The sequence below is a fragment of the Rutilus rutilus genome (genome assembly GCF_951802725.1).
Source record: "Rutilus rutilus genome assembly, chromosome: 15".
In the NCBI taxonomy this organism is placed as follows: domain Eukaryota; kingdom Metazoa; phylum Chordata; class Actinopteri; order Cypriniformes; family Leuciscidae; genus Rutilus; species Rutilus rutilus.
In genome coordinates, this window is record NC_140220.1 from 7,589,810 (window position 1) to 7,661,898 (window position 72,089).

Genomic DNA, 72,089 nt, shown 5'->3' on the forward strand with positions numbered 1-72,089 from the left:
TTCTGCCGATCCAGAGACTGAGCTTCACGTCACTTCTGCCGATCCAGAGACTGAGCTTCACGTCACTTCTGCCGATCCAGAGACTGAGCTTCACGTCACTTCTGCCGATCCAGAGACTGAGCTTCACGTCACGTCTGCCGATCCAGAGACTGAGCTTCACGTCACGTCCGCCCGTCAAGAGTCTCGTCCAGCCGAGACTGAATCTGTTCCTGAGCCTGAATCTGATCCTGATCCTGATCCTGAATCTGTTCCTCTCCCTCTTTCTGCGCCTGTGTCTTCGGACAAGATGGCCGACTCCACGCCTGTGTCTTCAGACAAGATGGCCGACTCCACGCCTGTGTCTTCGGACAAGATGGCCGACTCCACGCCTGTGTCTTCGGACAAGATGGCCGAAACCACGCCTGTGTCTTCGGACAAGATGGCCACCGCCGAGCCAGTGTCTCGGGACAAGATGTTCCCCGCCGAGCCAGTGTCTCGGGACAAGATGGTCTCCGCCGAGCCAGTGTCTTCGGACAAGATGGCCGCCGCCGAGCCAGTGTCTCAGGACAAGATGGTCTCCGCCGAGCCAGTGTCTTCGGACAAGATGGCCGCCGCCGAGCCGGTGTCTGTTCCTGTCCCTGAGCCGGTGTCTGTTCCTGTCCCTGAGCCGGTGTCTGTTCCTGTCTCTGTGTCTGTTCCTGTTCCTCAGCCGGTGTCTGTTCCTGTGCCATGGCCGCCTGAAGGGTCGTCTCCTCCCTGGCCGCCTGCACAGCCTGCACAGCCGGATCCGCCCTGGTCGCCTGCACAGCCGGATCCGCCCTGGTCGCCTGCACAGCCGGATCCGCCCTGGTCGCCTGCACAGCCGGATCCGCCCTGGTCGCCTGCACAGCCGGATCCGGCCTGGCCTTCCGCCCTGCCGCAGTCTTCAGGTCCTCTTGCGCTGCACGGGCCTGGCCCTCCATCCCGCCTCCGCTCCACCTCCCTCCTGGACAGTTTTAGGAGCGTCTGGAATCCGCTCCTTAAAGGGGGGGCTATGTAACGGTCACCAGCTGGAGTGACCTTGAGAGCCACCAGAGGGCACTCCACATAAGACTCTCCTATTCACTCACTACTACATTTCCCATAACTCACTGCCTGGACTCATCATCTCTGATTGCATTCACCTGTGTCTCATCCACACTCATCTCATCCACCTGCAACTCATTCACATACACCCATATAAACCTCTGTCACTTTTCAGTTCACGGCGACGTATTGCATTGCCCTGGCGTACAATTTCTGAGCGTTTTCCCCGTGTTTGCTGAACTATCTCTGACCTTGGATTGTTTATATCGACTACTGATTCTTCTGCTACCTACCTCGACTCGGACTGTTATATCGACTACTGATTGTTCTGCTGCCTGTCTCGACCTGGATTGTTCTTTGGACTGTGATTCCTGCCGCCTGCCTCGACCCTTGCCTGTTATCGACTTCTGCTTGTGATTACCTCCGTTGTTCTGTCTGCTCCTGATTTACCCTGCCTGTTAAATATTCTAATAAAGCTGCAAATGGATCTTACTGCGTCCTCCACTGCGTAACACTAGAACTTATTCATTAGATTCTAGTACCTATTAAATTGGTACTAGTACGTATTTATTATATACTTATTCATTAGTTACAAGTACTTATTAAATATATACTAGTACTTATTCATTAGTACTCATTTCAATAGTGACTAGTAACTTTTTTTTTTGCCATTGACTTCTAGGGGGACTTGTCATTCAGATATCAAGAATTCAGTTCTGACTAGTACAGGTGCTGGTCATAAAATTAGAATATCATCAAAAAGTTGATTTATTTCAAGAATTTAACTTAACAGGTGAAACTAATATATTATATAGACTCATTACATGCAAAGTGAGATATTTCAAGCCTTTACTTGTTACAATTTTGATGATTATGGCTTACAGCTTATGAAACCCACGAAATCAAAATCCCAGAAAATTAGAATATTACATGAAATCACACAGTAATTACACAGTGATACCATGGTCATTGAACCAGGTTTTGGATCTTTTGGCAGTGTGGGCAGGTGCAAATCCTGCTGGAAAATGAAGGAAGCATGAAGTGCTCTGAAAATGTCCTGGTAGACGGCTGCGTTGACTCTGGATTTAATAAAGCACAGTGGACCAAAGTCCTCTTTTCTGATGAGAGCAAATTTTGCATCTCATTTGGAAACCAAGGTCCCAGAGTCTGGAGGAAGAATGGAGAGGCACACAATCCAAGATGCTTGAAGTCCAGTGTGAAGTTTCCACAGTCTGTGTTGGTTTGGGGAGCCATGTCATCGGCTGGTGTTGGTCCACTGTGCTGTCCACTCAAGAAGACATTAGTTCGCGAATTGGACGTGTCATGTGCGTTGTGTGATTATCCCAGCAGTTAGGACATGGACACATCCAAGATTTGTGTCAACACAGAAAACATTTCATCACTGGATAGTTTTTTTCGTTTAATTAAAGTGTTGTTTTATGTCAGCTGAATGTCTGGAACACTTTTCAGAGAAGATAAGACAATTTATAATACGATTTATTTTGATTAATATGTGCGAGGGAGAGAGAGCAAGACAGCGCTTAGTTTGGAGACGGTGAAGTCTTGTTTACACTTTCGCCTCTCTCTCTCTCTCTCTCTCTCTCTCTCTCTCTCTCTCTCTCTCTCTCTCTCTCTCTCTCTGTTAAACATGCGCCGTCACAAGCGCAGCAGTTCATCTACATTACTCACTGATCAAATAAGACTTTGGCGGGACAAAAATTCACTTTGGCGGGCGCTAAAACAAGTTCAATGCAGGAAAATTCATGCGTGAATTTAACTGAGTAGGCTAGTAGCCTACATGACCATGCACTCGCACAAATGCGACCACATAAAAATTTTAACTCGCACATTCTCAAAAAATGGTCACAGTCTGGAACCCTGATGATGATCGTTCGTTTGTTATACATCACAAACTCACCTTTTCCGACAACGTTGAGTCGTCTCACCCACAACCGCGACAATCTAGGGCCGCTCATGCAGGCTCAGCGCAGCGTGCGTCGCGTGCGGCGCTGCAGCCACGTAAACAGAGTTTGCCCTTACCCTACTGACTTTCACTTTCGGTGCCCGAATGGAAGTGAATGAGGCTTTGCGATTTTTTTATCTAGGCCTAGTGAAATTCTGCATCCATTGTACCTTTTTTTTTTTTTTTTCTCGGAAGGGCAACGTGAGTCAAGAAGGGCATATGGGCAGTTGCCCGGGCAACCTGAGCAACCCCCCTGTGCACGTCCCTGGATACTAGTATACCTATTTATTATATACTAGTATTTATTCCAAATGTTACTAGTAATTGAACTCTACAGTGGCCGTTCTGACTAGTCACAACATAAGACGAGTAAAAAAGCAGCTGTGACCAGTAAAATAGGAATAGTTAACAATTACAAAAGATACTAGTATCTAAAAAAGAAGTACTAATACCTAATGAATAACTACTAGTATCTAATCAATACGTACAAGTCACAATTTGAATACATAGTCAGAACTGAATAGTTGATATCTGAATGGCAGATCCCCATAGAAGTCAATGCCAAAAAAGGTAAATGTATTACTAGTAACAAAAGAATAGTTGCTAGTCACTATCGAAATAAGCACTTGTATCTAATGAATAGTATCTAATAATAAGGACTAGTAACTAATGAATAAGTACTAGTATCTAATAAATAAGTACTAGTACCAATTTAATAGGCACTAGAATTTAATTCATAAGTATAGTGTCTATTTAATAGGTACTAGTATCTAACAAATGAGTACCAGTCTCTAAAAAAACAAGAACTAGTATCTAATGAATAACTAGTATCTTTTAAAAAGGTACTAGTATCTAAAGAATAGGCACTATAGTTCCCAAAGAATAAGCACTAGTACTTAATGGAATAGATACTAGTATCTAAAAAATAAGGACTAGTAGCATGAAAATAGATACTAGTAGGTTTTAAGGATTAAATGTTAAGACGGCTTGCCATAGGTGTGTGAGTGTTTCACGGGTGAGAAGAGCAACTGTTATTTCCAAGGTCTTTAAAGCTTCTTTTGAAAATAAGGAGTTACCAAATAGTTGTTTAAGAGCTATACTTTCTTTACTCAAAAAAGGCGACCTTGGTCTTTTAACAGGGACAGTTTAACTGGAGTGTTTAACACTCTCAAAGCTTTTGGAATTGTTTTTTATTTATCTTTTATCAGGGATAAATCTTTTATACACTGGGGCATCAGTCATGCTAAAGATGGGAGGGGTATTAGACAGGGATGTCCTTCATCAGGACAACTCTATTCTTCAGAAATTGAACCCCTACTTTGTCAATTAAGAACAAAATAACAATATTTTCCAGTTATTTTTTGTTATATATGTTTTTGTATGTAGATTGGTTTTTCTAGGTTGTTAATTAGTTCAGTCTTCCTCTGTCCCCTGCCTGTATGTCTCCATGATTACCGATAGATTTAGTTCTGTTCAGGTGTGTTTAGTTTATAAGCCCCTCTTGTATGCTGTTTATTTAAGCCCTTGTGTTTTTTTCAGTTCATTGTCAGTTCTACATTGTGTTTAGTTGGTTGTTCTGTTTTGTGCAGATTTGAGTTTATTTCTATATAAAGACTGCTGCACTTAGATCCTGTTTCATCTCTGTTGCAACCAATGCTGACAGTTTAAAGGGATAGTTCACCCAAAAATGAAAATTCTGTCATCATTTACTCACCCTCAAGTTGTTTCAAAACTGTAAGAATTTCTTTTTTCTGCTGAACACAAAAGAAGATATTTTGAAAAATGTCTGTAACCAAACAGTTGATGGACCCCATTGACTTCCATAGTAGGAAAAAATATATACTATGGAAGTCAATGGGGTCCATCAACTGTTTGGTTACAGACATTTTTCAAAATATCTTCTTTTGTGTTCAGCAGAAAAAAGAAATTCTTACAGTTTTGAAACAACTTGAGGGTGATAAAATGATGACAGAATTTTCATTTTTGGGTGAACTATCCCTTTAAGGGTTAAAATAAAGCCTAAACATTTAAGAAAAGGTGTCATCTGCAAAGGTCAACTGGAATAAAAGTGAAGGGTTTATTATAGGGATTTGGCAATAGAAGCCTCCTCCAGTACTCCTGGGTGGAGTTAAATGGGGAAAGGAATGGCTGAAATTTCTTGGGGTATATCTATGGAAGGAAAGATATCAGGAAAAGAACTGGGAGGGTATGGTGGGAAGAGTGTGAAAAATTGTCTAGACGGAAGTGGGTGTTACCTAAACTATCATACAGGTTGCTGTTACTAGTTGCCCCGATCTGGCATCAAATGATTGTAATAAACCCATCAAATTATGTTGTTTGTGAGATTCAAAAGAGATTAATTGACTTTTTTGGGGCTGGATACCACTAGACAAAGACAGCTGTGCTTTCTTTTACCAGTTAATGAAGGTGAACATGGACTAATGGATGTACAAATTCGAATTATGACCTTCAGACTCCAAGCAGTGCACAAACTGTTGAATTCTGGGGAATCCATGTGGACTGATACGGCTTTTGCATCACTGCAAAAAGTGGACATTTTTAAATAGGATAAACAAAAGTTTTTAATAAGGCTGACAGATTTGGATTAGAGTGGTATTTTGCTCTGTCTATATAGCTCTGTCTATATATGCTTGCCAAATGAAGCTTCACGAGATGATCATTGGTTGATCTAATGATTTAGATTCCCCTGCCTTCATTAGTGAAATTCAAGTTTCACCTGCGCAATCCATCAATTTAGGACACATTTACAAAAAAAGTCTAATAGAAATGTATAGAAAATACACTTGAAACAGTATGACAACTAGTTCAGCCATTTAGTATTTAATGACTTATAATGAACTAATGCCGAGACGTTTTGAGGGGTAAGACTATTCAACAGAGAACCAATATAATACATTTTGAGTAACATGACATTAGCAATTGATAATGAAGGAAACAGCAGACATAATCAAATGCCTGAATGTACCAAACCATTTGCAACTTGTTCAAAAGAATGAGAAATTGCTTTTATGATGTGCAGCACAAATGACTAGCAGTGTGGAGGTTGAACTGGTAGTTTTGAGAATTTCAGTTGCGATCTGAGAAACGTACCAAAGCGACTGAGAAAAACTAATAGAAATTCCATCCAGCTTGAATCAAAGTTGAAAAGAAAACATGCCCTAACCTGCTGTAATTGAACATCACCTTTGGCTTTACCTTCACAATGATGTTTTGATGTTTTTTACCCAAAGCACCTTGAAAGCAACAAGTAACCTACACAATCACTTTTATTCAATTCAATTTTTTTTATAGTTTGAACTTATTTATCAAATTTCTGTAAACAACCATTTCATTGATTTGCCAAAAGTCAAAAGAGGCAATGTATGTTTTTGTTCCTAATGCTTCCTAAGGATTTATAACAATTACAAGGATGTTAAGAGATGTCAGAACAGAAGTGTAAGCACAGTATCCTTGGAATTCCTTCTCACATTCATCCTTTCAGTCCAGTGTCGGAATAAGTGTCTGACATTGTCAACCTAAACCAGTTTCGACTCAGACACGATTTATCCGTACATGTACGTACATTACCTTTGTTGGCCTAGAATAGCTATTATCCCTCAAAAACCTTGAACCAGATGAAGGAATAGTGATTTTTATTTATCCGTACATGTACATTGCCTTTGTTGGCCTAGAATAGCTATTATCCCTCAAAAACCTTGAACCAGATGAAGGTATAGTGATTTTTACAAAGCGCCACAGCATGTTCTTGGTTTCACAAAATGGAGTCTATGGGTTTTAGAGAGCATGAAAGCGAGTTCCATCACCTCAAATTCTCTTTCCAAAAGTGTTCCTGATGTCTTTGAAACCTCATCTCGAAGTCCATTATGAAGCAGCAACTTTGAAAGACAATTAATAGAGAAAAGGGACCCTAAATGCTCGCTCTCATATGATTTGAAACAGTTTGGTCAGGAATCTGTTATCTTCCTTGAACTTCCGGTTACTTTGAAGATTTTCCTTATTCAATAAAACACACAAAAAGACCTCACATGAGGAGAAATGGAACTATAAGGCTAGGTTTTTAGGACTTTGCCTTGATGCTTTATGTTATTTTTTAATTAATGCTTAAAATACGTTTTTGAAAATGAACACAATGCAAGTCAATTCAAAAAGCTGAAGCTTTGCATTGCAAAAGGCCTTGGTATATTTGTTTAATATTCATTAAGTGACAAGATGTTCCATAAAATCAATTCACATTAGAGAAAGCGTACCCTATGTGCATTAAAAATAGTCTATGCAAGCTTAAAATGTGAATAAGAGGCATGAAGGATTTTATTTCATCCTAAAACATGGAAGTCAAATACAAGGTCACTTCAATTTCTCAACCTATACCTTGGCTCTTTTTGTCTAAAATGATGGTACACTTAAAAAAAAAATTGCCATCTCCAAATGACTGGAACGACACTACATAAACATAAAAAAGCTTGCGTTGAAAAGCGGTTCTGTTGAATAAGGAAATGTAACCTTGCCTTTCTTCAGTAAAATGTGCCTCATTCTTCTAAATATCTCTTTTACAAAAAAGGAGGAGTGTTTTTTGGCCCATCGTCAAGCACTTAACATCACTCCACGCTCCTATAACCTGAATTGCAATACGGCATCGGTTTAAAAGTGTAGTCAATAGCCTATCCTTCATGTAAAAAGGGGCTACCAAGGTCTCACACCATTGTTTCTTTGTTATCTAGCGATGAAATCTCTCAGGTATTCCAGCAATCCTCTTATTAATTAAAGGAAAAATGCATATCAAATACTCCAGTGGCAAATAAACACATTCAGTTTCCTTCACTTTTTACTTTTCTGCCTCTGTGTTTTGCATTTTTTGCTGCCACATAAGACTCTTTCTTTCATTGTCACTTTAAAACGCATTCTAGCCTATACAATTTAAAAACTATACAGTAAGACTTTTCTTACCATCAATCCGATCACAAGAGGACAACTCAAAATAGGCCTACAGTTGTAAAACCTTTTGAGCGTGTCTTCTTTCGACCACTTCCAGAGGTAGTCAAAAACGCATTCGACCGCATTGCTTTCGTAGCGTAAACGCTTATGTGGTCGAATGCGTTCGAACAGCCACGGAAGATCGCTTACTGACCGGGAAGCGCGCTGGCCGGGATTTAAACTTTGTTGGCTGAAGACCTAAATTTGGTTTGAAGATGAAAAACGTACCAAGCACAATGTTCTCTCACCATTCCTGATTTCTAACACACACTCACAGCCTTCGGTGTGGTCTTGCGGCTGTCAGAGCAGGAACGAAAGCTGACGCTCTCCATATGTTTTTCTATCGTCTCCTTTCGTGTTCATATGTAAATTGTGCAGGCTTATAATTATTTCGTCCATTAGATCTGAAAAAGGCCATAGATTTCCCCATCCACAGACCTCGAAGAAATCAGGAGAGAAGCGGTTGGACGGATTAATGCTGCCGTCACGTGTTATTGGAAATTTCCTACTTCCCAATTCTGAAGTTGTGATTACGAGCTCGTCTCATTCTAGTGCTTTGTTGTCGAAAAGAACAGGAATCATGGAGGACACAAGGTTTATTTGACATTTATTTGACATCCCTATTCATTGACAAGCATTTAAACATTCACCGCACTATCTATCTAATCAGCTTGCTGACAACTCTGGAATTTCGGTCAAATACAGGCTAATTTCACTGAGTAACTGTTGTATTACTCAGTGAAATTAGCCTGCGTTTGACCGAAATTCCAGAATTGTCAGAAAGCTGATTAGATAGATAGTGCAGGTGAATGCTTAAATGGTTGTCAATGAATACAGTATGCTTCAAATGAATATTCATATATCTAAATATGCACTACTTTAACAACAAGACAAGGTGATGTAGCTTTTGTGAAGAAAAAAAAAAAAAGCAATCGTTCTCCCCTCCTCCATATTTAAAGTTTATGGCCCGCCCAACTCGGGAACTTGGGTATTAAAATTCTCCCCGAGCTTCCCAGTGGTAAATACGACTTGAGAGGGCTTTCATGTCCAATTTTTAACTAGGAAACTCCGATTATAGCAGGTTAGGGAAGCATAAAACACCAGGGGTGCTTCTCAACACTCAAAATGATACTTCCTCGTTTCCTCGCTCCTCCAGCCTGTGACCTGGAAACCGATCAAAGTTAGCCATCTTGAAGGACATATCAATTCTTTAATTGCACCGCGAAAAGGCGAGGAACGAGGAGTGAAGAAGCTTCCTGAGGAGTCATGAGCGAGGATACACAGGGGGTGGAGCTAAGACGCGAGGAAAGGAAACTAGGATGCACAAATAAGAAAATGAGAACCACCCCAGGTGTAAACGGGAATGTGCCTCCCTTGTCTACTTGTGATCGACCAAAATTCATCCTAACACCAGGGGTAAACAAGGCAGCTGATTGTGTTAAAAGAATCATATGCGAGGAATGTGATGCCAACGAGTAGAAACCCCATGCAAAGTTAAGCTTCATCTTTGAAGTAGTATGTGAGCTATGAGGTGAAACACTAACCTGTGGTTTAAGAGACTCTCGGTGCGCTGTGGTATTTCTGATATGATTTCTTGTCATTGATAAATAAATCTCATCTACAGCGTTTGTTCATGATGTCATCCCTCAAGCACGGGGGTCCTGAATGATTTCTCTGCAGAAATGAAAGAAATGTAAGAAGTCAGACAGTGATTGAGCTGTTGAACTCTGCAGGAGCGTATTGAAATAAACCAGTTTGGTGTTATTGTATGTTACTTGCGGAGTGTGTTAGCAGCAGGGAAACAGAAACCCTCTGTTATCATTAAAGGGAGCAAGATTATTTAATTTGAACTTTTAAAATGAAATATTGATAAAGAAAAAAGCTTTCTATAACTTAAAATATGTTGGCAGTATTATTTTAATTAGGCAGATGATGTTGACCCTAGATGCCTTTTTTTCAAGCTAGATCACTACTGAACCTGTTTCATGAGTGCATTAATATTACATTATAATTAATTGATTAATTTGTTGTTGTTTTATTTAGATTTTTATAGGTTCAGGTCATTGTGCAGAAATAATCCCAAATGAATCACTGGTTTTCTTGAGTGTTTGATTCGTCTAATATCAACCACATTTTTGTTCTTATAAAATGAACATTTCATTTTGCTAATTTTAAACCAAACTCAATCAAGAAAGAAAGACTTTAATGCATTTTAAGTACTTTTTAAAACAAACATTTTTAATAATTCACAGTAATATCTGTAGTATCTGCTCTGTTAACAATTATATGGGTAGTCTTCAAACAGGTGTAACCCAAGTGTGAATGAGACATAATGTTCTACAGCCTCTGTATAACATTACAGGTCTTCATTCAAACCATCTGTCTGAGATGATTCAGTTATGAGCTGCACTTGTGCTTATGGCAGCCAAAATGATGAGCCATTACTACAATTTTTATTGCAGATAATTTTGTAATCTGTATGTATCTCTATCAGTTACAATTGCATTAATCCGTGTAGGCTAAATAACAACAACAACATTAATAATAAATCATATTTGGCACAGTTATGTAAATTTTTATTACGACAGAACAGACAGTCAAACCTCACTACTAGTGCACTGTTTACAATTACTTTCGAGCATATGATACTCTTAAGTTAACTGCCTTGAGCCATTAGATGATTTCAGAAGATTGTTTAGTTGTCAAATAAACATAACCAACAGCACCATCTAGCGTTTTACAATAGTTTTCACTGGATGAAATATATGCAAATTATAGTGTTCAGTGTTTCAGTAAACATCCATTATATAACATTTCTGGTCAGTTTAGATATCAAACTGTGGTTTAGGTGTTTTACAGGTTTTTTATTAAATTCTACAAATTTGCAAGATAGAGGATTCTCATTTCCATCATGACCAATACATCTTTTTTTAGAAAAACTCATTCTCAAAAAAAAAAAAAAAATGCTGTGATGACTGACTCTTTGTTATTAAAACATTACTAACACAAAAAATAGAAATTAATTTACAAGATTATATTTTTGATTAAAGGATGACCCTATATATATATATGCCTACATAGTTACATACACATTTAAACTGCTACTGAATAGAAAATACTACTGTTGTGTACTGCAAACGGTGTGATAGAGACTAAAGATTAATGTTTTTTTGTTGTTTTTTTCTGATTGAAAAAATGTTTTAGGCCTGAAAATAAAAAAGGAAAACAAACACCTGTACTGGCTTGTAGATTGTGTGATACCTCTCCAGCAGAGAGCGCAATAGCTTAAGCTATAGCCTATCACATAAAAGGTTTTATATATATATATATATATATATATATATATAACAATCTCTTTTGTGCCATTTGCTGTGCTATAAGCCTATCAGATGCACATGCAAAAATGAGCCTTTTTACTACATTATCATTAACATGATCTTTGCGCGGTGACTGTCTGCAGGGTTTTTCATAATGACAGTAATAAAACTTTATGGCCCAGTAAGTTAAAACCAGGCCTGTGCTCTCCTGGCACAGATGAAGTGTCATATGCTGTGAGAATGGCCATATGTTACTGGAAATCCACCGGTCACTGCCTGACATTACTGCAACATACAACATAGTTTTGTTCAGATTAATGTTTAGAAACTTTCCTAGAACAGAGTCTCATTTGTTTATTTGTCCTCTAACAATGTCTAGAAATATACTCTCATCACAAGAGAACTGCCACTGTGGGTATTTTTTTCTTTAACCATATCATTAATTCTTTGGTGCAAATGTCATTGTAAAGATTTTTAATAAAATGGGTGGCCATTTTATATTGCTATGGCTAATGTCATAGCTATAATTGTATGTATCCTTAATACACACAATTAAATAATATTTTCACACTTGTTTGACAAAATGTGCATTATTTGTCCAAATTAAAGCACGATTTGGGAGGTGATGTACGATCAAAAATAATATATTTACCTTGCTTTTTCTTTGTTTTCTCCACAAGATACATGATATCGCCACAAGATATCTCATCTCTTCTACACTAACTTTTGAAAAACTTTATTAGCGGTTTGTGGCGGAAATGACGACATAGAGTGAAAAATTGAGGGGAAAAATATAGATAATTTCCACACAATAAATATTGAATGTAATATTTCTCTCTTTGTTTAGATCAGTATTGTAAATGTAATATTTTATCATTGTCATATTCCACGATTAGAACGCTGGGTCTAGCAGGGTAAGGGTAAAACAATATCTACATTTAAAAAGCATTTAAAAAGTAGCAAAGCTATTAAATTATAGATCTGCATTTTTTTTATAAGTTTTATAAAAAATAATAAATACAATTTATTATTATGCTTTTATTAATATATTAAATATTAATCTTATTATATTTTTATCATATATAATTGTTTTATTATAAAATACTATTTAATATTATTAGAAAACTCGGGAAAATTACTTTGCATTGCTAGCATTTCTCAAGATGAATCGCTTGTTGTAGGCTACCTAGCCTACCTTACATTTGAAGTCGCTTCAGATAATAAATAAATAAATGAATGAAAAATAAACATGAAAAATAAAGGCAATTTTAACGTGACAGGTTATAACAAAAAGAAAAACTTTGAAATCTAATAGTTTAATAAAAGTCTAGTCTTGAGATATAAAATTGGCCGAAGTTGAAAAAAATGCTCTTTCTATTCAGTATCACTTTGTATCCATTCCATACTCAGTATCTATACTAGGCTAGTAGGCTCCCATACTAACAGCCGGACACAAGACAGACCCGTCAGACTGGTCTAGTAACCGCTTGGTGCCGCCTGTGGGAGAAACGCGGAAGAAGAGTTCATTCAAGGCGTTTGGTGATCCGCACGGACACACACGTACACGAGTTTCCCCCGGTAAACATGCTATCGTGAAGCTTCTCCAATGCGCTCTCGCGTTTTCCTCTCATTCACAGCGGTTTCGAGTGGAGATGTCTGGACACACAGCACTGCATGGACTGATACTCTTATATTCAATTCACGCGCTCGTGCTCGCAGAGAAACCGGGTAAGTGAACAAAAACACGGCAGATGATCGGAAACAAAAGAGTCTGTTTGCTGAGGCGTCAGAGGTTCCTGCTGAAGGATTTTGAGTTGTTTGCGTGCAACATGCATTTATGGTTGTAGTATATAATCGTAAGTAAACGTACAGTTGCTCCTGGGGAGTTATAATGTTTCAAACTTTGTCACATGAGCTTCAGATCCTGTTAACTCTTGAGCGCAGTGCGTTTCGTTCTGAGTTCTAGACATTAAATTCCAATGGATTCAAATACATATACAACACATGCTTACAATTTATGTGTTTATGATTAGTTTCGTGTTGCATGTGTTTCTCGTGGAAACTGTAGTAGGCTACCTTTTAAAGTTAAAGTTGATATCCTTAAACTTTAGATATGGACGGTGGATAAGATTTTTGATGTCAAGTTTGGCTCATTAGAAAATGTGCTGACTGTATAGCACATGCAGCGCTGACACAACATGTCCATAAGGACAACTTTCCCTCGAATCACTCTCACAGCGGGACTGTGTGTGTGTTAGTCAAAGTGTCTCTGGATGGTCAAAGCAGCATCTGATCTGCATTGTGTAAAAACATGTATCTTTTGTCAAGGATTTTAGTAGGCTACTACAGAGGTCTTTTTACTGCTGGGATATTCCTTTAGGACTTTTTAATTCAGCATACAGTGCACATATTACAGAGACGATAACACTGGAGTGGACAAACATTTGGTTATTAAAAGAACAGTTCAGACAAAAAATTAATTCTCAGAACTTTTATTACTTTTTCTGTGTAACACAAATACAATACAATTGCTTAAAGTAGGGATTGAGGTTGTCAGGAATGTGAAAACATAAAAAAAATTGTTTTTTTGACTAAACCACTAAATTCAAATGGATTCGTTTTACAATCTCTTTATGAACTTTTTGAAGCATCAAAGTGGTAGTTGGTGGACTGTAAATCAATGGAGGGTCAGAAAGCTCTAAGATTTCTTCAAAAAGATCTTCATTTGTGTTCCGAAAGTGAACGAAAGTCTTACGGGTTTGGAAAGACATGAAGGTGAGTAAATGATGACATTAATTGTTGTGTGAACTATCCCTTTAATTATTTAGTTCCCAAAACTGTAAGTAATTCACTCACTTTTGTTACCTTTTGAATTTTCTTTGAAGTTTGAAAACTTTAGTCTCCACAAGGACTAATTGCATGGATAAGAGCATTAAGTACAATTCTCATTTTGTTTTCTATAGAAGATGGGAGTGACTAAATAATGACCAAATCTTTATTTTTGAGGGAACTATTAATTTAAGTGTCAGTCAAGGGTGAAATACTTCAGTTCAGTACTGCATAGTATCACTCCCCTTAATGTGGTCCTTCTTTTTGTATTATAATTGTTTATCCGAGAGTTATTACTTTGTGGCAGTATTCTTGCTAAGCACATTGTTTTTGATTGTACACTCTTAAAAATAATGGTTCTTTTATTGGCATTAATGGTTCCATGAAGAACATTTAACATCCATGGAATCTTTCATTGCAAAAAGGTTCATTAGAGTGGAAAAAAGTTTAATCAGATTATTAAAATGTTCTTTACACTAGTAGTTATTTTAAGAACTGTTCACTAAAATGTAATTTGTGGAACCTAAAAATAGTTCTCCTATGGCATCACTGTTGTAATGTAACTGTTGTAAACCCCCTTTTAGAACACTTTAAGTGTAAGAGTGTAAATTGAATAGTGTGAACCCATAGCTGGTGCATGTTAGGAGACAGTCGGATTGTCTGTACATGCAGAACTCTCTCTGTTGTGAATGTTTGTGCTCCACCCTGGGGCAGACGATTGCCAGGTGTTCCTCTGCATGCTGAAAGGACTGGTTTCAGATGCTCCACCATGTTTTTCCCCATTGGAATGAACGCAAAAGTGAGCTACAACCGCTTTTGGTCATTTTGAATAAATATTATTTTTGACATCTACTTCACTGAAATTCTTAATAAATAACCCAAAATATACTTTTAATGTGTAGTCGTCGTAGCTTAGTTTGTTTGCATGGCGATGATTAACGTGCTGTCATCCCTCTACACCTGCCCTGAGGTTTCCGTCCATCAAAAAACGTTTTTTTTTTTTTTTTGCACGACCCAGCCCTACATCTGGATGGAGTTCAGACGCCACCACAAAGGCCACTGTGTGTCCGCGAGTATTTAGCACTGACGTAGTACCAACTGAGGTCAAAGAAAGCATTTTTGGGTTAGTGTGGGCGAATGTTCCCTTAGAAAAACACTGGTGCTATTTATAGCGTTAGTCCTGTTTCATTCCTTGTGTCATTTAAGAATGCCTTCAATGTCACAAACTCTGGGGTCTCTGAGTTTGTTATATGCATACATCAGCGCCAAGTTCCTGAGTGGCTGCTGGAGACTCAGCTGTCTGGAGGGAAAGGAGGAGTTGGTGGTGCCATCACAGGTGTGAGTGCCTTTACCATGGGAGACAGTGACATAACGGAGCCATAACATATCAGCGAACAGTAGTCTTGACAATACATGCACAAATGCGCATATACATGCGCTAACCCCCCAGCGTGGGAGCTCTTCACCCTGGGATCATCCACGAGACTTGTGTCCGGCAGCTGACATTTTCTAACACCACCTTTGTCACTGATCTATGGACGCATGTCTTCGCCATGGAATAAAAAATAAAAAAAGTTTTATCTCACAATTCTGACTTTTTCTTGCAATTCTTAGTTTATATCTCACAATTCAGACTTTAAAAAAATATATAAACTCAGAAATGCGAGATGTAAACTGTGAATTCTGAGAACATTCTGAAACCTTTAGTCTCCATGAGGACTAATTGCATGGAAAAGAGCATTAAGTACAATTCTTATTTTGTTTTCCATGGAAGAAATAAAGTCAGGGTTTGTATTTGGAACTAAATGTGAGCAACTAAATAATGACCAAATCTTTATTTTTGAGTTAACTATTTCTTTAAGTGTTCAAGGATGAAATAAAAGGTATTCTGACATTTTATCTCACATTTTATTCTGACTTTTTCTTGCAATTCTTAGTTTATATCTCACAATTCAGACTTTTTTTATATAAACTCAGTCTGAAGGTAAAAGGTCTGAATTGCGAGATGTAAACTGAGAATTACGAAATTCATTCGTGAGATATAAACTAGCAATGTGAGAGTCAGAATTGTGAGATATAAACTCACAGTTGTGAGGGGGGAAAAAATCTGAATTGTGAAATGAAAGTCGAAATTACCTTTGGCTTTTTTGATTAAGTGGCTGAAACAATCTTCCATTACTCGTATTTAGAAATCGTATTTCCTCTCTAAATGTGCTGTATTTATTGTCTCTTTCTTCTAATTACAAAACTTATTGTAGTAGAGGTTTCTTCTGGTGCTTTGACTTGTCTACTATGTGCATGTTGAAACAATGAGTTAATTAAACTTGGTTTATGTTAGGTTGACATGCATTGGCTTGTTGGGTTCATGCAATCTTTTGTTGTTTATGTGCACTTGGAGTCTGTCTTGCCATTACATAACAGGCTGGATTGCTGTTTGATCTTCAAGAGAGAACGGGTCTGAGGCTTGTGTCAATATAATATTGTCTTTTAAAATTTGGGAATAAGCTTTAAAAACTTGTAAGGTGATTTCTTTTTTTTTTGGTGCCCTTATTGGTACCAAACTGAATTGCAAAAATAGTGAACATAAGAGACTTAAAAGTATTAAACATTAAAATGTTAGTCTTGTTCTTCCTTGGTCTGAATTCACCATGCTTCATTACAACAAATTCTCATATTACTTTTTTCAGATGATGGCTGTGGTCATTATGTCCTGGGCCAAGAGAGTGGTGTCCTGTCCTCCAAGAACTACCCAGGAACTTACCCCAACAACTCCTGGTGTGAATGGAAGATCCGCGTACCCATCGGCCACACGATCATCCTCAAGTTTGGAGACCTGAACATGGAGAAGAAGGACTGCGAGTCAGACTATTTAAAGGTTCTAAAAGGATCATATGGGGCGGATAATGGTAAGCTGTTTGTAATGCGATGAACATGCTGCTTACATTATGCCATTATCTTGTGATTTCCCTGCATCAGGGTTTCCTTGATTGATAAATGGAAAGTATGATGGATTAAGTAGTTTCTGTTGTCTAAGTTTTGTTTGTATATTGCTTTTATTATACAATAAGTATCTACAAGCTGTATTTGAATTTAAAGGTGAAGTTTGGCACCAAACATAATGATTATTTTCAGACAGGTTTCCCAAACCTCTATTGGTTGGATAAACCGATCTAGTCCTACCCCAATCTGACCCATTGGTTGAGACAATATTGCTGTGTTGAGCAGAAACAGAATCCTGTAGGAAACATTTAGAAATCTAATTTAAGTCTAGTTGTAACATTTTGTGCAATCATATTGTGTGATAGTTGAGCACATGCTCTTGAGTCAGTTTAAACTCCTCTAGATCACATTACTGTGAGTAAACATGAGTAAAGCACTTTAAATCAGAGCATTACCATGAGTCGGCACCAGTCATACATTGATAAATTTACAGTAAAGCGAGAGGAAACCACAGAGGCCAGTGTGTCAGAGGATGTTTTAGAGATTGTGTTGAAATGTTGGCAATTCTGCCTGTTTCTGTAAGGATATTGTCACTTGTTATCTCCCATTTCTAATATCTTTCTTTTCGAATGAGCTTGCTGTTTTTGCAATTTATTGCCATAAGTGTAATTGCAGATGAACTCTGATTCATTTCTTTTTGAACAGGAAATGTGCACAGATTCTGTACTCATGCACTATTCCTATTCAAAAAGAAATGTATAGCTTTGCAAGTTTTTCTAGTACAAATGCATTTCAATTAATAAGGTAAAAAGACAATTCATGTCAGTCATTTATGAAATATTTTCCTGAATTAGATTAGGTAAATATCTAAACGGTTGCTAAAATTTGATCATTGGTTATACCCGAGGGTTAAATTGTGCAAAAATCTTCCAGAATGGGATTTTGGTACCTTTGGTCAAAATAAACTAAAAATGATTGGCAGTTGAATTAATTCCATTTCCTGTATTTGCCCGTCTTTTTTTGCTTATTTGTTTTTGTTTGATCCATTCCAACATTCTGAATTCCTTTAAAGTTTAAAAATGCTTTAAAAAGGCAGACCCTGGTAGAAGTGAGAAATTCGTCTGTAGGTGGGTCATTTAATTTACACGGTGGTACAGATGTAACCTGGGGTTATATATGGATTTTGGAGAGAACAGTGATGCTCTAACTGTTCTCTCCAAAATCCATATATAACCCCAGGTTACATCTGTACCACTGTGTAAATGAAATTACCCACCTACTGTTTTGTCAATTATGGATGGGGAGGGAAAAGGATATTGTAGCGCTTCACTCAAAGTGAATGGGCTGTTCTGTTTTATTAGCCTATCATCTTTCAGCCCTGGACCTGAGGTCTCTTTTGGTCAAGATTTATTGCCTTTCTTTTTGTGCACCCATAGATTATTAACTTTGGAGACATTATTTTCCTATCTACATTGAAATGTTGTTCTGATAAACCAGAGCAGTGGGTGTTTTTATTGAAGCCAGAACCATTGAGTTAATTAACAGCATCAGAAGAAGAGCCTGGAGGACACGAATCTTCCCACACTATGTCTGGTTCCTCCCCTGCCAACCCTTTTAACCACAAACGCTGTCATGGTGTCAGAGTCGAGCCTCAGCCACATTCACTGATCAAAGCGTCCTGCAGTGGAACGACTGGAATTCCTCTCTGAGCGATTCTTAAACAGCAGTTGAGAGACATGCTTTGTGTTTGACACTTGTGTCATTCACACTTCTTAGTGTGTTGACCCTTTGGTGCGTTCGGTCATAATGTTTTATAGATTAAAGTGTTTTGATTTTCATCAGAGCTTATCAGAAACTCATCTGTGTTGGACGTGTCATCCTTCAGTCTGCAGACATGTCGTAAATTTTCCCAAAAAAAACACCATTTCTGCATTCTTGGTTTCATCTACACCTTTCTTTTATGAAGACTAGAGACTGTTGATTGAGAAGACATTCAGAGTTAGTTTCAGAACCGTGCCTGATTGTTATTTATTTTCACCTTTTTGCTAAAGTTTGCTTTAAAAAACTTTTTTTATTTACTTTGACATTTGACGGTTACATTTGTGCAAGTATATATTTATTTATTTATATATATTATTTTATATGAAATTTATAAATAAGTTATCGGCCAACTGGCTGTTTTTTACAAGTTGACTGGTGTTAATTTTGGCCTGACTTGTACCATGATTCTAATTCCTAATCTTTTATTAATTAATAATACATTTCCTTCCATTTCACCTAGTGTACTGGGAGTACTGCGGGGGTCCGATGCCCAAACCTACGCAGATTCACACAGACTCCAGCGAACTGACTGTCCGCTTTCGTAGCAGCCAGCACATCTCTGGAAGAGGATTCCTGCTGTCATACTCCACAGAAAACCACAAAGGTATCTTTCATTTAAAAGGAAACGTGTGTCTTCTTAACACAACTTTGTACATGTTTAGCTTCAGCTCTCAGGAATCCAATATTCTTCTTGTCTCTTGGCCGACCCCCATGTTAACCGCAGTGGACCCATGCCGTGGCTTGCCCCCTTCCCTCCTCTGGATGCTTGCAGATCCTTTACGGATGTTTCTTTAAAAGACAAGTTTGAACAATATTAAAAAAGCAATATTAAAAGTTGATCCAAAAATGAAAGTTCTGTCACAGCGCATATCCTGCAATGAAGCCCGCAAATGACCTTGTAATTCGCTTCAACCTTTCCTAACTTTGTGAAAGATTAATTTATGGAAGGTTCGAGTGGTGTATGTGTATGCAAGCAGCAAGCAGAATACGGGTGTTTCTAAAGCACACTCTAAAGCTTAAAAACTAAGCTCAGAATCGTTGGAGAGAGAATCGCGGTACATAAATTGAATTTTTTTTTTTTTTTACCCTTACACGCCAACACCAATTTTTACTCTAATTTGGCACTTGGTGAGGCCTAAATTTAACACAGACACACGCACACATATGAATATAAATATAAATTCAGCCTTGGTATATAAAATGTGCTTGACAGTCTGGGGTCATAGTCTGTGACTTTGTCATGTGAGCATGAGTGAGGTTTATATCTATGTATATGTTTCCATCCCAGACATGGAGGTGCAGGAAGTAGGTCTGTCATCCTGTTGTGATGCTTATGTCCTGTTGTTCTTGTTTTTGTTGAGTCGGAGGGCCTGTTTCCTTTGTGGAGACTTATCATCTGCTCCATTTTTACCCTCATTGTGTGTCCTCCTCTGCTTTCCTCCTCAGAGCTGCTGACTTGCTTGGACAAAGGCAGTCATTTCCCAGCATCAAAGTACAGGTGAGAGTGAGTGTGTGTTGGGATATAGAAGCCTTAAAAAGTTAAACTTGCACAAGTTGCCCGATATAGCTCTATTTTTTTTTTTTTTATCTTTTGACACACATACACATATATATATATTTATATAGTGAATATTTTGTATATATTACCCAGACATATCTGAAACTATTCCTTTGAAATATATCCAAGCCACAAGACATTACAAAATGAACCCTGGGCAGTAGTCACAGTTTTCCAGACTGTATCTCATCGCATTAGTGCTTATAATTTTAGTTCCTCACTCAGCTATTATCAACACACTATCCATTGCTTTATCTATAGCCGTCAGCTATAATTAACTGACATGCTGTAAGCAGATATTTGTCTTTGTTCTCGCCCTGTGTAGGACGTACTGTCCGGCCGGATGTGCAGCGGTGACGGGAGACGTGTCTGGGGACATTTCCCTGGGCTACAGATATGTGAGTAGTGTCTCATTGTTTTCCTCAGGTGTGGGTGGCATGCTGCAGCTCATTTCGCATCCGCAGAAGAGCATTAGCCAAGCTGAGGGGTTATTTACAAGGCCGCCTTGCATCCAAGCAGATGCTCAGCGGGGTGCTTCCCAAACAGGTTTCAGATGCAACAACTCAGCCAAGAAAAGCGGCTGCTCTAAGCAGATTTTCCCACAGGTGCTCAGGCCTCTAGGGCCTTCACAGGGAATGTTAAGCGGGCCGGCAGTCGGGGGTGGAATGCACTAATGGCTCGTCCCATTGTCTGTCAGGCATTTGTTGTGACAGGACTTGTGTGTATGAATGTGTGGATACCCCAAGGATACGCAGTGACAGATCATTTGTGCTGGCTCCATTGTTCTCCCTGGTCACTTAGTGGGCAGTGAACTCTGAATGAAAGGCGTTTATGTAATTGTTCATACCTCTCCAGCGAATCGGGGTCAGAGCTTTGGGTTACTTGAGGGATTGGCCGAGCAGCAACGGCTAGTTTGATGTGGAATGAATCATGTGCTTGGGCTTTGAGCTATAACTCAAGATGTTAAGGGCTTTTCTGAAGGATTTGCATTGTGGTAAAATCTCTTCCTGTTTGTGAAAGCTAAGCTGGTCGAGCGTTATGTGTCACTGCAAGTTCTGGTTGCGTTGAATTTGTGAGGGTGATTAAAAAAAAAAGGCCTTTTCATTTAAATCGAAGGTTTGTTGCATGTGCGTAGCTTAACCTCTTAAAAACCAAAAGTAGAGTAGAACAAACCTTGCGGATCATTGTGAGAAGGGAAACTGTTGTGTTGCATCAGCAAAAATACTGTCAAGGTACAAAAGTCTGAGACCACAAGTGAAAATGCTTTTATTTTGCATTTGATGCAGGTTTTTTTTTTTTAATTTGAATATGATTAGGTGGTTTGAGAGTGTTCCAAAGTGCATTTTGTACTTCATGTAAGAAAATCTGACTTGTCAATGTCACAAATCTGCAAAATACATAATTTTGTTTATTTACAGGTGGTCTCAGAGTTCTGGACCCCAACAATCATGTAAAAATAAGGAAAAAATATCAACAATGTAGTTATGATCTGAGAAATACATTTTTGATATATACTTATAGTTTGTAGTAATGAAAAGGTTTAATACTTAAAACAATAATAAAGGTTTTTTGAAAGAAATTCATACTTTTATTCAGCAAGGACACATTAAATTAATCAAAAGTGGCGGTAAAGACTTTTGTTTCGTTAAATATTATATATCAAGTAAATGCGGTTCTTTTGAACTTTCTATTCATCAAAGAATCCTGAAAAAATGCATCACGGTTTCCATAAAAATATTAAGTAACTATTTTTAACATTGAGCAGCAAATAAGCATATTTAAATGATTTCTGAAGGATCATGTGACACTGAAGACTTGAGTAATGATGCTGAAAATTCAGCTTTGCACCACAGAAATAAATTATATTCAAATTAAAATGATTATTTTAAATGGTCATAATATTTAACAATATTACTGTTTGTATTTTTAATCAAATAAATGCATCCTTGATAAGCATAAGAGACTTCTTTTAAAAACATCAAAAATCTTACCGATCCCAAACTTTTGAACAGCAGTGAGTAAATAGAACAGGAATAGACTAAAAGATGTAAAACATAAAAGAAACCACAAAATGCACATTGTGGTTGTGGGAAAAGTCCAGAGTATCAGAGCGTGACTATCTCTCTGTATTGTATTTTACTAATGATACATTTCCACTGCCTAAATTGGTGGTAGGAGGAACGCTCTCTGCTTTAAGTTGTCCTAACCCCTATCACGGATCACAGATTTTCAAGAAAGACAACAGACACACGGCTGCAGGCTCAATACTCTCACAACAGGGTCTTAACCGACAATGGAAGACAAGGGCACACATTTCCACCCTGCTGCCATCTGCTTTGATATGCGAGTGTGAAGGGCTTTAGAAAGAGCCTGAGCGATTGATTACTTCACATTGGCTTTTGTGTAGATCGGGTGGAGCAGTGGACTCTGGGATTACAGGCAGATAATGCCACCACAGTGAGGGTGTGGATCTGCCCACTAAAGCCATTCAGCAGTCACTTCAACACACACACACACACATTTATTCATTATTTTGCCACCTTAATCTCAGTTCTAGGTTCGTCAATACTTTGTAAGACTGAATGAATCATCTGGATGAAATCTGTTTGCACAGATATTGCCACCCTCTACATGCAAATAAGAGAAACTGACATCTCTTCCTGTTAGTAAAGAAATTGTAGTTTAAGATAGAAAACGGTTTACATTTTAATATAATATTTAACAATATTACTGTTATTTTTTTATTAAACAATTGCAGCCTTGCTGAGACTTCTTTCAAAAACATTACAAAAAAGTTACGACCCCAAACTTTTGAATGGTTTTGTTGTCAGCAGAAGTTTCATTGATTGTTGTGTAAAAACTGGAAGGCTTTGCGGCTTCATGCTGTGAGTGAGGAGATTTGACTCAAGCTCATGTTCTCTCAATGAATTAGCCAGTATACAAAGGTCTTTCAAAGGACGGTTAAGAATGAGGACTTTGTATTTGCATAAAGAAGCTACATATGAATGACAGCACCGTAGAGTCAGTTAATAATCAAATAAGCATGCAACAACAAATCAACGAATAAAACGTGCGCTTGCTCAGTTGCTAAGGCCAGCATCACTACTATTGCGCATTGCATACTTAAGCCGCCTTTCCGCTATCTCTGACTGATGGCAGAACTCGTTCATTTTGAGAGCTGTGTGAAGTTTGGATCATATGCGTATGACTATGAAGATTTTCCGGGTCCAATTTAGTTTCAGACGTCATGTCCACGGACCGTTGGCTGATGCATATGGCACACTTAACTGGAAACACTTCAGGATTTTCCAAGTCGTCATCTGATTGGTTGAATACTACAGGATGTCCGGGAGACATTTGTGTCGTGTTCTTTAACGGTCCACCTGGAAACAAAGATGCCGTGACTCCGAATCCCCAAATGGAAGCAAGCCAGCTGTCATTATAGGGTTATCAACTTTACATTGTCATGCCCCTAAACATGACGCGGAACAAAACAAACTGTGATTGGTTGCTTTACATGTCAGTCAGATGGCCTCTGGGTGGTCCTCGGCCAATGAAAGATGCGATGGAGTCCAGACCTTCTGCCATCAGCTGAAGCTCTTGCTACGCAAGACTACTAGACCATATGCAACTACCAGACCGGATGTAACTAGTCTAACTAAAACGAAGTGCTGATTGAGAATTACCAGTATTTCTCCTCTAAAACCTTCTTTTAAACACTATTTCTATAAAATGTGCAGTTCTGGATAACTTTGTATAACAAATTTTACATTGATTTAGCCCTAGAAAATCAACCATATGTCTTTTAGACATATTGGCGGTCATTTGTCTTGTGTGGATATGTTCATATATTCATCATAAGAGTAAAGACATCTTCATGACATGCGACTGCCACTAGGTTAAAAAAAAGCAATAATCTTGTCGCATGCGAATGTCGGAAATAGTGTAAAGGCAGCTTTAGCTTTGATTATTTGTATTTATATGCTTATACACTCACTTGCTCACTCACTCACCAGTGTTAAAATATCTCAAAAGATTATTTAGGAATTGAATATCTAAGGGTGCGTCTTAATCAGGTCTGATCAGGGAGTCGACCATTTTAAGGGCTATGTCAATCGTAAAATCCTTTCAGTACACTGAAATGTTCACTCCCTAATAAGTCTCACACAATGCACCATGAAATCCAGGGAGCATCGACGCTCACTATGTTCCCTTAATGGAAGTTCTGAAGCTTGAAACATAAATCACGTGAGCCAACTATATATAAGCCAACTTTCAATGTGTAGTCATGGTCCTGTCCTTACAATTAGTGTGCACGAGATACTGGTTCACGACCTAGGAAGCTAGGGAGCTGACTGAGATGCACCCGTAGAGACTTGTGGTGGGGCCTTTTTTTTTTACTTTGCTTGGGTGTTCTGTGTGGTTTCTTACTAGCCAATCACATAGCAACTCATCAAATGAGTGTGTAGCATTGCGGTAGTGAGTTTTGCATGGGACAGCACAACTTAAATGTGTCATAAATCAAAGGTAGAGACTGCAGCAGTTAGATAGGGCTGTATTTATGGCCCTGTCTGGAGGAGGCATGTTCAGGTTAATGAAGCATCTCAGTCTGAATGCAGAGCAGCTGTTTCTGCTGATAACTCACAATACGTCTTTTGTAACCTCATCACAGTAATGATTTGCAAGTGGCTAATGGGCTCAGTGTAGAGCATCTAACCACCTTAGAGACTGTACAATCTTCTCTCAGTCTTTATGCCATAGTCTGTCATTTTACTCAAGCTTTTTTAAGTGGCCTTTTTTCCCGGCAGTATTTTTGTAATTCATTTTATCTTTATCTCCGGTATGAAATAATAGATTACAGCAGTGAATTCAAAGCAAAAGCGCATTTTAACGTGGTACAACTGTGTGGTTAATGTGGTGTTTGTGGTGTTATTATTAAAAATAATTTGATGAATTGATCGTTATTTTGAATGACAATCAATGATCGTTTCTGAAAAACATCTTGGCAGATTGACCATAAACGTCGCAAAAATCTGCTTAATTTTGTTCTTAATTTGAACACGGGATGTTTTTTGTCATATTGCAGATAAGCAAGTGAAAAATTCCAGATATACACCTTCCAAAATGTTTGACCCTGTCAGGGTCAAAGCTTAATTTTACAGTTTTACAGTGTTGAAAGATCCTTTATCCCACTATGGCTGTTACCTGTTAAATAAAAGGGACTTTAGAAAGGTTATTCATGCATAGGCATTTACTGTGACAAAGCGCTAGCATTAGCGGCAGTAGCTGAGGAATGCTAAGCATTTCCACTGGCTGCTACAATTACTGTAATTGCTGCCTCACAATGAAATTATAAAGCCCACCTCAGTCAGAAATTTTAAATTAATCTATGTTGTGACTAAAGACATGCATGCTTAATGTTCAATGGTGGTCTGTCTTAATAATTATGAAATACCAGAGCAAATTGAATTGAAATGCCTGTGCTAATAGTGTTCAGAATTGTGTTTTATGGTACTGTAGCTGACACTGCTCACAACATCAATGCACTATTAATCTTGTCAATGAAATGAATATCACACAGATGATTTCTGAATCTTTCAGAATGATTTTTGAAGGATCATGTGACACTGAAGACTGGAGCAATGCCTGAAAATCCAGCTTTGATCACAGAAATAAATCATATTTTAAATTATATTATAATAGAGAACATGCATGTTAAGGCTCTCTGTACTTTCCATTTCAGACATCAGTTTTGTGTAAAGCAGCGGTGCATGCTGGGGTCATCATGGACCAGTTTGGAGGACCAATCACAGTGGAGGAGCACCGAGGGCTCAGTCACTACCCTGCGGTCAGAGCCAACGGCATCCAGTCAAAAGAGTGAGTTACTGCAGTGGTCTATGTTGTTTCTTTACGACACAAGCTTGAAGCCTCAGATTTTATCATGATTGCCTTTATATTTTTAAGTGGGTTTGACATCAGCATGTGGGCTTTCCTTGTACATGAAAAGAAAAAAAGTTGACAATTGTGCATTTACATTGGAAGTCTATGGGGAAAAACGCAACTGTTGCCTCATAGATCATCCATCTTAAGTGCATTTCTGTCAACATGTTTGTTTGTTTTTTGTAAATTTGCCAGGGAAAACGGTTAGATTACAGTTAGAAAAATTTAAATAGTCTGTCTTACAAATTCCCCTGACAAGTCATAACATGTCTTATTCTGGTGCTTCAACTATAACGGCTGTGGCTGAATGTGACCTTGGTTTGTTCTCTAGCCGTGCAGCAGTTATTATTAAGTGGCGATTCCTGCCTTCTTTAGCGTGATGGACGGTTTAGGTAGTACCTAATGTCAGGGACACTGTCTGGACTGCTGGTCTTTCACAGATTTGTCACCAGGGAATTGGGGGCAGGTTGAGAAAGAAATCGAGATTGCCTCTCGTTATAGTCTCTGAGGAGGGTTTGAAGTGTCCATTGAGGTGTGATTTATTAAGAGGACAACGGGCAGCTCTCTAGAGCCAGAGATACTTCCTATGATCCATTTGAAACCTAAACGCAACAAATCCACGCTATCCAGATAGAGTTTTTTTTTTTCTTTTCTTGATTGGTTAGGCACTTTTATAAATAGGAAAAGTACATGCTAAAAACAGGAAATGATGAGCAGGAGAGGAAGAAAAGGGGATCAGGAAATGATGCAGGTTAGATGCAAACTGGTGTCAGCCAAATGACCAGTATGGTCAGTAGGGCTGTAATCAACCAAAGAAAATCTTGGTTGACTGAAGTCCTGAAATTTTCGACAAATTACGTTAGGAAAAAAAAAACGTTAAATTAATTAGCTGCGCACTGTGCGCAGTACTTGGTAGCCTTGTTGTCCGCCTAATGAATTATAAATAAACATAAAAAAAACTAGTAGGCTATTTGCAGTATTAAATCGTTTTTGACGTAATTATTTTGCACTGAAATGAGTCTGACACACGAGTCTGTCGGCTCTGACAGCGTTGCATCACGTGCACCTGCGCAATATCATAGCCTATGATTTCCGAAAATAGTAACTATGTTGTCAACTAGTGATATCATCACAAGAACTTTTGAGGAATATGCAACATAATTTAGACAATTGTTTTTTGTCATATGTATTATAATAACTGACGGACACTATCATTTCAGCCGCTCTGTGCAGCCGTTCTGTGGAGCTCAGCTTCGCGGTTGAGACACGAATAGACTATTAACTTTTTTTAAAATGCTGCCACACTGCCGATGTCTTTGTTGACATGGTAGAAGAGGACTGACTGACTATGAATTAAACGCTCTCACAATTAAATAAATAATATTCAGCAAACCTTCTAGTAGCCTACTTTCTTCAATCTGTCTCTCTTCTCCAGTGAGTTGGGCTAATCCAAAAGAAGTGAAAACAAGGGGGGTGTTCTGAAGACAGACTGTTACCTGTGAAACAGGGGTGCTCTGAAAACACCCCCATTAACAATTAGTGCTTTCCACCTGATGAAATGAACGCGGCAAAACTGATGAAATGACCGCGGCAAAAAATCGACCAATCAGAATTTTGGTCGAGCCAGAACGTATCGACCAAATAATCGACTAATCGACTGGGAGATTACAGCCCTATAATGGTCAGTATGGTTTAATATGTCATTTGCTTGTGCTAGGCCATGGCTCCCTAAACCTAAGCTAAGGCCGCCTTTACACTGCAGGTCTTGATGGCCAATTCCGATTTGTTCACTATATTCGATTTTTTTTGATGACTAACTTGCATCATCTTTCAAAAGTGACTCATATCCGATATCTGCATTTACACTTAAACACTTGGTGAAACATCCCAAGGTAGACGTACTGATCTGGGAAAACTTAGGCCAAAATGGAAGTAAAAACAGCGCGATTTGCAATGGACGCAGAAATTCTAATACAAGCTTTTGATTTCTGCACCATCTATAAAGATTGAACGCATTATAGTCCTTCACGTCTATTGCGATCTCAAAATTCTGGCCTGTTGATAATACCAGGAATATCAAAATCGACCGCTGGCGGTAGATCCTTTTCCTATTTAGCACCTAAACTCTGGAACAGTCTTCCTAACATTGTCCGGGAAGCAGACACACTCTGTCAGTTCAAATCTAGACTAAAAACACCTCTCTTTGACCTAGCATACACATAACACATTATAAACTTCTATAATTCAATATTAGGCTGCAAAGATTAGGTCAGCCGGAACCAGGAACATTCCCATAAGTCCTGATGTACCCGTTACATCATAAGAAGAATGGCGTCTACACTAATATTAGTCTCTCTGTTTATCCCGAGGTTTACCGCAGTCCGCCAGATCCAGGCCGTATCCAGCCATTAATTTCTTAAACCAATTGATTAGTCAAACTAAATCCATAATTTGCACTCTAAGACGATTATGTTAATGATGTAACAGTTTTCAGGGTCCGCCTTTACGTAACTGAATAACAACCATCAATATCAGTTCCTGTAATGACATTGCTAGGGTTTTGATCTCAGGCTTTCGTATGTTTTATTGCGTGCGCTTTTTAAACAGTTATTTCAATCTGCCGACTCTGATCAGCACTTGATTCATTTTGTCATTGATTTTATTAGATTATATTTCTGTCGCCAGCAGTTTATTGCTTGTATTTCCAGGCTTCAGACTTGTTGTTGTTGTTGGCACAGCATCCGCTATATATCCCATTTCAGTTCGTTCACGCTGTCGTAAACCGCTTTGTACCCTGAACTCTGAAACGGTTTGCTGAACTGCCATAAAAGTAATAAAAAAAGTAATCACATCCAGGAAGCCTGTGAAAATGACAGGTTTTTAAGTAATGGCTGACAGAGATGCAATTTCCCAGGCTGTTCCCCTGTAATTACCACCACACTGCTCTTTTCACCGGCCCAGCTGTACCCCAGTTCTCCTGTCAGAGGGGGAGACGGGATCCAGTGAGGGAGATCCTCTGAAACTGGCAACATAACAGGGTTGACAATGGGAATCTCCCTCTTGGCCTCTGTAGGCGTTACTTTCACGTGACAGGGCCTTAATTAATCTCTGTAATAATGATCTTTTGTGTCTAAAACGCTCAGTGCTCACTGATATCTGTGTTTTTCCTTGTCTTTCAGTGGCTCATTGTCTGAAACCCTCTTCACGTTTGTGACAAACGGTAAGCACTTTTGTTTTATGGTTCAGTGGTGATGTGAACTGAGTCCACATATTGGTGTGGGATTAATCCTATTATTTCCTGGACCGTGGCGACATTGATTGGTTTTCGCCACCTGCTGTTAATTCCTGCTGCCGCTGTGTGTTACAGTTTTGTTTGACTGGTATATTTGCACCTCTGCAAAAAAGGAAGTTAGCTTAATCACTATGTGGCAGCCTAACAAGTTTTTTTTTTTTTTTTTTTTTTACCAGTTCGGATATGTGAAGCCCTGTTTGCTCTCTATCAGGGTGAATGGAAGGCGTGGGAATATCTTATCTCCTGAGTTTGTTTTCCTCTGACTGTTTGAGTTCGGCACAGACCGGTTGTCATTTACCTGTGCGGACGCGCTGATGAATCAAATTCACACGCCGGATGCTAAGCTTATGCATGTGCCAACACATGAAGATCTTTTTAATGAAATCTCAGAGCTTTCTGTCTCTCTATTGACAGCCTACACAATTACAAGTTTCAAGCTCCAGAATGTTAGAAAATACATTATTAAAGTAATCCATGTGACTCCAGTTGTTTAACCTCTGTTTTATGAAGCGATGCTTGTGCTTTAGTAAATTACGTTGTTTTTTAGTGCACTTAATTTACAAAATATTAATCTCCTACTCGCGTTCACGAGGGCTCCACATTGCATGCGTGTTGTGTTGACATGAGAGCAGACATTGTTGCGTGAATGTGCGCTGGAGAATAATATTTTGAAAATGAAATGGTACATTGTGTTTTTGTGCAATCAAATCACTCGCGCTGCTTCATAAATTTAAGTTCAAATCACTTGAGTCACGTGGATTAATTTAAAGGTACTATATGTATGATTTTTGTAATAAAATATTCAAAAACCACTTGCACAATGTGATATATTTAATGCAGTTGTGTACTTGCATTATCCCAAAAGTTCCCAAGGATTTGTAAATCTAGAGAAATCCCAGTTTTGTGTAATGTTCACAAAATACATTAATTCTTCCGGATTAGTTAAAAATAACTCCCTGGACTAATGCAATTCCACTGTTGTGTGACTGTTGCATGTCTGCATTTCGGTCAATTCAAAATCCTCTTCCTGTGGGATGCAACTTTTTTAAATTCTAAATTGTAATCAATTAAAAGGGACCCTAAAATCTGTATTTTGTCAAACCCATTAACCTTCTCTCATTACTAGAGTAGTCCGCTACATTATTTCGTACTGACAACCTGGATACATTGTCTGGTTACTGTTTGCTTTAGTGATACACACACAAGCTTTAGTCAGTTGTTATAGATTTATCGATGTGACCCTAATCTCTTCTGGTCAGAAGCAGAGCTGTGTTCAGTGTGCGTTGTTGATGTATTGCATGAGTTCCTGAGGACAGGCGTTGATAGATGCGTGGACACCAGTCGATGCGTATCAATTGATTCCCATTAATCCAATTATCTTAAAGCACAGCCGTGCACCCAGCAATGACTGCTACCCTACCCTCACTAACCCCCTAGCTAGATGCTAACAATCACAAAACGTATGTGACAAGGGAGCTGAGGTATCAATTTTATTGCTTACTAAACACTCAAACGTGTGTACAGTGAAGTTCAGAAACTGTTGAAATTCTGAGATTAAAAAGCCTATTATACAATATTTAAGTTTCCTTGCTATTTCTATGTAATAATAAAAAAGAACTAAAACATTTGAAAAGAAAAACAGAAGCATTTTCTCTAGTGTTCACAGACTTTTGGATCCCACTGTACCTATGAGTATCCAGAAACTTCAATCGGAGGATCTTTTTCGACCTCCTGCTGGGATTCTCCTTGTCCTCTTCCTGAGTTTCCTCTGCCCACATATGTTAAATGTGTGGAATGTGATAGTGTTAGCCAAATCAGGGCTAAGCAACAGGATGTATTGGCCCTGTTTTTCTCTCTTTAAAGGAAGTGGGAGCCTCCCCCCCCCCCCCCTCTTTTATTGTAATATTGTTGTTCATAGCACATACGTCTCCATTTAACTGTACACATGGTGGGTATTTTAAGAGCTCAGGGCTTCCTGTTGAGTCAATGTACACGTAACTGAGTTTTTGCTCCACATGTGCGTTTTATGATGTCAAAAGAAAGCACTAGACACGACTATAACTAACATGACTCTTCATGTTCTTAATGTATTTTTGTTTGTTTGTTGTTGTCTTTTATTATTAAAGGTTTTTGTTTGGAATTCATTAATATGTTACCATCACCAAGATATCTGACACTTACACTACCATTCAAAAGTTTGGGGTTGGCATTTTTTTTTTTTTTTTTTTTTTTGGAAAGAAGTCTTTTAGGCTAACAATTTTTTATGCATTTATTTGATAAAAAATACAGTAAAATTGTTTTTTAAAGTAACTGTTTTCTATTTAAATATATTTTTAAATGTAATTTATTCCTGTGATGCAAAGCTGAATTTTTAGCATTGTTACTCCAGTCTTCAGTGTCACATGATCCTTCAGAAATCATTCTAAAATGCTGCTCAAGAAAAATGTATTTATTATTATTATTATTATTATTATTATTATTATTATTATTATTATTATTATTATTATTATTATCATCAATGTTAAAAACGGTTGTGCTGCTCAATATATATATTTTTTTTTTTTTTCTGGAAACTGTAATACATCATTTTTCAGGAATCTTTGATGTATAATAGAATGTTCAAACAGCATTTATTTGAACAGCATTACAAATATAAAATGTTTGTAACATTATAAGTGTCTTTTACTGTAACTTTTGATCAATTTAATGCATCCTTGATAAATATTTTTTACATTGATAAATTGTTAATTTCTTTCAAAAAAATCGTATAGACCCCAAACTTTTGAAAAATAGTGTAAATGCTTAATTTGAAATGTGTTCTTGACTACAGTGCTCTCTCTCCTACAGATTGCAGCCAACAGACAGTTCTTCTTCTTCCAGTGGGCTCTACTACAAGCTTGTCATCTCACAACATCTCCTCCGATGGGTCTGAAGTCGACTGGTCCCCTAGCAGCACCCAACGGGGTATCTCTGATGACCTCAACCATAACCATCCACAGTGGCTACAGATTGATCTTGGAGAAAAGAGGAGAATCACAGGTAATACTTGTAACTTTCATAACCTGATCTCATTTACTTAATTTTTTATGGGTAACCTGACTGTGCCAGTTTCCTCTTTGATACCTCCTCAATGTGCTGGTTTGGTTTTCTTGCATGATGGGAATCCAAATCCAATGCACAGAATTTAATAGGTTGTCTGTAATTTAGAGAGAAATATAATGCTATAATGCTGCATTCACACCATGTCATAATTAATTACGAGATGACAACCCGTGACGTTCTACAGTGGTCAGGTGGTACAGCGGTCACGTGGTACAAGTCGGAGCTCTCCAAAATTCAGAGTTGTAATTAACTTTGTCCTCACCAGCATTTACTAAAAAAGTTGCCCGTCAGCGTCAATATATCACATATAGTCAATATATCAAAAGAAAGAACAGAGCCTCTGCTTTAAAAAATAAAAATGTCTAGCTTAATGCATTCCGGGTCCTTTATGCATAAATATTGATATTGTATGATATGGAAAATAATTGTGATTTATACTTTTGGCCATATCGCCCAGCTCTACCTAACACCTGAATGGTGGGGAAAGAGTTAAGTGAGGATGTGAGCGTTTTTTTTTTTTTTTTGTCAGAATCTCATAATTTCCATAATTACGACATGGCTTGAACACACCTTCAGATCCCAACACACACACAAACATTTCCGAAAGACCCAGTGTTTCCAGAGGGTGTTAAGTGGTGTAATTATCCACACAAAAGGTCTTTCTCGTGATCGGCTCTGGAGCGCCGAGGAGCATTACACACCCGGAGCACATGAGCGCCGACAACCCCCCCAACAACTAACTGGTATCTACATAACAGTTCCTGGTATTGCTTAAAAGCAGAAAGGCCCTTTTTGTGTCCATTCATCACACATACAAACCCTCTTACAAAAGGACATTTAAATTTAGGAACACGCCGGACATGCGTTTATTTTGAGCATGACTGTTTGTAGACAGCACAACCGAGTTAATTTCATACAGCTCAAGGAGCAAAAGAATGCTCACTTTGTCTCCTGTAGGGAATCTGCGCTTTCGGACATGATGACCCTGAGTGAAACCGGCCCGTCTTAAAAGAGGAAGCACTGTTATCATTGTGGCGATGGCGTACATTTGTGAGGCTAAATAAAACTAGAGAAAAAGCATGTCTTTATCTGTGGGGTTCACCGCTCTGCATTCACACGCTGCTTTCTAAGAGAGCTTTTGTCAACAAGCATGAAAAATTCATGTTTTTTTTCCTCAAGATAAATACATTGCTGTGGAGAGTATGGTAAATGAAAGCAATGAGCCACAAAAAGCCATTTTACCACGGTTAAGGGGAGCTATTAGGACCACCCTTGAACATGGTAAAATTACTGTAATATACAGTGTCATTCAAAAGTTTGGGGTTGGTAAGATTTTTTTTATTTATTTATTTTTTTAAAGAAATTATTACTAATTATTACTCAGCAAGGATGTGACAGTAAAGACATTTAAAATGTTACAAAAGATTTCTATTTCAAGTAAATGCTGTTCTTTTGAACTTTCTATTCATCAAAGAATCCTGAAAAAAAAAAAGATCATGGGTTCCAAAAAATATGTTGACAATAATGAGAAATGTTTCACCAAATCAGCATATTAGAATGATTTCTGAGGGATCATGTGACACTGAAGACTGGAGTAATGATGCTGAAAATTCAGCTTTGCATCACAGGAATAAATTACATTTTAAAATATATTTAAAATCAGAATAGTATTTAACAATTTTACTGTACACTCTCAGAAAAAAAGGTACAAAAGCTGTCACTGGGACAGTACCCTTCAAAAGGGCTCTAATATGTACCATCATTTAGGTACTAATATGTACACGTTTGGTACCAATATGTACCTTTGAGTGACTTATATGCACTCTTTAGGTACAAAGGTGTACCTTTTGAAAAGGTACCGCCACAGTGACAGCTTTTGTACCTTTTTTTTTTTTCTGAGAGTGTATTTTTGAAATCAAATAAATAAATGCTTGGAGAGCATAAGGGATTTTTTTTCAAAAACATTAATCTTACCGACCCCAAACTTTGTGACCAGTAGAGTGTATTGTGCAAGTTGGATATACTGTACGTATAATAGTTAGTAATTTGTCTTGCAGTGGTATTGAGGATTACTAAATCTGCAGGATTGTGGTGGTAATACTGGTATTCGGATATACTTCTCAACACAAAACGCTTCATTTCATGCTGTATTCCAGACAACTTGTTATTCTCCAAAACAACCAATGGAATGTTGCTTTTAGTAGGTGCCATTTTAGAAATAACATCAATTGACACTTCTCACCAGCGTCGAATGTCTGATCTTGAGTAGTTCTTTTTCACAAGGAAGTGGGAGAATTACAATTTAGAACCGCAATTATGCAGTTTATACTCCACTTTAACTGCTTGTTTAGTTTTCAGTGATCTTTGACCACAAGAAGGGGCATCACTGTCTTAAAAATGGTTCTTTCATTTTGTAGCTTTGATTCTTTACCTTTGCTTCTTTATATAGTGACTATAATCTCTTTGAACTCTTCAAGCTTTTCTCTGATGATGAGTAACTTCCTTTCTCAACTTTCATGTCATCACACTTCAATCTCACAGCTTCACACTTTGAATTGCTCTTATGATCACGGTGGTGTCCTCGCGTCTGTGATGTAGTTAATGTTAGGAAGTAATAACAGAGCTCGGGGTCTTCAGTTGGTGTTTCTGTGTCTGCTGGGAACATGCCACTTGAGTGTTTCCCTCAGGAATGTGTTTTGTAGCCGAAAGAGGCCGACCGCAGGTTTCCACTGTGATGCAGATGACGGGCCGCACTCTGAAGCGAAGTCTTTAGCCTACATGCTGTCACATTCCTCAGCTGGCTGAGCGCTTGCATCACTGTATCAGGAGAATGACCCCTGGAGCATCTGAGGAGAAATGCTGTGTGACTAGACATTTAACTGAACGCTAGTTTTTTTTGTGTGCTTTTCAAACGAAATAATTCGGGGTCATGTTTTTGTTTCCTAGGCATTCTGACAACAGGCTTGACCATCGCAAACATCGAATATTTTGTGAAAAACTACAAGATCGAGTACAAGGAGAGGAACCGCTGGCGGACATTTGTCCAGTACAATAACTCTGATGATATGGTAAGACTTTATATCACTCCATCATAATAATACATTCAATACAACCGTAAATGGCATTTTAACTTCTGCTATAAGGTACTTGGATAGTTGGAAATGATAAATGATATATAAAATTGCATAATGTGTCTCCCTGGCCAAATGGCATCAAAAATATTACTTCAGCTGCAAAAAATTTATTATTTTCTTTTGAATAAAGAACACTAATGAATCACAATGAGACCAGAGACATTTATTAAGAGTCAATTTAGATTTTTCTTTTAACTGTCTGTGTATTAGAGCTGCACGAGTTATCGTTCAAAAGATCATGATTTCGATTTAAACATCCACGCGATTCATTCCTAAACGACAACGATTCGCCTGGGTCTATTAAAACTGACAAAATCACACCAAAACATTCAGATCTGCCTCTGTGCTGAGCCAGAGAGAGCAGATGTCATGTTTATGTATGAAACAGCTTTTCAACCACACAGTATAGTTATTTCTGTTACAAATATTCATATTATCACAGAAGAACTGGGATTCATGTTTATAGTTCCGATATAAACATGGTGTATGGAAGAGATCATAAAAGAGCAAATCACCTTTTGAAAGTAACATTGATGGCGCTTCAAATAAGGATTGTATCGATTACATCGTTTGGCGACAAGTGACTGTTAAAATAAACAGTAATTGAATCATTCATTAAAGAGATTCAAGAAACCCTGATTCATTTAGTAATGAAACAATGACGTATTTATGAGTGAGTCATTGAATCATTCGTTTATTCATTTTAAATAGACTGCAGCAATTAACATTTGTCAGAATGTTATTTTGTTTAGTTGTCTTTTCAGAATCGTAGGAGGATCTTGATCTCTGTTTGAAACCAAAAAAAAACGTGATTCTTAATTTCTCCAGGATCGTGCAGTTCTACAGTGTGTATCATTCACGTTTTTAATGTTGCAGTGTTGTATTTCACCTTAGATTTTTGAAGGAAATACTGACAGCCTCCACCAAACACGCAACACCTTCCATCCCTCCATCGTGGCACGAAGCATTCGTGTCGTACCTCAACAGTGGCACAGAATAATTGCCATGAGAGTGCAGCTACTGGGCTGTCCTTATGTTAAACCCATCCCAGGTGCGTGTCAGACACATAAAGGCTCTACAATTTCATTATTCATATTAAATGTGCACTAAACCTCAGTTTTTCCTCATGTAGTGAATTCGTCGTCTCAGGTGACACAGGACGCCCAGCCTACACAGCCCATTCTCAATGACATGACCAAACCAGTGCCCTCTCAGGCTAATCTTGGTACGGTTTTAAGAACGCACACTAATCACTCATTAATTAATACAGATTATGTTACAGAAGTACTGGACAGATGTCTGAGAATGTGCCATATTTCCTCCCTAACCTTATTCAAATTTCAACGATTTTTTTTCTCTCAGTATATTGGTTGTCCTATAGTATAAAAACTATAATAGAATATCTTAATTTTTATATTTGTACTGTCTTGTTGTAGCTTTTTTGTTTTTCTTCCTCATTTCTGACTTTTTTCTTCTCTTTTTAGTTAATTTGGTTGTGATAATTGTGCCCACCATTCTTCTTGTGGTCCTGATCCTGGTGGGAATCTGCTTGGTTAAAATGCTATACAAGTAAGTCAATTTTTAGTTGCCATATTTGTTTATATTTTCTAGGGATAATAATGAGCCTTTAATTGCCTACATATCCTAATCAGCGCTCAAGCGCACGTATAAAGCTTGCCACAGCGCACCGGCAAAAGTAATTATTATGAATGTGTCGTGAAAAAAACAGCAGGGAGATGAGATGGTCCTCACTGCAGAACACGAAATCCAGGGGGAGGAGTTGGATCCAGATCCAACTCCTCCCACCTTACATATACCTAAACCTACCCATCTCCACCCCTTAGATCTGGATCCAACTCCGCCCCCTGGATCTCGTGTACTGCAGTGAGGTGCTACTGAGGGAGACTCTTAATAGTTTAATAATTTATTAATGAACTAGTGTTTTCGGCTGTAGTGATGAAGTTGACGATGCTGACTCGTCATCTCGGCAGAATTGCGCATGCATCTATATGGCTTTTAAAGGCCTTACTTTTTAAGGCATTCAGGATGTAAATGACCTCTGTTATGATCTACCTGCATCAAAAAAAACACAGTAAGACCAGAAATGTGCATAAACAAAGTAAAATGTTCTTTAAAGTCAACCTGAAATCAAAACTGACCTAATGATGAAAGTTATGACTATTTTGTCGGTATTTTCCGTGTTGTGTCTGATTTGAGAGGGAGGTAGGGTCAGCTATGTTAAGATTTATTGGAGCACAGCAGGCTTATCTCAGTTCAGTTACCGTCTGTTACTAGTCCTGTTATCAAACACGACAGACAGTCTCGGCATCGCGTATGTGCACACACCAGTGATTCCCAGCCTGCCCTAATAGATTCCACAGCCACTGGTGTCAATAAAAGAGCGAGTGTAAGCTGATATGAGTGAGCATGTTGTGATTCCACAGCAACACATTGCAGCGATATTTAGATCCGTAAAGAATGGGGAGACTGAGGGTTGAGGGTCAAAGGTCAGTGTCAGGAGATGTGCCAGCTGCATTAGTCTCCCGAGAGAGAGCTCAGGGACAGGGGCATTGTGGGGAAATGAGGATGGATGAATGAAAACCTCTTATGGACATGTTTCAAGGGAATAGTAAGGCATCTTCTCCTGTTTAAGAGTGATGAAGGTGGGGAGAGACTCTAGAATCTGCCACCTGTGTCTCTGACGCTGATGTTTTTCACTGTCCCACAGTAAGAAGACAAAGGAGAACACGTACGGCTCTGCAGAGACGCATCATACAGGTAAAACATTCGCTTTAACTCAACTGGCTGGAACACTTAAAGGAATATTTCATCCAAAATTAGAACATTTTAAACTGCTGTTTTCCATACGGTTTTGTGCTTATCGAACAGTATGATAGCTTTGTATATCAAACAGACTTTGTGTGTTGTGATCATCTATGATTATATGTTTGTTTTCAAATAAAGCTATCAAATAACTTCAGGAGATTAGGAATAGAGAGCACATGGGCTGCTTTTATGGTGCTGTTGTTTTTGGAGCCACTGGTCTCCACCTATTTTTTTTAGTTTTGTGAAAAAGAGCAGCTTAAACATTTTCGTAAATCTCTCCTTTTGTGTTCCACCCAATAAATAGTCGTACAGATTTATAACAGCTTGAAGGTGAGATATAATATACATGTCAAAATATTAGTTGCTGGGTGAACTTTTCCTTTAACATTGGTTTCAGAATAACAGAAAATGCAGAAAATAATGCATTATTGCATTAATAAAACCTGACTACACCATATGTTTTTTAACCTCTATTATTCTCCAAGTCTTAAAAAAATTTTCTTAGTCACCATGACGGATCCCTTCCCAATATATATGTTGTGTTCTGCCCTTTCAGACATGTATAATTTAAGGCTTAGCTGCTTGACTCGCTCCGAGATAAAACCATCTTTCAGAGACTGGCTGACAGATAAATGATTCTTGTCTACAGGCTGTTGGAGACAGATAAAACAGCCGTTCGCCAGACACCAGTCCACAGAGTTCACCATCAAATACAGCTCTGAGAAAGAGCCCATCCAGAAGCTGGACCTGGTAACCAGGGAAATGGCAGGTAAAGATTGACCGAATTTTGATTTAGTTTCTCACACAGTGTCCCATCCATTATCAAGCATGTTTTCTGTCCTCGCTGATGATCGGACATGTGTTGAGGAAGCTGCCGGAAGACTGTTGCACATTAAAGAAATTCATACTTTTATTCATTCATTAAATTGATCAAAAGTGACACTAATAGGGATTTTGATTTCAAATAAATGCTGTTCTTTTTCTTTTTTATTCATTAAAGAATCCTGAAAAAAGTAATCAGTTACCACAAAAATATTAAGCAGCACGACCGATTTCAACATTGATAATAATAAGAAATGTTTCTTGAGCAGCCAATCAGCGTATTAGAATGATTTCTGAAGGATCATGTGACACTGAAGACTGGAGCAATGATTTTTTTTTATTGTAATATTTCACAATATTACTGTTTCTAGTTTCTACTATATTTTTGATCAAATAAATGCAGCCTTGGTGAGCATAAGAAACTTTGTTCAAAAACATTAAAAAAAATATTTATTTTTAATAGTATAATACTTATAATAATCCAAAGCAACAAAAGTTGAGCCGCTAGCATGCAACTGAAAATGTAGTTTAAGTCAGTTAAATGTTAAATACTCCCCAACAAGCGTCTGAGACGGGACTGTAATAGAACCCAAGTGACCAATAAAATATCTCATAGCACAGTTTGCTTGTCATAGTCTGAGCAAAATTATTTAACACAAAAGAGATATGATATATTGATTTGTTTTATTGCTTGTCATGCTCTGTTAGGATATTGTGTTCAATTGGAAATATGGACTCAAAGAGTGTTTCATATTTCTGGCCGCAGCTGAAGTCTGAGAGGAGACGGCACACTTTCTCAAGCTGAGTTTTTTATTGACTGATTATAAAGGAGTTCAACTTGTGAGGCCATTTTTCATCTTCCAATGTGCCAAGGGAGTAAAAAAGACCTTATTGAAATAGTTGTAACAGCCTGAATGCTTGCCAGATGGAAACGCTCGCTGATATTTAATTGTCAGTTTTCCCCCTACTCTCCTCCAAGGCTGTAATTATTGATGATTCAAGGTTTGTGCAAGACGTCAGACAGATTACAGGCGCTCCGATTTCAAGCCTGGCGCTTAACTTGGAGTCCCTTTGAGCAAATACTGAAACGTTTCATTGATTTCCTTTTTGCTATAACATTTTCTTTTATGTTTGATGCCATAAGAGTTTATGGTCCCATATTTATGATCATGGCTTATTGGGTAGCCAGGTATGTTTCAGGATAGCTAGACAATAAACCAAAGAACAGAAAAACATGGTTTATGGTGGCATGGAGCAAGTTTAAAGGGATAGTTCACTCAAAAATGAAAGTTTATTTTCTCACCCTCATATCGTTCCAAACCTGTATGACTTTCTTTCATCTGTGGAACACAAAATAATATATTTTAAAGAACTGTTTTCATCTATAAAATGGGGTCCAAAACAACATTGGACCCTACTGAGTTTCATTGTGAAGAGCATGGAACAATAAACAGTGTTATTTTAAACTGAAAAAAAAGTGTTACTTTTAGTATAATGGATATTTTGTTATAGTTTTTGTTAATATTTTAGATTAGATTTTGAATATATTTGTATTTTCTGGTTTCATTTTCATTTTAGTTAAATTTTGGTTTGTTATTTTAAACTTATTTTTTCAGCTAGTGGCCAATGCAAAATTTCTCATTTTCTTATTTTAATGTTAATTTCAAATACAAATAATGATATTTTATATATATATATATATATATATATATATATATATATATATATATATATATATATATATATATATATAAAATAATATATTACATATATATATATATATATAAAATAATATATATATATATATATATATATATATATATATATATATATATATATATATATATATATATATATATATATATATAGTTTTAGATTTAGTTATCAATAATAACACTGACTAAAACTACCACAAATTGTTTTCTGAATTTGAAATAAAATTAAATAAAAATATTAGATGAAAAACTTATGAAAATCAGAAATGTTGCCTTGGAAAATAGCTGAAATAAATGTTTAAGTTGAAGTATTAAAATGACTGAATAATAGATAATAAAAGAAGATAATGACTATATATATATATATATATATATATATATATATATATATAAAAATTATTTTATTTTTTATTATTATTATTTATTTTTTTAGAAATGACAAAAGCACATAACATTTCTAAAAACTAAATACTAAAATAGTATATTAATAATACTAAAATAACACAGCCAAATAAAATTTTGGGCATTTTTAGGGTAACTATTCCAGTACTAACTATTCCTCTCTTCTTTTTCTTAAGACGAATACCAGCAGCCACTCATGCTTGGCACGGACACCGTGTCTCGAAAAGGCTCGACGTTTAGGCCCATGGACACCGAGGACAAAGACAAGGACAGCGAGGCTACTTCTCACTACGACCAACTGCAGACGGGCATCCAGTACGCCTTGCCACTGACCAATCAGGAGCCAGAGTACGCCACGCCCATCATCGAGCGCCACACCTTCCGCAAAGACCCCAGCTACAGCGTCCCAGGGGTGGTACTGAACAAGAGCCCGTCGTTTCGAGCAGTAGAGGGCAGTAATTGTAGGAAAGTGATCGGAGGACTGGCTGGGGGCTACCAGACTCCCCAAGTCAAACTAGACCGGGGGAATTACCCAGAGGACATCTACGACAGCCCTAAAATCCAGAAGCCCGTCGTGAAGAACGGGAGTTGCTCGGCGTACCAAAGACCCCAGATTAAGTCCCCGGAGCAGGAGTGCTATTCCACTCCGAGAGACTGCGTCAGACTGCCCTTCTCTGGACTCAGACCCGACCCGGAGGGCAGCAGCTCAGAGGGAAGCTGAGAAGAACCATACTGTGATGTTCCTGATTTACCTGACTCAACAAAATCACCTCCAGACTCTTCTTAACTTATTTGTGTATGAGGGACTCCTTGTTTTTGTATTTCTGCAGTTGTAAAGGACAGCGGAGGCCGTGATCAGTTTGTGTAATTTAACTGGGGTTTTTTTGTATATGTGAGATACTTTGTCTTGACGAATCAAGATTTTATTTTTATTTTTAATTGTCCTGTTTTTTCCAGTTTTATTTTCAATCAAATGCAATATGTAGAGATTTTGCAGGGATAACTGCGACGATGCATTTGTTCCCTACTCAGACACAAACTGTGAATGTAAGCCAGATTTTCATGTATTCTACAATGTGACCATTATCTCAATCTTCTTATGTTCTTCTCTGAACATGGACAACTTCACAGATTTTCAACCAGCTTTTTATTATGACAATGTCGGTAATCTATGTAAGTGACCAGTGTGTGGTCTTTCTCCATGTGTCCTGCACCATGAAATACCTGTTTATTTGTCTGCAAATCAAGACTTTTTACACTTTTTGCATTATCTTCTGGACTTTTGGCCAACAAATGAGGGGATCTGGTTGAAGGTAACATGGAGAAAGAGTATACACCATTCATTTACAGATACTGTACTACCAACATTGTAACGATACAAAGCTGTTTGAAAATCGGCAAAGGTCTACAGGTAGAAAATAAGATGTTATAGCAAGCAGACCAGAAGCTTTCCTGGTGCAAGTAGGAGATGCTTCTCATAAAAGGTGACCTAAAGGCTCCATGTTCATGTCTGAACTAGCGCTACACCAATCAAAACACATGAAATGAGGTGAAAATACTATTTTAAAAAGCCTAACGCAATCTAAAATGGAAGCAAACTTTGTTTATGCAAAAAAAAAAAATGGCTTGTTCCCATAATGCAAGTGAAATGATGATCTGAAAGCGATCTGATTTTGACATCCTGCTTGTTTTTAATCTTGGGTCTAAGGGTTGTTAGATTCAGCCATTTTGGATTGTTTTCCATCTCATTCTGCTGTGTGCAGTTAACAATGTTGAATCTCAGATGATCTGATCATTTTTCCATGCTGAATATTGATGTGTTGATTTCGTGGTTTTCGACGCCCCTTGTTCCATGTGCAAATTGAGCAATAACAGACAAAAAATTCTTATCAGATCCTGTTTTTATTTGGATTGTCTATATGCATATGTATGTACAGTTTTGAAATGTATATTTAGTTAAAAAGCTAAATGAGATGTCACTTTGTGCTGTCAATGATTTAGTTCACCCAAAAATGTATTCATTCTCATTTTATTCCTAAGCCATGTGACTTTTTCTTCTGTGGAACACATGAGGAGAAATTATCAGGAATGCATTTCCAATAAAATTGAAGTGAGAGTCTCTCAAGCTCTCATAAAACATCTTTTTTTTTTAAAAAAAGCTTAAACATTTCCCTTTTGTGTTCCACGGAAGAGATAAAGTCTGGTTTGGAGTAAACAATGACGGCATTTTCATTTTGAGTGAACTTTCCTTTTTTTAAGCATCCAAAAGATCTGGGAGTTGCTGCTGTTTAAAGGACAATCCTTGTGAAAGATTACTGACAGGTCTTAATTTCTGTGAAATGTTTTGGGGGATGTGCTCGATGGTTAATGTTTGATATGCCCATGAGGATCTGGCCATGCTGGTGAGCTGAAGTGCTTTGCCACTGAGAATCTCAGTTCTGTGTTTGTGCTCGTCTAAACCCTGATTAAAAGAACCAGCATTTTAGTCTGTCCTGTGATGGTCTTTTGTCTTAAAATATGAGATATAAAAAAAATGGGAACAATCAGCACGATTATCTAAGTATTTGGTGAAAGCATGTCACACAAGAGGTGTCCCAGTGGGAGATTGATCAGGAATGTGACGGTGGGGTGTTAGTTATGGGGTAGCAGCTGATGGTGAACCTGCTGTTTAAATCTACCGTTCAGGCACACTGTATCACATTCCACCCAAAGTGTACAACATTAGTGAATCGCTGGCCCGACCTACTGGCACAGATGCAATCAAACAGGTAGAAAGAGCAGCACTTACCATCATTTTAATTGTTACATTAGGCTATAAAATGCTATTCATCTGCATGAATACTTGTTAGGCCTACCAAATATTAGGGCCATAAACTAAAACAGCTTTGTGTTTTGTGTGTGTGAGGTCTTTGTTTGAAGCCGAACTTTTGTGTGGGCTGATAGTAGGCCTAGTTCACGCCAGGGTGCGTGATCCGTTTACACCTGCGCGTAAAGAAACGAATCCTGCTAGGTTATGACTATGAATAAGGTCGATATCACGTTGCTTTCATTACCTTGCCGAAGCGCCTAGTCATATGTTAATATTAATGAGCCGAGCCTTCGTTAAAGACACGAGCCATTGCGATGAAAGAGAGTTGCGACAACCTTTGATATCGTGGTCACGTGGTTTAATCTGTTTCAATGGGTTTAAGCCATAGACTGTAAAAAATTAAAAAATGCAGATGTTTTTTTGTTGAGTATCTCATATTTGATACATCAGACTTTTATGGCTCATATAGCCTATGATGTAGGAGAATATGGAGCTCAGCTCATACTCGAGGAGGAAACTGCATAGGCATATATACATTAATATCAGCTGTCACTACATTTTCCAATAATATGGTAAAATTATAATTAAATGCTTAGTTTTATTAAAGTTCTGTAGTTCTTATTGCGGGGGGCCAAAACATATAGGCCTAATGCAATGAAACATAATGCTTGAGATATACTAATAACCATTCCTCAAAAGCCTGATGTATCATATTTCATATATTTTAATATGATTTTCTAAAAGATTATGAATAATCAAGTAAACCCAAGTTTGAAAAATATGCTAAAGTAGACTTTATGCTGTGAATTTGTTGTTAAGCCGTACTGCCCCCTCATGTTTAAATGAGGTACTGCAACTCATCTGTAGTAATAACGCCCTGTAATCAACACGTCAACAAAACACAATGCTCTGGGCAATTAATTTAAGTTTATTGAAACATTTCACGTCATATATTTAACTACATGTGAAACATTTATTCCCAAAGCTCCTGTGATTCCGAAGCACATTTCCTATGACACTGGAAAAACAGTTAACAGAAAAAAAATAATAATCACAAACCAGAAGGGCAAAAAAAAGAATTGGCTAAAAAGAGGGGAGATGTTTCTTCAGGTCAAAGTTGCATCTGTACTGTGCCATGCACTGGCAGTGTGGAAAACATCATCTCCCAGATCAACTAATCAGTAACAAGAAAATGAAGGTAACATGAGTCCACTAAACCAGCCCACATACTGATAAGATTGTCCTGACTGCCCTCATCTGCATAACAGCTATACACACCTGTGACCATTACACTTGGGTGATTAATATTAGAATAAATGTGTGATATAAGCAAATACCTTATGAGTATTTAATATTTAACACTCAAGCTATGCTTCCTTGCTGAAAACCGGCCTAGACCATCTAACCACCTTGTTAAAGCATTTTCTCTTTCAACAGAGTAAAGCATGTGTTTAGGAATTGTTTTATTGCTATGCAGCCCATGTTTCAGTTAAATAGATAGTAATCAGTGTACAGACATTTAGACTGGAGCGTTAGATGGCTGAAGCTGGAGATGCTATTGAGAGAAGAAAGTGATATGTTAAATAACTCAATGATAGGAAAGCAACACTGATGATTATTATAGGAACCTCTTCTAGTCATCTATACAGTAATGATTTGAGGCATTCTGAGACTGAATAGTTGTTCTTGATTTCTGTACCCTTGTTTTTGACAGGATATAAAGATTGGCTTGGATTAAATAACGCTATGCTACATTGCTGTGTAAAAATGCAAGTCCACTTCCCTAACCAGATAATATCAGTATCTTTTCTAAAGACACCGTTAATACAGTAGGTTCCAATGGCACGATCAAGACATTGTTCAGCAAAGACACTCACAAATACTTCTGCAGATGGGTATATCTCATTAAAAAAACAATCAAGAAATGTCCAAGTCATATTTCACTCTAAAATAAAAAATAAAAATATAGGTAATTTTTTTTTTTAAATAAAGAAAGAGGTTTGACTTAAGGGAAATAATTAATATTGTTATTATGAGAAATAAGCACATTCCCCCTTTTTCCCCAATTGTCAGTAGCTCACAATTTTTTTCACATTACAAAAGTTACTCATATGCAAATGTTAAAAAATAAAATAAAAAATACTCAAGTATGTATATATTAGTGCTGTGAAACCGATTAATTGTGATTAATCGCATCAAAAAAAAAAAGTTTGTAAATATTTGTGTGCCTTTATACTGTATATATATGTGTGTGTGTGTGTGTGTGTGTGTGTGTATTTTATATAAACATACTTTTATGGTAGATGCGATTAATCATGATTAATTGATTTGAGAGCACTAAATATATAAACAAATAATTTTATTTTTAACTGTACATTTTTAAACTTAACTTCTGAACTTAAAGTTTTCCTGAATTAAAAATTAGCATGTTACAGTGATGAGAATTTTCTATATATGGGGGTGTTAAATATGAAAATATGACCTGGATATCTCCCCTTACGAAACTCATTCTAGATCAATTAAATGGCACATTTAAACTTGTCCACTGCTGTTCTTGAGTCGTTATGTGTGGAAAGCAAAGAAACGTAATCACACGTGGATGTGCACTGTTATTACGACACGCTGTGTTGTTTCCCTCCCGTCACCTACTGTCCACCCTGTGCGCAAAACAGGAAGTAACATCATCCTGTTCGCCTCTGATTTAGAGCAGCACCAGCTCACACTAGGTTAAAACAGAAGGGTTAAAAACAATGATGTTTTACATGAACATACACTTTGAGCAAACAGTAACTCATTGCTATATCCACTACTTCAGTACGAGAGAGGAAACGTGAATCATTAAAGTAGAAGCTCTACATCCGAGCTCAGATTCGGCTCACCTATGGAGGGTTGCACAAAAGAGGAAGTCAAGAATCGAAACTCTTATACCATATAATTCCATCCGATCACTTTAGTCATCTACGTAGATCGTCATTTTGTCCCGTCAAGTGTTTCTTTACAACTATAAACCAACATGGTGACGTACAGTCGCAAGCAATCCTTTGTTGCCACTGAGTAATATTATGTCCTCTTCTCTCAGTGTTTCTCAGTGGTTCATCCATCTCCAGTGGATGTCGAAGCAGTCTGTTCTCCATACGGCTTAAAACAAGAAGAATCTCGTATGTTACATATTATACATGTGCAGTCTTAATCTCTTTCAGCTCTCCGTCCTCTCTCTTCTCGTAGGCTGGAGATCTAAGAGGAGCTCTCTGCGGACTCTGCTGTCTTGGAGATCTTGTCGTCTGAAGGGCTTTCACTGGACAAGCCGGTATCTCCATTCTCTGTTCTGTTGTTCACTAAGTGCTTCCCTACAGCTGGAAGGAGAAAGAAAACGGACGGCCAGTTTAGATAAACTGCACAATTTTCTTTAAACCATTAACTGAACCTTTGGTTTAAATGATTATTTATGCTTTAAATTGATCAAAAGTGACAGTAAAGACATTTATAATGTTACAAAAGAATAAATAATTCTAAACTTTCATTTCATCAGAGAATCCTGGCAAAGAATACCAAGTAAGCCTATAAGAATGATTTCTGAAGGATCATGTGACAATGAAGACTGGAGTAATGATGCTGAAAATTCAAAACATCACAGGAACAAAATGTAAATATATTTTGCATTTTTAAATCTATTACAAAATAAAACTTGATTTTACTAATGACTGATTTTACTGTATTTTTGATCAAATAAATACCCTTGGTGGGCAGAAGACTTCTTTCAAAAACATTATTACATCTTACCAACCTCAAACTTTTGACCATTAGTGTGTATTTTTATATATAATCATTTCCCTTTTCCAATAATAATATTACAGTATTTATTAATCTATGTTAATATTAACTATACATTTTAATCTTTCAAGATTTATTTTAAATTAACTTTATTATTATAGTATCATTTATTTATTAATTTATATAATAATTACTTCTTATTGCCTTAGCATCAAAGATCAAAAATATAATTATTGGGAAAAAAATAACAATACAATATTAATATATTATGAACAAACATGAACTGACCATAAACAATAGTATAAATTGAGATAGGACAATAGTAATGTTTATAAACTGACAGATTAAAATATGAATGTATTATAAACAGACATGAACTGACAATGAATAATAGTATATTTTTACATTTACATGTATTAATAAATGCTGTAAAACAAATTGTTGTTCAGTTTTGGGCCATTTGCCAGGAAGAAAATGAATGAATTCAATGGACTTGCCTTGTAGAGAGGCGGGGTCAGCAGTGCTATTGTTGTGATTGGCTCCTGTTCCCTCTTCCAGCTCGTCCAGGTACAGACGGTAGCGGTGTCCGCTGTCATCTTCATACTCCACGTTCTCGTCATCAGAGTCCACTTCTGGAGCCACGTAAACCACTTCAAACTCGATCTCCCCCCTCTGCAGAGGAAACCCCCCAAATGTGTTAGTTTCTGGAAGTGTGGGTGTCTGTATGCATGTTTCTTAAAGGGTTCATTTAAAATGTTGTCATCATTTACTCACCCTCAAGTTGTTCCAAACCTGTATGAATTTCTTTCTTCTGTTGAACACAAAAGAAGATATTTTGAAGAATGTCGGTAACCAAACAGTTGATGGACCCCATTGACTTCCATAGTATGAAAAAAAAAAAAAATACTATGGCAGTCAATGGGGTCCATCAACTGTTTGGTTATCAACATTCTTCAAAATATCTTCTTTTGTGTTCAACAGAAGAAAGAAATTCTGAACATTTGGAACAACTTGAGGGTGAATGAATGATGACAGAACTTCAATTTTTGGGTGTACTATCCCTTTAAAGGGGTGGTAAAATGCCCTTTTCACAAGATGTAAAATATATCTCTGATGTCCCCAGAGTGTGTATGTGAAGTTTTAGCACAAAATACCCCACACATATTTTTACATAGCATGTTAAAGTTGTCACTTTTTGAGGGTTTGCAAAAACGCACCGTTTTGTGCCTGGCCCTTTAAATGCAAATGAGCGGCTGCAGAGGGCGGGGTTTCAAGAGCTCACAGCTGCGATTACCTCACGCATACGCACTAAAATGACAGAAACTGTTCTGCCTTTAATGTTAAAACGGAGTCAGACAAAGATGGAGAGACTCAAGAAGAAGTGACAACATGTAGAATGCAACAGGACGTCTCTGAATGGTTAGTTGATGAATTTATGTTGCTGATGTGGAGTTAACTATCTTCAATTAGCATATTCTGTCATGGTAATCTATAAATCGCTCAAACAGAGTGACTTTCTATTGCATGTGAAAAGATGGATGCTAAAGTTTGAGCTGATTCACAAATGTACTCTTATACAACAACTTTTCCTCTTCTGAACATGGACTGCGTGTTCCCGGGGGAGGGGTTTATGTACATTTTAAGGTTGGTGATGTCACTAACCCGGGAGGAATGTTGTGTAGTCCCTACCAGCCGTTTGTTGTAGTCCTTTTCTTTAAAAGCAAATATCTTCCTTTGCTTTGAACTTTGAGCGTTGTAACTTTGCAGATGTTGTTTATGCTCAAACAGCAATATTACACACTAACTAAAGTTAGAAAAGTGAAATCATACTCAACCACTCCTTTAAGTGAGTAAATATAACAGTTGGTTGCACACACAAAACTATCATGTGACTTCAGAAGACTTGAGTCATAGGGGTGGTAAAAAAAATCGATTATTGATTAATCGCGAGTATGTTATGGACGAGTATGAATCGATTATTAAATTTTCAAAAATTGATTTTTTATAAAAAAAATAAAAAATTAAAAATCCACTCTGCGTGCATTTAGAGCATGTTATGTTATGAGAGGCGAATTACAACTACTTCAGAAAACCCAGCACAATATAGGAACTACCAGGCAGTGACGTATGTGTACGCTGAAATAAAAAGTATTTCACCTCAGAAAAACGGACGTTCCTGTCCTGTCAGCCGTTATACTGTAGGCTACTCATAGCGCACACTCTTCAATTGCACGCGCAAATGCGGAGGGGCGCGCCGTGTATCGCTTCACTGTATAGTGCAAAGGAAACTACGAGCATGCAACGTTGTTACGTTGTAAATTAGTAAGTCATGAAATAAAAGTAAAATACCAATAAATCACGTTACTGGTACGTCGTGTGTTAGCTGAGAAGGATTTGCATGCAGGGATGATTTTCATTCTATTCACCAGGAGCAGTTTCCATGTTTCATTAACAGTTCTTGTTAGTATTGTGTATTCACCATGGTAACTGTCGTTTCAATATTAACCCCAAAATGCCACTTTATTTTCACTTTGTGTTATTTTTTATATTTGTAAAATACTGTGGCGGCTCATACCAACATTGTATTAACAAAAGCTAGTTTGGGACTGCTATTTAATATCTTTAGCTGAACACCTTGTCTTTCTAGAAGAAAATTGTCCAGTTTCTACAGTAGCCTATGTTGGTTCTGATCTACTTCCTAAAGGAAATAAGCCTTTCATTTATTTGTTATTGTTTAGTTCAACTTGATGAGTCACAACACAATGTGATGTATTCATTTCTGTGTTCTACAGAACATAAGCTACATACAAATAATTCTGAAGTTATAACTACACGACACAGAAACTGACTTTTTTTAATACTGCAATCACTTTGTAGTGTATTTTCGTTTACTGTTGTGAACTGGAAAATCAATAATCGCTAATCGAGAATCGTTAATAATCGAAAATCGACTGTAATCGAATCGGGACTTCAATAATCGTAATCGAATCGAATCGGGAAATCAGACAGATTAACCACCCCTATTGAGTCATATAAATGGTGGATTTTGTTGTCATTTTAGAGCTTGACAGACCAAGTCCTCATTCCCTTACATTGAACTGAAAAGAGTGGCCACCTTTTGTGTAAAAAAAATTAATAAAAAAATAAAAATATTTTTTGTACAAGTCAAATGTGTTTGGAACAACATGATGGTGTGTAAATGATGACAGAATTTTCATTTTTGGGTGAACTATTCCTTTAAAGCAGCATGTTCTCTTCAAATACTTCATAACACCTCACAAGCCCAATTAAATAACTCAATTGAGAATGGGACTGAAACATGGTTCTCATGATAAGTTATAGGTCACACGCCAAGCCTGATCTGACAGGCCCCTCGTCAGGCTGCAAACTGAACCGAAAGAGGGTCCGTGTGTGTGTGTGTGTGTGTGTGTGTGTGTGTGTGTGTGTGTCTCACCTGCTGTGAGAGGATGGTGACGGCCTCTTTGTGCTTTGCATCTCTCAGGTTGATGTTGTTGACGGCTAAGATGGCATCTCCCACATGCAGTCCTCCGCAGCGCTCTGCAGGCTGGGTGGGGTGGATTTCGGAGATGAGGATGGGAACACCGTGCTCTTTCCCACCCTGTATTAATTGCAGAAATGCAAACATTAAATCAGGACTTTGAGTTTGGAACAAACATTAAATAAAATCATGACTAGTTCACAATCAAAAGGATCAAAGGTTGAACTCACAGTAATGGAGATGCCAAGTCCTTCATGATCTTCTTTGCTGAGAACCACTTTGCGTATCGGGCCGACTCCTTGAGTCTTTTTCAGAGAATCTGTTTCCTGGAGAGGTAAATATATAGAGAACACACTAAGGGTGAATCACATGAAAATGGTAAAAGTTAATCTCAAAATTAAAAAACAAACAAATAAATAAATAAATAATATATTATAATAAATAAATAAATTAATAATTAAGCTTATTTCATTGACTTTTAATATTTAAATATTAAAAATCTTAATTTTATATTTAATATATTTAATATTATAAATATAATTTTTTTCTATTTTAAAATATATTAAAATAAGAAAAAAATATAAATAAATAATAATAATAATAATAATAATATTATATATATAAATATATATATATATATATATATATATACATAAAACACACATTTTATTTCTTATTTTAAAGGATAAAAATAAATAAATAAGAATGTAATTACAACATAAGAAATTACATTATTAACTTCTGATTTAGATTTTAGGTATAAATACACTACAGGCAAATTATTCTCTTGACTATTCAAAGTTTACTCTGATATAACTAGTTCGCCTTCTGTATGCAATATCGCCAACTTGTAAATGAAATGAATGTACTGTCTTACATGCCCCACAGGTGATGGCAAGGGCTTCTTGGGATCATTGCGCCCCCTGCAGGCTCGGATCACTGTTTTGTGGCGGTGCAGGTGAATCTCCGCTTCAAGCTGGTTCCACAGTTTGTCATGAGCTGGTCCTTTCATGTCTCGCCCGAGCAACTGGATCTGCTGCACCCTGAATAATAAAAAAAAGCATTCCTGTTACCAACCACTTTGGCTCTTTGTGTGCAAGATATCGCCACATGAAACCCACACAGTGGTCAACCCGAACAGGAGAACAATGCTGTCCCTTACCTCCCAGCCAGCTCCTTGTCCAAGTACTTTGCCGCCAGTCTGGCTCCATACACCTCAGCCTGTAGGACCGCAATGTGCCTGCGGAGGGCCTCGTTCTCTTTCTTCAGCATCTTCACCTCTGCCTCCAACTTAGCCTCCTTCACTTTTTCTTTCTTACTGGCCTCCAGTTCCTTCTCCTGTGAAATGTAATCAAACAAAGACAAGAGGTGAGCAGTTGAGCGCCCAAACTCTGTGGTGTGCTGGTGGTCTGACCATGTGTGCATACTGAGGTAAGTCATCCCAGCAGAGTAACATCAAACCAGTCATTTCCAACGTGCTGCCCAAGAGGACCTACGTCACCACAATGAACACAACAACTTCACAACAGTACAAATAACACACAGGTGAGGTGAGATCACCAGACAAACACTCTAGTTAAAGAAATAGTTCACCCAAAAATTTTAATTCTCCCATAATTTACTTGTATCCATCCTACGTGTATATGACTTTCTTCTTTCAGCCGAACACAATCAGATTTGAAATTTACAATATCCTGGCTCTTCCCATTTTTTGAAGCATCCATCCATCATAACAGTAATCCATACGACTCCAGCAGGTTAATAAATGCCTTCTGAAGCGAAGCAATGGGTTTTTGTAAGAAAAAAATATTTTTGGGTGAACTATTCCTTTAAAACATACCACTTAATGTGTGCACATACTATAGACTCAGAATTGTAACAAATGTAGATTTAACATCATAGTTAAGTTTGCCAATAGTGACATGAATCCAGCCAATCAGGAAAGCTAATAGAACAGACTTGCGTATGAATGGCTCCTCTTCATTTGTTACAACCCCTGGAGTAAAACAAAAACATCTAGCAGTAGCTATGCACCTATACTGAAGCTTATGGCTGATAATGATCAGCTTGTGCCAATAACTAAAGGCAAGGCACGGTCACATTGTTGTCATCATGTGACCTTCCAGCGTCAGTTACGAATGTCATTCATAAATCCTCTCCCGTGGTCTCATGGGATATAGTATAGTGTTCACTTCATCGAACGCACACTTCAGAATCTCAGCGGAAGTAGTAGGTCATCCAGGTACTTTTCGCCTACTGGTTTATGTATAATGTATTTATGAATACTATGTATTTGGACATACTACTCAGTTGGAGTAGTGTTTTTCGCATACTATCTAGTAAGGAAGTATTCGATTTCGGACTCAGTATCTGCTCTGAGTTTGGGTTGCTTTAACCTGAATTTGGGAATGGCATGTGCACCAACCATCTACCGAAACTTGGGAAGCAATTATCAACAATAAAGAAGCTCCCTGCAGTTTCAGTCAAAATAAATGTACAACGGTTCAACATTTGAAAATGAAGAAATTAAATACAGCCATAAATATTCGTATTGTATGTTTACAGTTGAAATGTAAAATAAACTAATTATTACTATTATTTTTAAGTGAAATATTACAATAGCAATATTTCTTCTTTTATTTGAATTTATTAATTTTCATATTTGAATTTAGTAATAATAATATTTATATATAGTCACACAACTTTGGCCAAATTGTACAGCCCTACAAGCAAACACAGCAAACCTGGAATTTTTTTAATCACAACTTTTATCAGAAAGTGTGCATTAAAATTTTTTCCCCAAATTGTGCAGCACTAAACCCTAACCTAAATACATTGTAACATGTTGCATAGATGTAGAAATTTGCACAGAATGACATTATATATTTATTTGGCTAAAATACTTTCTGGATAGGACTTATTACAAAAAAAAAATCACATTATCAGTTCAAATTTTAGGCTGTAATTCTACTAGTTATCAGCGGATAATGTATCGGCCTCAAATACACTGTGCACCTCTTGAAGTTAATCTTCAACACAAGGCCGCATTTGCATTACATGGTTCAAGTGACCCAATTCCGATTTTTTCCACATGTGGCACAGGTCGGATATAACCCACGAGCGTGTAAGCAGGAAAAATTTTCTCAGATTGATCTCGGATCAATTTCAGGCCTCATTCATGTGATCATTAAACAGATCGGATATTCCCCTTGCCAATTCAAGTCATACGTCATTGAAAAAGCAACAGTGGCGATCACATGACTCTTTTCAATGCCCAGGCTGCAACAAGGGCTCTCCTCTTTTTTCTCCACCTTAAGAGACCAATGTTTGCAGACCTTTAAAAATGGTGAGGAAGCTTGAACTATCATTTCGTCTACATCCATTGCACCGTTTTCACTTCCTTTTCGGCCTAAGCTTTTCTGGGTCAGTGTGTCTACCTTGGGTTGTTTCACCAAGTGTATAGTGAAGATGCAGATATCAGATATGGGTCACTTTTAAAAGAAAGACCGGGTTGATTGGCTCTAGTCGGATATAGTCAACGAATCGGAATTGGGCATCAAGACCCGCAGCGTAAATGCGGCCAAAGAGAACATAGTTCTTCATTAGGGATGGTTGAAACAGACAGCAGAAGCATTGACGGGCAAAAAGAAGAGTTAGATGGGACACACAGATTCAAAACAATGCAAAACTTACCTTGTCCTCCACTGAGGGAACAGGCTTAAGATTGAGAAGAAAAACAGAGGGTCAAAAGTTAGAAATGCAGGGTTAAACAGGAAAGCCGGTTGTGAAGCTTCATCATTTCTCCTTACATCAACAGGGTTAAGTCAGGAAGACACAGCAGAGTGCCAACCAATCCAGAGCCTGTTAGTGTTCATTACAACTGATCATACAAAGATACCGCAATTACACCATCAAATGTCACAGCTGCGCTACATAGACAAAAGTATGTGGACACTTGCTAAGTAGTTCCAGTCACTACCATTGTTGACAGCTGGATAAACTCAAGCATACAGACATGTAATCTCAACAGACATACAAGTCGTTTCCTCAAATTTCGAGATGGTCCTCACTGCAGAACATGAAACCTTACATATACCTAAACCTACCCATCTCCACCCCTTAAATCTGGATCCAACTCCGCCCCCTGGATCTCGTGTACTGCAGTGAGGTGCTACTGCAGATTTCTGCCCTCGGCTAGTCATGCTGCTGTTAAGTGAAAAGGTCTAGGAACAATGACAGGTCAGTTACAGAAGTTCACAGAACAGGACAGCCGAGTGCTGAAGCATGAAGTGCACAAACCCTGTCTGCAGCTTTGATACTCACTGTTGACTTACAAACTGCCATCGAAAGCTTGAGTTAGAATGTTAATAAAAGTGCTTTTTTTAATGTAATGGTATTAGTCTATAATTTTATTATTCAGCAAGAGCACATTCAATTGATTAAAAGACAATAAAGTGACAAAATCTATTTCAAATAAATCCTGTTCATATATATATATATATATATATATATATATATATATATATGTGTGTGTGTGTGTGTATGTATGTATGTATGTATGTATAACACGGTTAAGTGTAATCTTTAGAAAATCGTATCTGCTATTTGCATATTGTGTATCATGGAAATATGCACATTCATCTAGGCAATATAGTAACAAATGAATGGAAAACGAAACCTAAAGCAAAGAGCACACATTGATAGTCTGTGGTTTGTTTGCCAAATGCTATAACAACATTTCTGTCTGCAAAACAGGCTCCTGGTTTGTCTAGTAATACTCTTTTAAGATGGGTCTGGAAGAACTCGATTGGCCTGTTCTTAACCTCACTCAACTACTTAGTCTTAATCACTAAACATCATTGCTAGACTCCACTGACACCCCAATGGAAGCAAATTCCTCCATCAGTCAGTGTCACATCAATGAAACACTTTTCCAAAAGAGTGGAGGCCATTATAATGGTTCTAATTCCACATTCGGGGCTTTCGCACCGGAGGAACCTTTTCATAGTTCCTAGAACTAATGGCAGGACGCAGGAGTAACCGCTTTTTTGCGTGTTTGCACCTCAGGAACTGGGAGGAACTAAATGAGCTCCTACTTCAGAGTAGGATCTAAACCAGCACAATAGGAACTACTAATGATGTAAATGTACGCTGATTGGTCGAACACACATGAAACACCAGCACTCGCCATTAAAAAAAGAAAAAAGTTGTTATAGCCTATTTATTTACTCCGAGAACTATCTCAACAAATATGGAAAACAGTGATAGAAGGACCGCTCAACCTTTATTCTAAGGAGAAAATCCAATGAGACTTTGAGGGGACCAAGCGAAGCATGATTATGTATTTCTGCTCAGCTAGCAACAGTGGACATCAACCACACGGCAAACGCTCATACTTTTTATATACTATTTACTTTCTTTGTATAAATAACGTATTAGACAGGACTGTTGAACAAATCATTAACTAATGAAGACGAAGAATGGGAGCGCTGTGTGCTCAGGCTCTGGTGTTCTCAGCGCAGTCAAAATAAAAGTCTGCCGTGCCGTCAAAATAAAAGTCACAACAACAAGAACGGATTACATCACTTCAGAGTTCCAACTGGTGGTGCAAATGCAACCAGGTAAACGGCCCTAGGGGAACATTTAGTTCTCACCCTGGTGGCTAGTTCCTAGAACTACTTGGTGTGAAAGCCCCTATTAAAGGTGAACTAAGTAACTTTTTTACCTTAACTGAACAGCTTCGGAGTCACTGGAATGGTTATAATACTTATTTCGGGTTGAATGGTGGTCGTTTCGCACCCACCTGGTGCCCGTGAGCGGAAAATACGCACTTGCAACTTTGGGGCGGCGGGCCGCCGCGTCAGGAAGTCTCGCGTGATATCAGGTCTCGCGATGTAAACAACTGCTTTACGGCCAAAAGAAATCTGCTAAAATGCTGTCATTATTGCGCTCCCTCACGCTGTCCGAACCTGAATGAAGAAGACGTTTTAAAGAATGTCCCATCTGCTTTGATGTCGTTGATCTACTAGCCTCTGGTGTCTGAGAATCACCAACGAGTTTTTACAACAGTGTTGTCAAATATCTATTCCGAAGCTGTGGGGGGAGGTCGAGAGAGATACCTGCGAGCAAAAAGCGAGAATACAGCGTAGAAATCCCGAAGCTACTGAGTGCTGCTTTAATGCCAATAGTTTTGGAACGAGATGTTCAGTGATCAGGTGTCCACATACTTCTGCAAACATACTGAGCTGAAGATCCAGGTGGCCTTAAAGGGATAGTTCACTCAAAAATAAAGTTCTGTCATTTACTCACCCTCAAGTTTTTCCAAACTTGTATGAATTTCTTCTGCTGAACACAAAAGACAATATTTTGAACAATGTCGGTAACCAACCATTTGATGGACCCCATTGACTTCCATAGTATGGGGGAAAAAATACTATGAAAGTCAACGGTTTGGTTACCGACATTGTTCAAAATATCTTCTTTTGTGTTCAACAAAAGAAATTCATACAAGTTTGGAAAAAGTAGAGTAAATGACAGAATTTTCATTTTTGGGTGAACTGTCCTTTTAATGCTAACATATTATATCTAGGTGTCTCACAGGGCAGTTTTTTAGTAACTCATCTATATATAAAACACAGTCAGTTCTGCTACATTTGTAGTAATGTGAAGCTGTGCCCACCATCCTGTCCTTGATAGAGTCTGAGTCGACCGCCTGGCCGCCTTTGGCTTGGAGTTTGAGCTGCATGGCGTGGAGTTGCAGAAGCTGTTCATGAACTTCCTGCTCCACCACGACCTTCTCCGCCTGGACATCCGTCAGCTCCGACCGCAAGTCCACCAGCTGAGCCTAAAGCGCACACACACAGAGTATTATTAAATAGCCATCCAAGAATCATGCTGAGTCTTGCGCTGACTCAGTGTCTGCATATGAAGTATTGCACGATCCTTCACTGATCTAGAAAAGTAAAGACATACAGATCAACAATGTTTATCCTAACAGACGGAAAATACTAGACAGTGGCCTAGCAAACAGTGCATGTCTTCCGACATGTTGAGCCATGTTTCCCATGTGAACGACTCTAGCTTATAGGTGTCATTTTAAAAAGAGAGGGTGGAAAACTGCACACTTTGCCTCTGCAAATATCCATAATGATATTTCTTTAACTCATGAGGATTTACATATTTTACACATCACATTCATGCATATGCATTCACTACATAGTAAGTTAATTGAGGCTTTGTGTGAGATGTTACAGTCCTGAATGATAATAAAAAATACCTACTTGAAATCCAATCTGACTGTTCAGATTTCATTAGAAAAATTGGATTTCAAACGTGTATGAATGTTGGTCGGATTGGGTTTGTAAAAACATTTTTTTCCTGTCCGAACAACAAAATAACTAAATGCATTTGAGTCAGATATGGTAAACAATCTGTACAAAGAACACGTGACATTTAGTTCATCCGAAACATAAACAAGCGTTCATTTTCATATTCTCATCTGACACACCCATTACAAACCACAGCCACAATGAATTATGTGATCCCGTCCCCCATCCGAAGGCACCGCCATTAGAAATCAGCTCAATCCTCCAGCATTGCAGCTTCTTAAGTAGCGAAGCTGCATCAAGGACAGAAATAAAAGTCCTCTCGTAGAAAATCCACTGATTTATGTATGTGCCCGGCCTCTACTGAATAGCCAGCGTTAGCTGAGGGACTCTCATATTTAGCAGTAATGCATTAGAAAAGATTCATTTATCTGTCAGTACTGTTGTACTCAAATCGAAAGTAGCGAGAGTGGTGAATCTGAACCCAATGGCCCTTCGGAATACTTCAGATTCCCACCGCTTCCCGTCCCAATCTATAAGTGTAAAGCAAGACAATATTCTCTGTTACAACATTTCAGCTGGCAAAATTGAATATCTTCCATTTGAATGAAAAATGTAATGTAACTGACTCGAAACGAAGGCACCAAAGTACCTCAAAAGAGTTTGGTGTTTGCGATGCAGCATTTAACTAGAGAAAAATGGCTCATTGTCGCAGGCCGAGACCTTTTACACAGTATCAGCCTTCAGACAGGGTGTAAAGATATTTGGGTGGGCACTTTGGAAAAATGACATCAGTAGTTGCATAAAATCAAAATGGACTCTATTTACTGAATACTGAAAAGTTCTACATGCATGTTATTGATCTTACTGTAAACAATTCATCTATGCATGTTTCCTTTTTTTTTGACCTCATAATTTTTAATCAAAGTGTCATAACTTGATCTTCCAGTGAAACAACAGACTTTTCTCTGGTGGCGTTTGCCAGTCTTTCCCGACATTTTTAGAAAGATTTCTGCTGTGCAAACTTTCTAGAAGCTAATGCACAGTATCCGCCACTAAAACAACAATAAATATAAGACAAACAATTGGATGACTAATCGACCACAGTGGCCCATACCCATTTAATATCCTGTTTCTTTCAACAATGTGTCACATTACGCAAGTGAAATGGGTTAAGAATGCAGTTTCATGATGAGACATAATGTTGGTATATTAAAGGTGCATTGCGCAACATTTCATGTTAAAAATACCCGTTTTTCTAACCCATACATGCTTAAACAATTGCCTGATGGGCTGAATGAGCCCTTCTATGATCACTGCGATTGCCTCTATAATCCTGTACAGTAAAATAAATAAGAGGGATTCGGGTCGGAATCGACTGGGCGTGACGTCATGCGCGTTCACGCTCACCTGGCTATGTCTGGCAGGTTTGTGTATTCGCCGCCATTATCCGCATCAGCGAAGACAACTCAAGCGACTTTTGCAAAAGTAGAAGATGGATTCAAAGAGACCGGCTTCTAGTTCATCCCAAACCCCAACGCAAACTCCACATAACCGCGTGCACAACTCTGGTTGTTTCGCGTGTCGCCAGAAGGGGGCATAGTTCTGCAAAAACTCAGAGACTTGCGCAATGCACCTTTAACTAACAAAAATGTACTACAATATTAAGGCACATTCACACCAAGATAACTATAAAGTTTCGATATTGTTCTAAAAAAAATTTAAATATAAAAATAGCAGAGTCCACACTACAACTATAACGTTGTAAAAACATTTCCCAGCTGATGAATGTTAAAAACCTTGACAGCCAATCAGAAACCACCAGACGAGCAGCTCGTGCTTAGAATACACAGATCAATTTAGGGCATTGGTGTGTGGATGCTAATATAGTTATAGTTACCATTATAATTATCTCGTTCCAATGATGAGGTTTTTGGATAAGTACCATGTTAATACCATCGTATTCTTTGCAGTACTTTGAAGTATCTTATCATTTAAATGAATACCATGGAATGGTATAGTCTCACCACAGTGCTTTTATTAGGACAGGAAGCTGTGATCTTCACTGTCACATCCAACTCTCCTCTTGTACAGCAGGGTTTTTATCAAGCTGTGTGTTAATCTGCTCTGCTCAGCTGCGCCGGTGAAGAGGTGGGTCCATGTGCTAAACTACCTTCTCAGAAAGAAATTCAGCCTCCCACACAAATATACCTGTGAGTCACTACCATTAAGAACATGTTATTTTGAATTTTCTATCCTGGACTCAAGGGATTCCTCCGTGGCAAAGACGATTCATTTCCCCTGTGGAAAGCAGCCTAATACTGCTTTTCAAATTGGACTGTGAGCTTTGATAAAGAGCCATTAACAGATTTGAAAAGTGGTGGGAAAAGCAGATTACATGTTCTGGTCTCCTGAGAAGCCTGAAACCATCAACACACAGACAAAGACACTAATTATCTAGACTGTGTAACAGAAAAATCACAGGACACCAGAAATCAACAGCAACAATACTTAATACATGAGCTGGAACATAAGTGCATGTTATGTGGAGGGATGTTTTACATGATGCACTGCAGTCAATTCAAACAGAAGAAAGACCATATCTAGCACTGAGATAAGCAGGTTTAACAGGTTTTTAAATCCCACCGTAGTTTTATGCAAATCATTTTCCAGGCAAAATAATTAGCCAGATTTGACCTATTCAACTTTAGAATGTTTACTCTGGATATGAACAAGATGTTTTGTATGTTCGCCTCTTTTCATTACCATCATGACATCTTGCTTCGTGTCAGGGTCCTGATCACCCTGTCGGGTTTATTGTGCATTAACTTGGTACTTAATGCTCAAAAGCCCCGCACTTTAAATTAATTCCATCTCAAATTTAGTGTAATCTTGTACAAAAAAGATTTCAGTATGCTACATGGAATGAAAAGCTTCTGTTAACACAAAAGGAAATATTGTGTTTACACAAAAGGACGTTTGCCATAATCTATACATTTATACACTTTCTATTCAGAAAGTACACACACACACACACACTATGGCCTAGTGAGTGCAATATTTATATCCCGTGGTATTTAGATAGTAACTTTTGTTAGTTTATAGTAGTAATAGTTTAAAATCCATCTGAAACATGAAGTTACAATTTTAGAGAACATTAGAAACCTATTTATATTATCATTTACATTTTTGTACAATAAAATACAAACCAGGTATTAAAGACTAACAGCCATAATTCCAAAATGAGTCACTCCAAAACACTCAGATTGAAACATTCAACACAGAATGCATAGCCCACAGAGAGTTCTATGTCAGTAAATAAAAGAACATCAACTTTGCCTAAAGCCTTTAAAAGATCATATTCATCTCTTTTCCTCACCTCTAGCTTGTGGTTGAGCTGGAAGATGGTTTGGGCTTTATGACACAGCTGAGCAAAACATGAGCTGAGACTGGTCATCTTCTGACGGCCCTCATATGTGATATCCGCCTGATCCGGGTCGATCTCTCCCAGTAACAGATCCACATCCACAAACGCCTTGTCAAACTCCTTCTCCAGCACCTCCAGCCAACGGAACATGGACATGCCGGGGCCGGGAGCCGCAGCCGAACCGGCGGAGAGGGCCGAGCCCGGGGATCCAGCACCGCCAGCGGACGCAGACATCTTCAACACGGGTAACGTTACAGGAAGAACACACAGATTACTTTTACAATTTAGTCCTTTACTCGGCGCGATCACTTGACCGTTCAAGTTATATTAATAAGAGGCTTCTGGTGTGATAGACCGTGAGAGTGATGCTTTGTTGAGGTGTTTTCCGTGCTCTCATCTGACCAGGAAATGCGAGATCGAACAAGTCAACAACGTGGATTGATTAGTTTAGTCTGCCACACGATGAGGTCCGTCAATGAGGAAGACAGTCGATAGACGAGCGAATCGATTGCTAAGTCCGCTTCCATATTTGCTTCATGGGAATTTACAGCAGATAGACCGTTTGAGCCATAATACAGTTGTTATCATTTTTTGATCTAGAAAAAATTATGATGAAATAATGGAAAATGAATCATTAACAGTGCTGTCGTTAAAAAGCATTACGAAAAAGCATTCAAACTAATTACCACCATTATGATACAGTATCATTTTTACACAAATTAACATAGATTCGATTTAATTAACATTAAAAAGACATAAAACTTATAGCTGGCAATCTGGCATATCTCAAGAAATATGTGCAATAATTCCGATTATTTGTAGCACGAACCAACCTAAGCATTTATAAATACATATATAAATATTTTCCATTATTATTACTGAACTTTATATTTATTTTTTTAGCTTATAAAGACACACATTATAGGCCTATATTATACATATTTCCATGGCATTAAGATGCTGAAGCTAAATTAAAGGTTTAAGTTTTAAAATGTGTACGTAATAGTTTTGACCAATAGTCTAAAATATAACATTTTTATGCATGTTAGGTTTTAAAGCTTTGTTTTGTCAAGTTAATATTACTGAATGCAACAATTTATATGGAATGTATACATACAAAAAAAAAAAAATGCATGTGTTCAACAGAATAGGATGTAAATAGTTTATTCAGCAAGTTTCTTATTTGCAAACAGGCAGGACGATATATTGCTGATATGTCAGCTCCTTGCCGGTGTCAAATTTTGTTTTCTAAGCAAGATAATGATCTCAGCCATTGTTCTAAATAAAGCAGGGGAGTCTTATTCTCACAGGCGTGAATCTGGCTCGGATATTTAAGCATTGGATGCTCAAAATGCAGCTTCAGCAGAGGTTTGTGAAGCTGTTTTTTTTTTTTATGTTAACATTCATTTTTAATTTTTAGTTTTAGTTAACCATTTAGAATGCCTTTCGATAACACTCTATTTTAAGGTGACATAGTTAGGTTACTACATGCACTTACTATAGTATAGTAATATAATTACAAGTAACTAACCCTAAACCAAACCCTAACTGTAACTCTACAGTACATGTAGTTAATTAATATTTCCCAGTACCTATTTGAGTAAGTACAATGTAACATCACCTTAAAATAAAGTGTAACCTGTCTTATTAAATTCATGCTTTTTACGCTATGTGATTTTTTTCTAATTAAAGTTATTTTGTTTGTTTTTGTTTTGATATTCATTCATTTCCAGAACCTGTTATATTGATTTTTCTGGTTTGCCAGGCCTTGAAGAAGTAGTTCCGTTGTTTGGTGTGGTCGAGCAGATTGACACCAATGTCTTCAGATCTCTGTTAAGAACTGTCAAAAACAAGTTAAGACAGTTTCCCCGTGTCCTGCCCTCTGGCTTGGAGATCCTCCATTTGGGCCACAACAGGCTAAACAGCCAAGAGTCGTCCCAGAAGAGGGTCCTGCAAGAGTCGTCCCTGGAAAAAAGCTACTGGTCCTGAACCTCCAGAATAACCAGTTTAACACCTTGTGTGCAAACACCCTAACATTCCTTGAAAAGCTTGAGTGTCTTTACCTGGATGGAAATACAATCAAGTCAGTACATGGCATAATCTAAAAGCTCCTCAATTTCATCAACTTTCTTCTCATCACTGCAGCTTTTAAAAACATTAGATGACGGGACATGTCCCAGCAGCTGCACAACCTCATAACACTTTCTGTCCGCTCTAACAGACTAATATCAGTGGGGGGTCTTCGCCTCCCAAATCTGTCTGTGTGCGAGTTTGCTGGAAACCAGCTACGAATACTACCAGGTAGGTTGGCCTCTTATCTTAGACTGCAGGCAGAACAATATCCACGAAGTCACTTTTCAACAGCTAAAAAAAAAAAAAAAAAAAAAAAAACTGAAACATCTCTTTTATGGTATGGCACGGCAGGGGAGGGAAGGGGAGAGGGGGGAAACTGTCATCGCCAGTGGCCCATGCATATCGACTGTCACAAAAAATCAGTTTTAAACCGTGAGGAAATGCTAGATTTTTTTTATAGCTGCAAAGTTAAAGTCTAATGAAATACACTGACACTTTATTTTTGTCCTTTCAAAAGTAACTGAATGTCCTGCTACATATATTAGCCTACAGTAATCGTAATTCTATTTAAAACATATTAATGTACATACATGTATAATTATAATGTCATTATAAAATATATAGTTGTTTATATACACACTATAAAAGCATATATTTGAAAAAATAATAATTTTCCGGTTAAAAAAAAAACGTTACGTATTTAGATCAATGCGCCCCCTGAACCCCAATAATAAAGATGTAGAGTGACATAGTCATTTGCAGTGGCAGCAGTACGCAGCAGGGCTCTGTGGAGGCGGAGGACTTCTCTCCTCCTGAATCCCCAGGGTTAAATGGAGACATAATAGATGGCTGTGCAGGTCCTCTGCCCTATCTATTTACTGTCATTTGGCCGTTGGACCCCATTCACTTACATTGCTGCGCGTCGAGTTGTTCCAGAGGTAAGTTGCTGAAATATCGACCTCTTTTGAATTGTCAACTGTCTATATTGTAGCCTATCAGAGGCCCTTTGCGATGCTTAGAATGGTCTTCATTTGTACATAGTGATGGCCAAATGAAGCGTTTCGAAGCATTATTGCTTTCTGATACAATTGTGTCGAAAATGGTTCATTACTCGAAGCTTCATTCAGATAGAAATTGCAGCACCATCTCCTGGTGAAGTAAATGTAATGCAACAAAGCTGACAACCATAAAATGCAAGTAGGCTTATATGTTGTTAACGCCCCGTTTATTACGTGTTTACCGAGGCGATCAAAGCTGAAACAGTGTTAGTGCTGTGAAACTCATTTATGTAGGTGATTTTTACAGATACTGATGAATTTCATGTGTTCACCTTGATAATAAAACATTAAAACATGATGTGTGTGTGTAATTATTTCTTTAGACAAGGACAGAAGATCAGACCAGCTTAAAAATAGTTGAAAACCATCACAGAAATTCTAATGGTTTCTATTAAAATACCAATAGGAACCATTGGCTTTTCACCATTTAAACCACTACAGAATTCTTTTTTAATGCCCCCACCAATAGAACCCAACACATATCAGTAGAGACCCACAGAGACCATTATAATTCCCATTACAACCAATAAAATTCCCATGAAAACCATTAAATCCAATAGAATTTCTGTAATGGTTTCTATAGTTTTTTTTTAGCAGCGTAGTATCATGTAAAGCTTTATCTTGTTTAGCTGTGGGAAGCAGAACTCTATAACTTGTTTAGCTGTGGGAAGCAGAACTCTATAACTTGTTAACTGGTGAGACTGATATTTTTGTATGTTGAAAAGGATGTGCTTGTGTAACTGGTTGTACTTGTATAATGTAGCAGAGGGTTTTTGAAGTTTCTGTCTTTGATGCATGTTTTTATGTTCATATGTTCTCTAATTAATAATAAAAATAAATAAATAAAAAATGTGGCAGAGGGTGTGCTTTGGGTACATGCAGAAGGCTTAAACGAAGTGTTCATTAAATGGTATGGTTTTTATTCAGAAATATTATTTTCTCCAGTCTTTGGTGAAAGGCGATTTCTTTTTTTTTTTAAACAATTTCACCAGCTTTAGAGAATATCCTCTCGCATGGAACAGATGATGCAGGAGTACACAAAATAAGTTTAGAAAGCTGGTATAAATGAGGATATATTGCTTTGCTTTTATAAGAAATATAGCCGCCAGGTTTCAAACCTGTCAACACTGGATTGGGCTGTCAAAGCAGTCAGGGGCCTGTTTCAGAGAGGAGGTTCAACCAACTCTGAGTTAAAACTTGAACTCTGAGTTGACTTACCCTGAGATGGGAAACTCTGAGTTTTCGGTTACAGGACAGCTGCAATTAGTTAGTTCAATCAACTCTGAGTTGACCTACTCTGAGTTAAGCGCGTGCACCACAACTATAAAAAGCCATTATCAATGGAGCGCAGATATTATGAGTCACCATGGCAACAGCGCCAGACAAAAAGAGGTCTGCATTTTCTCACCTTTACATTTTAATTAGTTATACAGTGTTGGGTGTAATTAATTACCAAGTAATCTAAATACTGTAATTTAATTAAAGGGATTACTCTTAATTCTTCTGTAATTTAAAGTAAAATCTGATGTAATTGCATTAGACTATAGAACAATTCTGTATATTTAACATACATTTTTAAAAGGTATATTTTTTATGTAACCTTCTCCCTCTACACACTTTGGTCAATTCAAGAATAATTCATGCAATTGTATATTGTTTATTTGAAAGCATTAAAAGTGCAGTTTCTTGTCTCTCCTTGTATTGTTGAAATGGTTGAGGTTGATATGGGATTTAGTAATTAGTAATAAGTAGACATTAATCTAATTACACTGTTGAAGATGTCATTTGTAGTTAGTAATACAAGTAACTTACCCAACTGTTATAATATCAGAGGTGAAAGAACAGTATGTTATTCAACCTGATTTTAATTTTCATGTAGGTGCAATCCTGCAGGTATTAAAAGAACATGGCAGCAGCTGAAAATTAATTATGAAAACATAATTCAATCAAGTAAGGATTGAGCATATCATGGGTGTAGGCTACCTGACTTTACATTTGACATAAATAACTAAATAGCATCCAGTGTCTAGCAGTGCAGCAGCATTTTTGGCTGAGGGAATTCCTGGAGGGACTTCAGAGCCAGTCACTCCCGAAGGTCCAAGGGCCTTCATAAAATGTAAGAGGTGTGTTATTTTTTATATAGGCAATTTTTGATATTTCCATTTATTTTACTTTGGGTTGGGTTTTTGTTGGTCCCAACAGATTCTGATGGTAATATCTGTCTGTTGGAGCCTCCTGTCCCAACAGAACCCCAGGCAGTTGTAAGTAACCTACTCAATACACCATTATGACAAATAGTGTTATAAAGTGTAGGCTATACTCGACCAAATGCCCATCTTCACAGGACGATGGGCATAAAGAGTTTCTGCTGCCACAGAGAGGCCTACAGTGTCTACACATCAAACAATCTACACATTCAGATTTTTTCACATATTTATGTAGAGTAGCCTATAGAATCAAAGTTTAAATCTAAGTATAAATGGGTATTCTTATCTCTCCCCCCCAGGGGCGTGTCCAGGATTTTATATTTGGGGTGGCAAAGGAGGGGCAAGAGCAGAATGAGGGGTGGCAACTAGGCTTGCCATTGTAAATGTAAAAAAAAAAAAAAGTTATACCGCTTATGGAGAACATTTCATGAATTTATGATACTCAGAGAGGGCAAACAGTACATTCTTACCTATCAGCCATTTCAACTGGAAGATGAAGGCTGTAATACTAACGTTGGATAAGAAGTCTTTAAAGAATAGTAATTTTCTATCTGTTTCCAGCATTTTGTGTGTGTGTGAGAGTATGTAAGTGTATGTCTGTATGTGTGAGAATGTGTGTGCATGGGAATGTGTGTGTAATGGAGTAATCATGGAAAAATGGCCTTGCTGTAGATTACTGGTGGAAACAACTACTTTTAAAATAAAATAAATGGATTACTTAATTTGTACACAAAACTGCATTTATTTATTTATTCATATTGATAAAAAGACAAGGAATCCAGAATATTTTGATTACCAAAAAATAAAAACAATGCATTTTGGGAAAAATTCCTGGAAATAGTGAGCCTCAAAAGAAATTTTGCATTGTCTGTAAGATGCAGTAGATATACAACTGTAACTGATTATGTGAACCTAGTTACACTAGCCAGACAAATAGTCAAACATATAAGGCAGTAGCCATTAAATCATTATCTGTTAACCCTAACCCATAACCCTCTGAGTAAAAAAGTTACATTTCTGTGTGGGGATAATTATTTTTGGTGGTGTAAATATTATTTATTTTGAAGCAATATCCTCATCAGTGTTCTATCAGCTTTTATATACTTGTGCATATTTATCCTAGGGCGTTAATTGTTTTGATAAAGGCCAATTCTGTAACCTTATTAAATGTATGCATCATCTTTCATGTCAAATGTTCACATTTGATCAATAAATTCAGTGTTAATAATAACACACTATGGGCTGTACCAATTAAATTAAATCATGTATACTGCGAAATTACAACTGCAATAATTAATGTTAGGCTATGAGATTAATGTTTTAAAAAACATTTTGAATATACAAATAAGAAATGTTGGAAAAAATGTAATGAGACTTTTAAACATGAAACTAATCTGCCAGTAGGTGGCAGCACGTCACTTAATAACTGAGTCATTGATTCAACCGATTCGTTCAAAACGCTGAATCATTTAGTAAAACACTGTTGAGCGCTGCTTTTCTTTATTTGGAACTATTTTCGTTGGTAAAATAGAACAAAAAACAGTCAATAATGTGTCTAAAATGTAATTAACTTAATATTAACTACTTGAACATTTAACTTTAATCAATATTATATTTGCAATCGTGATAATATTCGGCAAAACATAGTCATTTTATTACTTAAATGTATATCATATGTTATTAATAATAAACTCAACATTTTGAATTTGTTTCTTCTGTGGGTTTCTTGTGGGTGCTGCCCATTTCCCATAAGAAATTTTACCATGGTATTTGTACCATGGTAGTACCATGGTACAAATACCATGGTACTAGTACCCCGGTATTTTTGACAGTACCATGGTGCATGTACCATTTATTTAATTTTTTCCATAGATTTAGCATGATTGTCTTTTTATGATCTTGGCCGCATTTGACAACTTCTGGGGAATGAATCCCTTAATTTCAGCATCCGACTTTTCTGGGAAGACAGATTTAACTTCACCTAAAGAGAGAAAAGAAGGGAAGGAAAGGGGAACAGACACGTTACAGATAGATACATAGACATTAAGTACAAACAGGTACATATACATACACAGATATTACAGATACAATGACAAACTATTGAGAGTGAAAGAGTAACAGTAAGGGCAACCCATACCCACGCCTGCTTTGCAAAATACCTGGTTACCTTAATTTCTAGCGGGTTTGTCTCGTGCATGGTCTCGTGTCGCAAATACAATGACACTGGTAGTGACGATTCTGTCTGACCAATCAGTGATCTTCAGTGTTTTCACGTCACATTTTAGTATCAGTACGGTACGCTTGGAACCTCAACAGAGGTGGTACCATTTAAAGCGAGCTGAAGCGAGCCGTACCGTACCGTACCATGCAGTGGAAATGCGCCATAAGTGAGCCGTACCGAACCGAGCCGTACCGTACCATGCAGTGGAAAAGCGCCAAAGCGTGCCGTACCGAACCGAGCCGTACCGTACCATGCAGTGGAAAAGCGCCAAAGCGTGCCGTACCGAACCGAGCCGTACCGTACCATGCAGTGGAAAAGCGCCATAATTTAGGATAATAAATGGAGTGGAGGTGGACATTTTAAAGGCAGACTAACAGGTCTTTGAGGGTCAGAATTCTAGCTGATAGACAGGTGTTCAAATACTTATTTGCAGCGGTATCATACAAATAAATAGTTAAAAAATCATATATTGTGATTTCTGGATTTTTTTTTTTTTTAGATTATGTCTCTCACAGTGGACATGCACCTACGATGACAATTTCAGACCCCTCCATGATTTCCAAGTGGGAGAACTTGCAAAATAGCAGGGTGTTCAAATACTTATTTTCCTCACTGTATATATATATATATATATATATACACACACACACACCTATATGATGTAAACTTTACATCGTGTGTGTGTGTGTGTGTGTGTGTGTGTGTGTGTATATTAACAAAGACTTGACTGCACTAGTTGTTATATTATAAATGTCTTTACTGTCACTTCTTATCAATTGAATGTGTCCTGGTTGAATACAATTCTGTCCAAAAATGTTATTGACACCAAACTTTTGAATGGTAGTGAATTTAAGTTACATAACTACACTATATAGTTGTGTTCATAATTTGACATACCCCCCTTGTTGCATTTACATGAATATAAATTAGCATCTAAAAAAAGATTATATTCACTATTGCCCTGAAGAAACTGAATAACAAATATTTAAGTATATTGAACCCTAATTTTACAGTCATTCATGATTACTGGGTGAGGTTTTCACTCACAAAGAACATTTCTAGCTGATGAGATATTTCTGAGTGGAGCAAAGCCAGAAAAAGAAAATCATATTCACTATAGGAATACTCTAACCTAGAAATCTAGACGCACCCTAGCGGCAGCAAAATTATTTTGCAGCCAGGGTGGGTCTAGCAACTCTCAATAGACCTTTTTGCTGCAAAAACCTAAATTGGGTCAGGCCAATCACGTCGTGTATAGAGTAGGCGGGGGCGGGCTTAACATATGACGACAGAGTTGCGACGGTTACCTGCTACAGTGCTACTTGAAAACAAAGAATGGCTGCTGCGGATGGAGAACAGCGGTCTTTCGAATCGGCTTTGGCCGCAACTCTGGAGGACTTGGAGTTAAGTTTTTCTTTGAGAAAAGAACAAAGAACGGCACTTAAGTCATTCTTTAAAAAAGGAAGATGTGTTCGTAGTTTTGTCTGCCAGATTTAAAAGTTGAATCTATCAAGTATCAACTAACGTTAGCTCCGCTGTTGGGAAAACGCTCTGGTTGGTTGAAGCGCTGTCCAGAGGGAATTTGAAAGACTGCCGTTTATCCCGCCCATCCGATTGACCGTGTCTATGGTGAGTTTCCAGACTAAACATTTTGATGTACGTCTGGCTTGCCAGGCTAGGAATACTCATGATTATTCCTTGATTTTCTAGATTTCCATGACCATAGGACCACCACTGATACATTTACTATCTGTGTCAAATGTCAAATAACTTTAGAGCTAAATAAAAAATGCATTAGTATTTGATTAATACCTTGCAAATTCACAAAGGGTATGCAAACAATAAAAAAAGGTTTTTGTAATACTCCCACTAATGGTCCACCATTTGTGGATTGCACTAATTAAAGCCTTAATAAACTGCAGTGACTGGACTGAGTGAAGTGTGAACTCTGCATGCGTACTGATGAGATTTCCATGATCGTCTCTAAGAGGGGCTCCTCCTC

At 37.6% G+C, this 72,089-nt stretch overlaps 2 protein-coding genes and 1 pseudogene across 4 annotated transcripts; 2 read left to right on the plus strand and 1 right to left on the minus strand.

Annotated features, from left to right (window-relative positions):
• The first annotated feature begins 12,778 nt into the window (after positions 1–12,778).
• On the plus strand, positions 12,779–44,181 carry dcbld1 (discoidin, CUB and LCCL domain containing 1). The gene is made up of 15 exons (XM_084431343.1): positions 12,779–13,044; positions 16,833–17,051; positions 19,367–19,510; positions 20,353–20,404; positions 20,790–20,862; positions 26,208–26,341; positions 29,584–29,624; positions 32,544–32,735; positions 35,745–35,866; positions 36,827–36,983; positions 37,065–37,157; positions 37,417–37,501; positions 38,661–38,710; positions 39,408–39,527; positions 41,874–44,181. Exons 1-15 carry the CDS (start codon positions 12,969–12,971, stop codon positions 42,416–42,418), a joined length of 2,103 nt encoding a protein of 700 aa, XP_084287469.1. The 5' UTR covers positions 12,779–12,968; the 3' UTR covers positions 42,419–44,181.
• Positions 44,182–45,414: 1,233 nt separating this feature from the next.
• gopc (golgi-associated PDZ and coiled-coil motif containing) lies at positions 45,415–62,972 on the minus strand. 2 transcript variants are annotated; one of them, XM_084431870.1, is made up of 9 exons: positions 62,481–62,972; positions 58,456–58,620; positions 55,470–55,493; positions 52,939–53,114; positions 52,654–52,819; positions 52,007–52,102; positions 51,732–51,896; positions 48,775–48,949; positions 45,415–47,859 (listed from the first exon to the last, which is right to left on the minus strand). In XM_084431870.1, the coding sequence occupies exons 1-9, from the start codon at positions 62,760–62,762 to the stop codon at positions 47,741–47,743; spliced, it is 1,368 nt and encodes a 455-aa protein (XP_084287996.1). In that variant the 5' UTR covers positions 62,763–62,972; the 3' UTR covers positions 45,415–47,740. The 2 variants fall into 2 exon arrangements, with proteins under 2 accessions (XP_084287996.1, XP_084287997.1); XM_084431871.1 differs by lacking the exon at positions 55,470–55,493 and having other exon boundaries at positions 47,245–47,859; positions 62,481–62,927.
• An 18-nt stretch (positions 62,973–62,990) lies between these two features.
• LOC311304373 lies at positions 62,991–68,249 on the plus strand (annotated as a pseudogene). The gene is made up of 4 exons: positions 62,991–62,995; positions 64,262–64,611; positions 64,693–64,877; positions 68,166–68,249. The product of its transcript is annotated as an uncharacterized misc_RNA (transcript).
• Positions 68,250–72,089: the final 3,840 nt, after the last annotated feature.

Coding starts and splice junctions, on each gene's coding strand:
- dcbld1 (XM_084431343.1), top strand. CDS start 12,969: ATGTCTGGACACACAGCACTGCATGGACTGATACTCTTATATTCAATT. Junction 17,052..19,366: donor ATCATATGGGGCGGATAATG/GTAAGCTGTTTG, acceptor CATTTCACCTAG/TGTACTGGGAGTACTGCGGG. Junction 29,625..32,543: donor CTTCACGTTTGTGACAAACG/GTAAGCACTTTT, acceptor TCTCTCCTACAG/ATTGCAGCCAACAGACAGTT.
- gopc (XM_084431870.1), bottom strand. CDS start 62,762: ATGTCTGCGTCCGCTGGCGGTGCTGGATCCCCGGGCTCGGCCCTCTCC. Junction 51,897..52,006: donor GACTTGGCATCTCCATTACT/GTGAGTTCAACC, acceptor CAATTAATACAG/GGTGGGAAAGAGCACGGTGT. Junction 47,860..48,774: donor TGACCCCGCCTCTCTACAAG/GCAAGTCCATTG, acceptor TTCTCCTTCCAG/CTGTAGGGAAGCACTTAGTG.